Source organism: Cheilinus undulatus, linkage group 7 (genome assembly GCF_018320785.1).
Source record: "Cheilinus undulatus linkage group 7, ASM1832078v1, whole genome shotgun sequence".
NCBI classification, from domain to species: domain Eukaryota; kingdom Metazoa; phylum Chordata; class Actinopteri; order Labriformes; family Labridae; genus Cheilinus; species Cheilinus undulatus.
This window is the reverse complement of record NC_054871.1, coordinates 14,603,974-14,676,062: the sequence shown is the minus strand read 5'-3', so window position 1 is coordinate 14,676,062 and position 72,089 is coordinate 14,603,974. Positions and strand designations below refer to the sequence as shown.

The 72,089-nt window shown below is 38.2% G+C and overlaps 1 protein-coding gene across 7 annotated transcripts; it reads left to right on the top strand.

Annotated features, from left to right (window-relative positions):
- Window positions 1–35,668: 35,668 nt before the first annotated feature.
- fxr1 (fragile X mental retardation, autosomal homolog 1) lies at window positions 35,669–54,640 on the top strand. Of its 7 annotated transcripts, none has more exons than XM_041791087.1 (18): window positions 35,669–35,776; window positions 39,187–39,239; window positions 39,359–39,452; window positions 40,498–40,569; window positions 40,749–40,897; window positions 41,102–41,195; window positions 41,405–41,521; window positions 41,857–42,027; window positions 42,239–42,317; window positions 43,522–43,631; window positions 43,784–43,870; window positions 45,685–45,892; window positions 46,069–46,162; window positions 46,772–46,893; window positions 47,273–47,482; window positions 47,720–47,797; window positions 48,427–48,509; window positions 52,804–54,640. In XM_041791087.1, exons 1-18 carry the CDS (start codon window positions 35,726–35,728, stop codon window positions 52,993–52,995), a joined length of 2,064 nt encoding a protein of 687 aa, XP_041647021.1. In that variant the 5' UTR covers window positions 35,669–35,725; the 3' UTR covers window positions 52,996–54,640. The 7 variants fall into 7 exon arrangements, with proteins under 7 accessions (XP_041647021.1, XP_041647018.1, XP_041647020.1 ...); XM_041791084.1 differs by having other exon boundaries at window positions 43,784–43,885; XM_041791086.1 differs by having other exon boundaries at window positions 43,778–43,870.
- The last annotated feature ends 17,449 nt before the right edge of the window (window positions 54,641–72,089 follow it).

Sequence of the window (72,089 nt, the reverse complement as noted above, 5' to 3'; positions counted from 1 at the left end):
TTTTGATTCACCTGACTACAGAACAGTTTTCCATTTTTCCTCGGTCCATTTAAAATGAGCTTTGGCCCAGATAAGACACCAGTGTTTCTGGATCCTGTTCACATATGGCTTCTCCTTTGCATGATACAGTTTTAACTTGTGTTTGTGGATGGCATGGTTCACTGTGTTGACAGATAATGATTCCTGGATGTGTTCCTGAGCCCATGCAGCTATTTCCAGACTAGAATCATGCCTGTTTTTAGTGCAGTGTAACTGAGGGCCCAAAGATCATGAGCATCCAATATTGACCTTTGGTCTTGTCCCTTGCATACAAAGATTCTCTGAATCTGTTGATGATATTATGTACTGTAGATGGAGTGATAGTCAAAGTTTTGGCAATTTTACAATGAAAAACATTGTTCCAAAATTGTTCCACAATTTTTAGTCACAGTCTCTCTCAGATTGGTGAACCTCTGCCCATCTTAACTTTTGATAGACTCACTCTCTGTAAAATGCCTCTTTTATACCCAATCATGTCAGGTTTTTTAAGATGTGCTGCTGCTTTCAAATTGAAGATCAGCTAATATTTTTTCATGATTGTCTCAGTTTAAATACCTTATATGCTGTTTATTTTCTATTACGAATACAACATGGGTTTATGAGATTTGACAACCATTGCATTCTGTTTATATTCACATTTTCCACAGCATCCCTTTTTTTTGGACTTGAGGTTGCTATAGAAAGATCAAATGGAGACATGTGACTCGGCTTAGCCCCGCATTTCATTTTTACTGATGAATTTCACATAATGAAAAGAAAAGCCGTTAAAAGTGTTCTTCCTGGTTTGCACTGCAAGCTCACATATGTATTTCTAATTTAGAAATAGTCATCTTTCGTTAATGTAGACATTTCAGTGTGAAATCCTACACACAAAACTTTTTGGGTTTAATTCATAATCTGTTCTTTCTATTGCCATGCATTGAATATTGAATAAAGTACCACATAATATACACTATATTGCCAAAAATATTCACTCATCCATCCAAATAATTGACATCAGGTGTTCCAATCACTTCCATGGCCACAGGTGTAAACTAGAAAAGCAATCGGAGAGCTCAGACCTCCGCCATTAGCCCTATCTCCCAATAGTACAGAATCATTAAAAAAATTCCTGGATCCAGATGGTGATCCGGACCACTCCGCTCAAAATCTAATCAGTTCTTCCTCATGCCATTTCTGACATTTCCTGAAAATTTCATGAAAACCCATCCATAACTTTTTGAGTTATGTTGCTAACAAACAAACAAACGAACTAACTAACTTACAAGCCCTGCTGATCACATAACCTCCTTGGCGAAGGTAAAAATCAAGCACCTAGGTATGCAGACTGTTTCTACAAACATTTGTGAAAGAATGGGTCGCTCTCAGGAGCTCAGTGAATTCCAGTGTGGTACTGTGATAGGATGCCACCTGTGCAACAAGTCCAGTTGTGAAATTTCCTCACTCCTAAATATTCCACAGTCAACTGTCAGTGGTATTATAACAGAGTGGAAGCGGTTGGGAAGGAAGCCACAAAGTGGTAAGCCACACAAAATGACGGCGTGGGGTCAACGGATGCTGAGGCGCATAGTGCACAGAGGTCGCCAACTTTCTGCACAGTCAATCGCTACAGACCTCCAACCTTCATGTGGCCTTCAGATTAGCTCAAGAACAGTGTGTAGAGAGCTTCATGGAATGGGTTTCCATAGCCGAACAGCCGCATCCAAGCCATACATCACCAAGTGCAATGCAAACATCGGATGCAGTGGACTCTAGAGCAGTGGAGACATGTTCTCGTGAGTGACGAATCACGTCCATCTGGCAATCTGATGAACAAGTCTGGGTTTGGTGGTTGCCAGGAGAACGGTACTTGTCTGACTGCATTGTGCCAAGTGTAAAGTTTGGTAGAGGGGGGTTTATGGTGTTGGGATGTTTTTCAGGAGCTGCGCTTGGCCCCTTAGTTCCAGTGAAAGGAACTCTGAATGTTTCAGCATACCAAGAGATTTTGGACAATTCCATGCTCCCAACTTTGTGGGAACAGTTTGGGGATGGCCCCTTCCTGTTCCAACATGACTGTGCACCAGTGCGCAAAGCAAGGTCCATAAAGACATGGATGAGAGAGTTTGGTGTGGATGAACTTGACTGGCCTGCGCAGAGTCCTGACCTCAGCCTGATAGAAGATCTTTGGGATGAATTAGAGCGGAGACTAAGAGCCAGGCCTTCTCATCCAACATCAGTGTGTGACCTCACAAATGCATTTCTGGAAGAATGGTCAAAAATTCACATAAACACACTCCTAAACCTTGTGGAAAGCCTTCCCAGGAGAGTTGAAGCTGTTATAGCTGCAAAGGGTGGACCAACGTCATATTAAACCCTATGGATTAAGAATGAAATGTTACTTAAGTTCATATGAGAGTCAAGGCAGGTGAGCGAATACTTTTGGCAATATAGTGTATTTCTAACCCTGGGTTTATCGGTTCAATCACTGATAGTTAAGAGGTCTTTTAAATAAGGTTGGTTTAATGAGCTTTATAAAAAAAAAGTGTGAATATGGCTTTAAGTCAAACAAAACAAATGCTTTTTGGAACTTTTTGTCAAAAGTATAAGGAGACAGATGTTTGCATTTAGAAGCCCATCTTTCATCCTTTAGATAACACATTCAGGGACACACAAATATATAAGTGTGTTCATGTAAACTTCAAACCCCTCACCGCTGTCCTTTTCTGCTCTCTTGAAGGACTTTATTTGCCGGGGAGGTTAAGTCCTGACCCTGCACTGTTGCAATAAGCTGAGAAAAGAAAGAGAAAGAGAAAAAAGGGATGACATATGGAGCAAAAAAGGTGTGACTGCTGGAGGGAAAAGAAGACCTTTAGTCCTTGGAGGTTTGGGGCTCTCTGTTATAGTTCGGGGGTCAGAAGAAGCAGCAGCTGTCCTGCTTGAGCGACTCTGATGAAGCTGCAGATTTTCACCTTCATGAATCATCCCCTTTCTCCTCCTGCGTCTCCTTCTCCTCCTCAGCTCCCACCTGGACTCCTTTTCACAAAGAGAAGGGGAATCCTCCTCTTAGGCCTCTTTCTTCAGCACTGAGGCAATCAGACTGTTGAACACGCAGGAGATGAGACATTTTAAATTAGTGTGAGGACAGAGGAGAGAGAGAGAGGGGGGAAAATTACATTTTTCATTTTCTACTATAAAAGGTACTACATTGAATTCTCCGAGCATGACAATACGGAGGAGTAAGTAATGGAATAGGAGCAGACGTGGTGTCTGTGTGTTAGTGGATAATGAGGAATTTAAAGATGTACGCTCCTCTGCTGCCATTCAATCACACTCTCTCACCTCCTGTCACTGTCACCGGCCCTCGTCTCAGCACTGTCACAATACTACGCCAAAAACTTCTACTACACACAGACACATCTTTAAATTATTTCTACAGTCATCCAGAAGTGGTTTTAAAGTTAATCCAAGTCTGACCCTCAACTAAAGTAAAAGTAATAACACAGGATGGTAAAAGCAAAATGTGTGGAATAGAAAATGTTCTTCAAGAAAACAGAAATGTTTGGTAAAATGGTAAAATCTGTATTTTTTAAAAATTGGAATCTGAAAAGGATCGGTCCATTACAGGGAACTTTGAGAGCTGTACAATACCCCTGCATCCAATTTGTCAAATACAAATCTATTTTTGCATTAGAAAACATCTGAAAATTTTAAAACCCTGCAAAAGTAATGCATCAAGTCAATCCTGTTAACCCAGGAAGAGTCTCCCATTATTATCAGATCCTGCATAACACAGTTTGACTGAACACTTCAGGTCTGAAACAGGCAGAGATAGATGAACTAAATAGTGTTTAAAGAAACGGGTGAAAATAATAATAGGTCACCTACGGTCTGCATTTAAAGTAATACTTAAGATTAAACTTTTTATGGTAACAACACCTACAACACCTGAAATAAAAAAACAAGAAATTAACTACTTATGCAGTTATTTCTCAGATTTACACAAGTAAGAATTTCTGAACAAGCAGATTCATTAGATTGTGAATTACTTTGATTTTTAAGGGGCAAACCAAGGAGCTTAAGGCACTTTATTGAATTTTCTTTACCCTTTATGATGCACTTAATCAAGATTTGTCTATGGGAAGGATATGGTGCACTCACCATGTTTTATCTACCCTTGAAGGCACAAGTTTTTACTGTAAGGGTACCCTATGGCACTTGATAATGTTTAGAGGGCATACTTGAAAGCACTGTAACACACTGAAGAGCACCCTAAGGGGCACCTTATCTTGTCTTTTTCCCTCTTGTCCTCCCTCTTTGTCTTTGTCCCTTTACCCTGTTTTGGACACTGTAGAGGGCACTTAAACATTTTTTATCCTCTTTGAGGGCATCCTAGAGGGCACTTTATCACCTTTTTGCTGTAAAAGACACCCTATTGGGCACTTTATCTTGTTTTTAAACTTAAAGGGCATCAGTGAGGGTGTTGTACCGTTTTGTCCATTTAGAGGGCATCCCGGATACCCTTTTTTGCCTTCAAAGACCCTAGATGACAATTAATTTCATTTTTCCACTTAAAGGGCATCATAGAAGGCACTTCATCTTGTTTCTGCTATATAAGGCATCCAAGTGATCGCTTTTACAGTGTTTTTATATCATTAATGACCCCTGTTCCCTCTATGAATCTGCCAGTGAGCTCTGGAATGAATGTGAGAAATGTCCCATGATTGTGAGTATGACCTGTTGACTCATGTTTCACCTCTTTTTTTAAATAGACTTAACTCTAAAATCAGTAATTTAACACACTTCCTCTGGTGATACAGTAAAATGTCTCTATTGGGTGTGGGAGGCCTGATCCACATATGGCTGTCCTTAGAAAGCTGAGAAGAGAACTTTTCTGGTATGGTGGATTGCAAAATAATGATAATAATTGTGAGCTTATGAATATGGATTTTGTATCCATTGATGATTTATCGGTGGGCGAAATAGCAAAGACCTTGCATCTTTAGAAATGGAAAATTTTCAATGAAGACAGAGTAAGTTTGAGAAGTTCTGGGCCCCTTTGCTGGACATTTTTATAGTAAAATCATTTGTGTGTCAATTAAAAAACATTTTGCTAGTTTGTCCTGCAAGCAAGGAGGGCAACTTTTAACATCTTTTCTCCATCATTGTGTAAAATTCATCCATGAAATACATACATTGGTTTACTGTTTGGTAAACTTTTAACAAAGTCCTCATTTCAAAACTAAACTTCAGTTGCGGCGACGGACAGGATGTTGATTGAGAACAGCCTGGAGGCTGAATTTATACACTGCGCATTCAAAGAGTGGTTTTACACAAGTTATCCTCAAACACAATGGCTTAAACATAACACCAATGTTAAAATATATCATTTGATAGCATTGCACTGAGGCTTTAAGGTTCATTCATTTGACCAATGATAATTCCCATTCCCCTTTGTGATCGTTATTATAGGTTCTCAACCATTTTTATAAATATCTGTCATTTTTTGTTCCATGTATGTGCCAATACTTCCTTTTGAATCCACCTTTATTTGAAATTCTTCTTGCCACTTTGTGTTACAGTGGACTCAGATTAAGTGAATAAGTGTTGACATACTCCACATGCCTCCATACAGTAGCAATAAAACCATATTGTGTGGGAAAAGTTCATTTACAGCTCCATCATACTTGACTCTGAATATTACATCTCATTTTCTTTATGTTTGCAGTGTGAGGTTTCCAGGAGACTACATGCTCTATAATTACACCTGGCCGTGACCAGGATTACTGCGCTCAAGTCCTCGGTGTATTTGAGGAAATATGGTAAAACAACCTGAAGGAGTCTTCACAATCAGCAATTAAACCTTATATTACACTTTTTATAGACAGATTTTTATATACTTTTACGAGACTACATTCTTCAAATGAGCTATAGAAATAAGACATGAATGCATGTCATATTTCTCTACTAAAACTGCAATGAACTAGTGAAGCACATAAGGCTTTTTAAACAGCAACATTTTTAATCTCACTATTAAACTGATTTTCATCCTTTTCTTGCATGCCATACCAACTGCTGGACTTTTGCAAAGGTACTGCACCAAATAGTAAAAATTCACATCAGTCATGTCCAAGATATTATGACATGGAACACAATTACTCCTGCACAGAATATAAACATAACCATGAAAACTAATGGGATCTGAATATTAAAAAATGCATTCTACTAAGAGAAGATACAAAACAATATAGGATAATTGATAGCAATGAGAATGAATGAGTCATTTAGCATATGCAATTGTTTACTTCCAAAAGATGTACTATACCAGCTGCAGCCTGTTCAAAATGCAGCTGCAAGGCTTTTGACCTGTTTCAGAGAGTCTGAGAACATCATTCTCATGGCTGTCAGTGGATACCAGTTACAATGATGTTTGATTTAAACTTTTTATTGCTGTTTGTAAGTTTACATCCTCAGGCACCATGTTATATTTTAAATTGTGTCTTTTTATGCAGCTGACCAGAGTTTGAGATCCTCTTGCAGGTTTTGTCCTGGGTGTAGACTGGTGACTACAGCTGCTCGGGACCTTTGCTGCTCAGGCTCCGAAGCTTTCAAATGCCCTGCTATAGGATCTCAGAGTACCCACTTATGTGTCCACTCTTAAGTTATTGCTGAAAACTGTTGTTTTTTTTAATCAGCGTCGAATCCAGACTTTTTTGACTGAAGTTACAAAACTGCGACAGTGACTTCTGCAGGATTGACCGACTTAGATACTGTAAGCCATCCTAGCTTCGTATTTGAGGCCATAAAAAAGATGCCAAGATTCATGACTTCAAGTACTAATGAAAGCAAATGTGCTGTACAAAAAAAGTTACAAGGAGCCTAAAAGCTAGCATAAAAAATAGGCATAAGTCTTCCCTCTGACAAAGCACCAATCCAATCATAGTTTAGAATTTCTGGGGGCGCCGGTCTGATTCATGGGTTTGCCATGCCTGGGATTGGGCTGGGCAATACGGCCGAAAAATAAAATAAGTGTTTTTTTTTTCCCACATCAAATCTGAGTTTATATTGTAATGGATTTCCTTTCTTGCCTAAAAACATGTAGAATGAAAACAAAAAACTAAGGATAAATTTTGCTTTAATATTATTAATTTGAAATGTCTAATACCGATCATCAAGAAAGATCAGCCAGTCTACTGCCAGTACAGCTCATATTTTACAAATAGTTAATAAATAACAAACTAAATTGAAGTTTCTGACTTTAGCTTTAACTTCAGTTACAAATGAAGTGGTGTCAAAGAAAAAAAACTAGATTTTTAATTTTCAAAATCTTTATGTCCAAAAATCCAATGTACAGATAAAATCAATAAATCACCCAGGCTTACCATGTATAAACCTTTGAGTTTTATCATGGTGCCTTCTTTTAAACTCTGTGATTCTTTTACTTATTTCACATGTATTTCTTGTTCAATTTTGTGCAATTTATCTTATGCCTTTTTTAACATCTTAATGTTCGAGCCCTGTTTGATTTTATCGAATGTATTTAATTTGTCTGCCCACGAGGAACCTTGCCACTGTGGTTTTTTAAAGGCGCTCTATAAATAGAGATATTATTATCAGGATTATTATGTACAGGGTTAATGTTCTCAGCTGGGAAAGTTAAATGAATGCAATGCTGTCGAGCAGTTTCCTGTGATACGTCCCCTTTATAGTTTATTATTTATGTTAGTTTGACACAATTTATGAAATACAGTGAGATTTTTTTAAATATAATTTTTTATGATTCTTTTACTTTTTTATCATGTTTTTGTCTTAAATTTGGCCATGGTTTAAAGTGTTTTATTTCTTTTTTTTTGTCAGGATAAGCGTGGATTTATTTCTGTGTTTGCATCGGCTACAGCAGTGGTTCCCAATGGAGAGGTCAGGACTTCCTCGTAACGTCACGCAACACTGTAAGGAGGGGTCTCATGATGCCTCCAAAAAAGCAAGAAAAATGTGAGAGGATGTCAAATCGTTTGTTTTATCTATTATTGTAAAAATATATTCTTAAAATGCGTTCAGTGTGAAATAAAAGCAAAGTCAGTGGGTGAGATTTATACTGAAATGAAAGTGTTGGGAGAGGCCTGTTAGTGAGTGTGCCTTATGCCTTCACCACCTCCAGGGACAGTGTTGGTTCCAAGTCTTTGACTATCTTTCAGGGGAGCTTGAGCAGAAAAGTTTGGGAACCCCTGGGCTACAGTCCCGTACTAGAAGTGATATACTCCTCTTCAATATTTCCTTTTTATTCGTCACAAGATAAACGGCAAAACATGAATAAGGCAGCACAACACAGGAGAAACAACAAGCTTGACTCTGAGAACTCTCCAGAAACATTATTTTCACTAAAACAAGGGAAACTGGGTTTATGCAGTGGTGGTTTGATGTTGGTGTGTGTGTTTGTGATAGAGTGTGGGAAGTTTTTGTGTCAATTCATGAAAACTAATGAAAAAAATTAATCAAATCTTAAAACTTGCCCTCTTTCCTCTGGCTGTTGCATTACATCCTCTCTATTCTGACAGTGAAAATATATGTTTACACATGCATTAGTGCCTTTTAAAGTACACACTGCAGGCTTCAGAGTGTGAAGCATGTCTACACAATAACATACAATACATAATAACGTCTCCAGCCTTTCTGTTCACTCTGCACACTCTGCAATAATAATAAAGCATAGTATTTGCAAACTATAGCATATCATTTAGTGACATCATCACAAAGCTGCATAGTAATTTCAACTTCAGGCCAACCTGTCAGCAGACAGGCACAGGAAGGCCCGTTTTTCCCCAGGACAGGAATATTCTTTCCTATTACAACCATAAACACTGTTTTGACATAATTGCTGCCTTGAGAGTGCATGAAGAGGAGAGTGAACCCTTATTTATGAGAGTCTTAACGTCCCCCACAGGCCTGTTTGCCCCCTGGTGAGGCGTCATTAGAGAGCAGGAGCACAGCAGGACGCCGCAAGACAAAATGCAAACATTATCGTTCTTCTCACAGTGTAATGGCATAATGTGTTTTCTATTCCTCTCTTAGGCGTAAAATGTTCTTTTTAAAATGCATGCACTGTACCAAAGGCTTCTAATGCAAAACGTGGAAAGAAAAACAAGCAGCATGACTGTTATGAGGTGAACCATGCACTGCAAAACTCTAAGTGTATTCATCCAATTTTTAATCAATTATATCTCAATTCATTTATCTCAAACCACCAGTCACTAAACACATCCAGATTAATTTCTTCTTTATAAAAGCAAAAAATAAGGCTTGAATTAATTAAAAAATATCTGCCAATGCAGCAGGAAATTTCACTTGTTGGGTGTTTTGAAATAAAATGCTCCATTTTGCGATAGGCAGTCTTTTTTAATACACTTAATAAAATCAGCTTGCTGCATTAGCAGTTATTTTTACTTTTCCTACAAGTAGGGATGCCCCGATTGACTTTTTCTGTTTCCAATACTGGTCATCAGATAAACAGTGAAAATAGAAAACAAACAATTAGGCTCAGAACATTAACTCAGCTGCATCATGCAAGATGCATTACTCCAGATCCCACATTTCCTTTCCTTAAAGTGACATTTGAATACATTATGAGGTTTTATGTACCCAATAGTCTTTTTACCAGCAGGCCTTGTAACAGCTGTTACAGATTGGTTGTGTGTTTGCTACATTACACAAGCTGAGTCTCTGCTGTCACAGCCCTGCATCTTCATTGGTTTTACCCAGAGATGCACCACTTTTTTCAGACCAAGTGTAAGTCCAAGTACTTACATTTGGGTACTCACCAATACCTGTTCAGAAAAAAGAGAATTGAAATTTTAACTGCCCGAGCCAGGCTATTATGCTATGGCCTGAACACCTATTAGTTCACACTGCTGCGACTGCAGGAGATGATGTATCCTTTCCAAAGCACTGGCTCTCACAGCCACTTCATTTAAAGAGACATGTCTCTAAGTTTATAAGCTACAGTGCTGTAAATCTATGTCTCCAACAGGGACAGTCTTGCACATTAACTGTATTTTTTGGGCAGCTTTATCATTTTAATAATGCAGAATTATCAAGCTGTATGATCCTGCTTTTCACTAACTTATTTTTATCAACACTGTAGTGCTAAAGTGAAATTTCAAACCATAAAAAAAATTTCATTATCTCATGCTTGTCAAAACTAAGATATCAGCTGAAAATAATTAACTTTTCCCAGACAAATTCAGCTCCTACAGTGTTGAATTTCTTATGTATTATCTCATATGGAGAGGAGCGTTTATTGGGCTGAAGTTTTTGTGTGAAAAGTTAAAAAAAAAGGATCTATTCCCAAAATTCACAGCATGATTTTATTGAACAAAATATTCTGCTTTGAACAAATATTTGTTGGCACTTCTATCCTTTGTAAACAAGACTTTCATTTCCCTATCACATTTATTTGCTTGAAGCATCCTGCAACCAGATACAACATCATCAGAAGTCTTGATTAATGCTGCGATGGCTCGAGTCAGACAGCTGCAACCTACGCCAGTGACATTGGTCTTTGGTCTGAGCCTGGCTTTAGATATTCTTCACCAAGAATAGTTTGCAGAGTGCTCCACTTTGGCATCGTCATTTATGTTAAAATATCATTAAGCTACAGACATGGCTATGACTTTGCTTATTCAAATAATGATCTGCTTTCAACATGCTGTAAATGATACCAAGTACAGTATCTGCAGTTTTTTTGAGAACAGGTACTAAGGCTTCATAAAGTCACAGTTACTCATTACTGGTATTGGTGAATCCCTTTAACCTCTGTAAACCTCCCACGGGCGAGGTGATTCATTTCATAACTAAGACGAGAAAAGAGCACATATACATTCAGTGTGCAAACAAGGTGACTTTTTCCACAGAATTGCCAAAGTAGGTTTTTACTTTGAAAAGTACAAAGCTTAAGTGTAACACTGCGGTGTTAATCTCCCCTGTGACATAACTACCCATGTGGGCAAATGTATCTGTTAAACAATGCAAATGTGGCTATCTTTTCACATGCAGCTTGCAGTAAAAATGGCGAGCCCCCTACTCTGAAGATTCTTGGCGTGTGAGACACAGTACTTATGCAGAATATCTTAAAGCCCCGATTTGTTCATATGCACACCTAAATGGGGCACAGATTGCCTTTTTATTAATTAATTTTTTGTTTATTTGTCAGGGACAGATATAGTATAGATAGATAACTGAGAACAGCCATCCCATGCAGGTATCATAGTGTTTATAGTGAATGTTAATTTGCAACACTGTCCCTAGACGGGCCTAACCTAGCAGTTAGGTCGTACCCCCTGGTGGCTCAGGTTCAAATCCGGCCTGTTGCTCCTTTTCTCCTTTTCTCTCCCCCTCTTTCCCATCCCTGTGTCTGACTCTATCCACTGTCCTCTCTAAATAAAGGCATATAAAAGCCAAAGAAATGTATCTTAAAAAAGACGCACTGAAATTAAAGTCAGTTGTAAACAGCTGCCACGAAGGCGAGTCTAAAAGACATTATTACACAATGTAACCTCATGTCACCTTTTTTCAGCTAGCCTACTGGCTTTTATCCTGTTGATTTCAACAAGGATTTCAACATTGCATCGACTATTTTTAACTTACAGGAATTGCTACGAAGTTAGGAGGATCTTACTGTGGCTGCTTTGAGGGAAAGAGAAGAAGAGAGGGAAAACAGAGCAGACGAGTTTCAGGAGTTTAATCAAGCTGACAGTCAAAGGTGCTGCATGTCAGTTTTATTTGAATCACAGTGTTGACCCTTATGAGCTAGCAATTTAATCAGCCTTTATGTTTACACTACACCCCAAATACTGTGTTGTCTCTGCTACAGGCACGAGTAGAAGCATTAAAAATTCAGATCTACTGATTATGTGTTTTTAATAAAAAAAATCAGCTGATATTGATGTGTTACTGATCTATGAAGGCATCTCTACTAATGCCCTTTTCTGGCCTTTTGTTTATTTCTTACTTGTTTAAAGATTTCTGGGAGGCCTTTTAGCCTTTATTCAGATAGGATAGCTGAAGAGAGACAGGAACCATGGGGAGAGAGTGAAGGGGAAGACAGGCACTATACAGCACAAAGACTGGGAATCAAACCTGCGACCAGTTCACTGGGGACTCTAGCCTCTGTATATGGGCGCCTGCTCTACCCGCTGAGCTAAACCATCACTTATTGTGTTTTAGATTTTGACATACCTACATATCATGTTGTTGACTGGAAATACAATTTCCCAGATTCTTGTTCTGCAGTGTCTTGTCTCTTTTCTGTGCTGCAGACAGTTTTTAATTTCACACAGTGTCAGGATGTTACAGTTCAGAAAAAAATTGATTTATTTTTTCCCTAATGAATTCCCATTTGGATGTGTTTTTTCTCCTTCTACTTGTTATTGAATCAGAGCAATGAAGAGGCAGGAGTTCAGGTTGGAGAGGGAGCCGTCAGAACATCCTTCAAGCTTTGAAAAAAAAAGGGATGAATGTTCTGGAAGTGTTCAAGGCCGAAGTGAGCGGTGAGAGGAATCTGTTGATTTGCTAATGGAGCAGAGGTGGTGGAGAATCTGCTGCACCCTGCATGCAAAAACACTCCTGCTCTGACCTCTTTTTCTTTTCATTTTTTAGCTCTTTTTAGACCAGGCCTACATTCTCTTCTTTTCTTTCTTTTCCTTTCCCCTCCTGATTTTGCATTTCCCTCCTTCTTTGTTTGTCTTTGCATACGTAAATATTCTTTGACTGATATTTTCTGAAGCCTTCAGCATGCAATTGTTACATCCTCAGCTGCTGTGAAGATGCAGGCACAAGCACATTGGAGGAAATTTCCCTCCGACGACAAAATTACACTTGGACAAAACACGCCTAGACCCTCTCAGGTGTGCAAAAACATGCTGGAACACTCACGTATACAAATAGATGTTCTCACAAAGCTTGCAAATTCCATTACATTTCAAAACTCAAGCGCCAAAAAAGGATTTGGGTTAATTTAGTAAACACAGGGTCAGAGCTGCCACAAGAGCTCCTGGAGAGGAGGTGAAGTGTATGTGCACATATGTGTCTGTGTATGTGTGAGGGAGAAACGCTGACTATGTGAAGGAGAGAGTCCTGGCAGCAGCAGCAGTCTAAAGCCAGCCTCTCTGTGCAGAGATAGCGCTTCTTTCTCATTTGCTCTGGCCCTATTTTAATAATAGCTGTGCATAAGTAATTTCTAAAAGGCCAGGCAGGCACATGGGCGTGGGTGGAGGAGGGGGGGTGGAAATTAAACTCATTTTATCTGTGAGCAGGTGGATTCCTATTTATCATTAACATGCATAGAATTTGCACAATGTTATTTCTTGCTGCTGCTACTGATGGAACGTCATCCAAATAATGTCGGAGGAGGGTCTGGCTTTTTTTCTCTCCTCCTGCTTATGCTGGAGTGAAATTCATAGATAAAAGTACTAGGGTTTTTTTTCTTGCAATTTTCTGCAAACGGAAACTAATTCTGGGAAGCTTCTTATTACAGTGCAGGCTCATTTGGTTTGCATTAAAAGGGGGGACAGGAGCGACATTAGGATTTCTGCCAGATTTCCAAGAGATGCTCCAACATTTGCTCTTATATCATTAGTAACGCCCCCCTCCCCTCCTCCTCTACTTACAGAAGCCCCCTTTTTCCTCTTTTAACTTGCATTAAACAATCTCTGCTCATTATTGGCCCAATAATAAAACTGGAATATATTTGACTTCCTGATTTAGATCCTATCAAAATATTGGAATGTAAATGTGTAATTTTGGGCACATGATATGGAGGTTAATAATTGCAGGATTATTACTGTGTTATTTTTTAGCATAATTTAACAACGAGATTATTTGTCATTTTTTTTAAATTAAGGATTGTGCTTTATAATTTGTTTTGGATTGTTAATCTTTTTATTGCAGCATAATTGAAGCTGTTTTTAGTCAAGTCTGGCCTCAAAAACCTTCTAAAAATTCTGAGTAGTCTTGTCGTTGCTCTAATATTTTATTTTTTAGTCTTATTTTAAACATTTATTTAAGCTGTAGCCAGGGACAGCTTTCATCTTCGTATTAGCTGCTGTTTGGTCCGGTCTAAAAAAAATCAGAAAATAGTTAAAACAGTCTCTCACTTGTTTTTATTTTTTTAAACAAAGAATTTACATTAAAGTCAACTTGTGAATAAATAACTGAATAGTATTTCAATTATCTGACAGTAATCATATATAGATACTTATATCTGTAGGTTGTATTCACAAAGAAAACAATGCCTTATACAAAGAAACACTGGTTAGGTCTTACAAAGGGATCTTAAATCAAGTTTGGATTAAAGTATGTGTGACATAAATAGGGGAAAACTTTTAAATAAACTGAAGACTTTGATGTACTGAAGGCTTTTAAAAGACATTGAATTTCTCATATTTCCATAATTTGGTTTTATAATCACATTCTATAGAAGTCTGGTCATTATAATTGCCTCTAATGCTCCTCTTGTTCATATACTGACCATATAGCACCATCTGCTGGTTATCAGCTGGCACTTCTATGTATTTTTTGTCAGATTGATTTAAATTAGGGCTGTCAAAGATTCAAAATTTTCAATCATGATTATTCTCAGAATTTCTGTAGTTAATTGTGACAAATCTCACCTTTTTCCCATTTTGCAAATTCCACTATTCCACTATTTAACACTGTTTTTGTTTCATTTTAGATTTTTTTTACTGTCTTTTACCTTGTCACACGCTCAAGTTGAATGCGCTCCAGTAGCTACTAGTTAGTAACTCGGACTACTGAGTTTCCTAGTCATAATTCTGAGGTCATGGTGCCTCTGTGATGACGTATCTGACTGCTTACTTGAAATTTCCAAGATGAACAGGAAAACACCATTAAACTTAAACCCAGTTCAGAGCAAAGATTTGAGACATGACCAGACAAGTCGTAGACGGCTAGCTGCAGGATTTTGCAAGCAGATTAATGTGAAAAAGACAGGTGAGTTTATGTAGGAGCTACAGAAGCTATAAAAATGTTCACCTCCTTGTGTGTTTTACCCTTTTATTGATTTTATAAATAAATTATGGTCAGTTTATTTTAATGTCAAAGTGAAAACAGATTTCTAATAAAGTAAGGTCAATTAAACAAACTATGCAATGTAAAATAAGTCACTGCATAAGTATTCACCCCTTTTAAAGTGACTGACCCAATTCAACAGAGTCCAGTCACTGGTTAATCAGTATTCCTGATTACCATTACACCATGAAGACAAAAGAACACTTCAAGCATCTCAGAGAAAATGGGATTGAGAAGTGCAAGTCAGGGGATGTATACAAAATAATTTCCAAGGTACTGAACATCCCTTAGAGTTCAGTTAAATCCATCATCAAGAAATGGAGGGAATTTGACACACGTGTCTGCCTAGATCAGGCCGTCCTTACATACAGGCAAGAAGGAGACTGGTCAAGACTCCTGTGACTACTCTGAAGGAGTTACACTCTTTAGCAGCTGAGATGGGAAGGACTCTGCATGCATCAACCTTTGCTCAGGTTCTTCACCAGTCAGAGCTTTATGGAAGAGTGGCAAAGAGAAAGCCACTGTTGAAGAAAACAGATTAAATCTCAACTAGAGTTTGCCAAAAAGGCATGTGGGAGACCATGGTCAAGTGGGAGAAATCTTAGTCTGATGAGACCAAAACAGTCCTTTTTGGCCATCAGATGAGACACTACGCCACAAACTCACCATCTCCACTGTGAAGCAGGATCCCCACAGCATCATGCTGTGGGTATGCTTCTTGGCAGCTGGCCCTGGGAGGCTTGTAAAAGAACAGGGTAAATGAATGTGGCAAAATAATATAGGATGACAATCTTACTCAGTCTGCAGGACAATGATGGCTTGGGAGCACATTTATTCTCCAGCAAGACAATACACATGACCTGAAGCATACAGCAAGACCCATGACCATGACTGATTAATAAAATCAATAAAAGGGTAAAACATCCAAGGGGGTGAACACCTATAGGCACTGTAATTGCATGTTTTTTTTTTCATAATAACAAGACTGAAAAAGCCAAGCATCTTTGTGTTTGTGTGTGCTGGGAAATTACACTGCCACTACAGTGTTGATGAAAAGGAAGGGTAATGAATTCCTCTTGTGCACCTGCATATGGTATAAATGTTGGGCAAGATCAAGACAACATGATCTCTGGTCTGAACTGGGTGTAAGGGTAATTGAATTCCCTTTGGGATACAGAACTGCTTTTATTTAGGAGGAAAATGGGGAACTCTGGGTTGATCAAAGGCTAAGACGTAAACTTAACCACAGAAAAAAAAGCTTTACATGGATTTTAAAAAGAAGTTAAGGGTAAAAAAGGTACATGATTGATATCACAAGGAGTAGAAGACTTTTGACTTGTCCACTGAGCTGTCTGAGAGGTTTTTAAACTGAAATAAGATATTAAGGAGCAGTGGTGTTAGAACAGCAGCAGAGATCAGCAAAGACACACCACTTTGGCCACAGGGGGCACCAAAGGTGATGCACAATTAAAGCTGTTCACAGTAGCTTTAAAACAATGAATCAGTCACAGAAATACTAGTAATAGCTGAATAGCTGACAAATTGCTGCAACTTTATCAACTGTCCATCCTACTAAGATAAATCTAACAATTTCTCTTTTTATATCCGTAAACAACCTTTTCAATTTAAATGTCAGTGATCAGTGCGTGACACTTTTATATCCCCTCTGTCATCTCTGCGTCCACGTCCGTGTTGTTGTCATGTAGTGGAACAACATCACTTAAGAGAGGAGAGGAGGGGTGGGGGGATCACTGGAGATCCGTCTGCAGGCGGGATTAGACTCTCCGTTGCGAGCGATGAGGAGCGAGATGATGATGTGTGTGTCTGTCTCCTTTTCTCTGTGCTGACAAATAACAGCATGGCAGCTCATGGCAGCCCCTCAGCTCCTGACAGCCGACCAAGCAGCCAAGCAGGCAGGCAGGCAGTCAGCCATTGTTTTGTAATGTGTTTCACTCTGCCAGCGCTGATCCTTGCTAAGGTACTTACCACGCCATTGTTGTCTAAGTATGCTATTTTCTGGCTGGGCACCTCTACTATAGAATAGGCTGCTTTTTCCCCCCTTTCTTTATTCCTCTTTTTTTATCCAAAAGAGAGGTTTGTTACAGTCACCGTCATGCTAATCCTGCTGTGTGATATGTATATGTGTCAACATAGAGAAAGAGAGAGAGGGAGAGTGGGGAGTCTTAACCCGGCTGACAAATGAAGTGAATGGCAGAGAGGCAGATAGACAGACAAGTCCCATTCACTCTGCACTGTCCCCCTGTGACACCAAATTACTGTTTATCAAAATAAGACGAGCTGAATAATAAGGATCCTTTAGGAGAATGTCTTTCTAATGCGTCCTCAGAGTACAGGCCCCAGCAGTCAGATTAACAGAGCAGGTCAGAGCAGGACTATTAGCTGTTGAAGTCATGGAGTGCCAATTTATTTACAACTAGAACTGGAATTTTGAAGTAAAGTACATCCTTTTACTTTAGGTCAAGGGTCCATATTTTAAATGAAGCATAATCACAATGCCTGTGTTTGCCAAGACTCAATTTAGCTTTGCATAAAAACTAGAGACAGCTAGTTTGAGTTTGGACCCAGATGCAAGCAGGCAGGTAGACACAGATGAGGTGATTAATGATCCTGAGGCACAGAGAAAAGCAGTATTAGTAATCAAGACAAAACTTCTACAAAATTCTACTTCCAAGGTCAAAGATCAATGGGAAAAAGGCCTTTGTTGTAGTCTAACACAGTGGCTGAAACAACAATCTGGCAACGAGGATGGAGAACCAGACAAGACAAAATGAGATAGTGGGCATCCGTGGCTCCATTAGTAACCTGAACAGGCGCTGCTGTAGGCTATGACATGGAGCTTGTAGTCGGACAAAACTCATGCTGAGGCTGGTTGGGAGAACTGTAAAAACATCTTCTCCACTAAGAGAAGTTTTTGGTGCGGCTCTTTGGTCTTGTTTTCATAAAGAAATGTGGCCCAGTAGGGAAAAAAATGCACCTATTCTATAGCTACATCCAAGCTAATTGCTAGACTTGCGGCGGATTTACGGTACAACTTAACCCCATCCATTACTATTGTTAACTCATGCAGAGGCAAGTTGGGAAAACTGAGTGCTGTGCTTTGCTCTTTATTTCATGAAAAAATGTGACCCCGCTCTGATAAACTGCTGCTACACTATAGCTACATCTACGCCAAGTGCTACACCACGGTCACGTGATTAACAACGCACCCTCAGGGATGCTACTAGTGTTCTTGTGCACATCACGATCACAGTTGAATAATAGTCCAGCCCCAAGCTGATCCATATTGTCCTCTTCTTTGGTGAGTGCACAATCATTTCTTTTTTGTTTACTTCTTCTATTTAGAGCGCAAACCACTAGCTTCCCACGTGATTCTTCTGTTGCAGCCGTGATTTACACTTCTTGAGCCCCGTCATGATAACAGGATACAATAACAGTCTAAATGATTTAGAATAGCAGTGAATCTGTTCTTCGCTTCTGTAGACACCACCTAGCTGTTCATAGACACTTTCTGAAGTATTTCGCCATTTCTATATCTCCTTCCATCTCAAAGAAAAAAGGATATTGTCAACCTTTATTTCACTGAGCATGCAATTCATTTCACTTTGTCTTCAAAACTGCTGCTTCCTAAAGCTCTTGGTGCTTGTCATGTTTGCTATCTCTTCTTCTGCCTCCACTTGTGCCTTTTACTCATGCACCGATGTAGTAATGCATAAATAACCAGATTGAACGGTACACGAGCACAATTTATTGGTTATTGGGCAAAAATTTAGATGCGTTTATCCAGTTTCTCGTTAACTTATGACACCCTTTACTAAAAAAAAAAAAAAAAAAAAAAAAAAAAAGTATATTTGGCGCGCCGGTAGTCGAGTGGTTAAGGCGCATGCCATATACACAGGCAACCCAGGTTCAAATCCAGCCTGTGGCACTATTTCCTGCATGTCTCTCCCTGCTCTCTCCCCCCTTTCCAACTCTATCCACTGTCCTATCAAAAAAGGCCAAAAATAAATCTTAAAAAAAAGTATATTTAAGAAATCTGATTGTAGCTCAGAGATGCCTACAATTTTAATTTTTAACCCAAAACTCAAAGTTTTGATGTCAGATTTCTAAAACTCCAACATAAATCATCTTATCTAACCCTGGAGAAGGAAGCTTATTGGCCAAAATAATTAGTCACTGGGTGTCACCAGTGCAATCGTTTCCAACTGGCCTTGCCTCAGGACCCACCACCAAGTCCTTGATGAGGAATTGCGACGCAATTTCTGTTTTTCAGATCAGAATCAGATGTATTTAATGAAGCATAGTGCTGTTTCAACTTCAGATGATGTGACAAACACAGGGACTAAAGAAAATGCCCCAGAAAGGAGCGCTCAAGGGTTCTGCCAAAAATCCTAATAATTATTGTTGAAAAGTCCAAAAAAAGTTCCTAGTTGCTTGTGAAATTTCTTTAGAATTACAGGAAAATTGTGAGAGAATATTAACCAAAGTTCATGGAAAAATGGCCATACAAAATGTCAAAAAATCAAAGAAAAATTCTTAAACCTTTTTGATGAAATAACTCTCAGTTTCCTAAAAATGTTACAGGAAAAAATCTTTGAGGATTTAAGGTAAATTTACATTGAAAATTCCTGAAAAATCAAGAACAATGTGTTAAGCACTTTTTAGCTTCCTTTCTGCTTTCGAAAGCTTAAACTACAGAAAATTGCGCTTCATAGACTTTTTGTTGATTTTTTCCCCCAGCAAATACTTGTGACCCACTGGAAACAGCTCTGAGACCCACTTTTGGGTCCTGACCCACCAGTTGAGAACTACTGGTCTAGTGGTTAGGTCATGCCCCATGTTCACAGTGGACCAGGCTCAAGTCCGGCCTGCAGCTCCTTTTCTGCATGTCTCCTCCACAGTCTCACTGACTTTTTCTCTGAATAAAGGCATAAAAAAAACCCAAAATAAATCTTTTAAAAATGATTACATCCATCACAACTTGACCTCCTTTAAAATGTTTGGTAGTCATTAAATATACATTTCAAATATTCTACAAACTTAATGTAAATAGTATTTACTGTAAATCATTTTAACCTACAGTCAAAATGCCACTACAAAGCTTTCCTCGTGGTACCATGATATTGCAGAATGTTGCTTTAAACCAAGTGATTTAATGTGAAATAACAGATTCTTAACCCTCCAGGTGTAAAAAAACCTGAACATTTCCAGAGATAGCACTGAGGGCATGTCTTTAGTTGCTTCATGGATGTATTAAAATCAACACTGCCTGCAATAAAATGCAGCACTTCTCTCTGTTGTTTAATGTATCACTGCACCATCTCTGCTTTAATTAATCACCACTCTGAGACCTTTTATTTTCCCATTTCTGGTTAAGTGTGCATATTTCCCTCGCCTCAGTCTGTGGCTGGAACAGAAAATCTGTGGGAGCATTAATAAGCCTAATATAGAAACATATTTGAACCCTGCTCCTCCACTAAGTAGATTATAAACATTTATTATAGCATGTTATCATAATATCCTGCACAGCATATTGCAAAACTTCAGTGGGCCAGTTTTTCTCCCGGTGCTGAGGAAGATCATAGTTAATTCAGCAGCGTTATGGTAATGTAGAGGTCCCTATCGGTGCTGGCATCACACATACTAACAAGCTTAGGATAAGCCCAGCCTGGAATGGTATGAGGTTTGAATTTCTGGAACCAGCACGCTCTCTGCAGCCAAATCTCACTTCAGCAGAATCCAGTGGGGTGATTCCTCTGCTTAAAAAATTAGTGCTAGTGCATATATATTTTTTGCAAGGAAAGGAGGTTTGGTACCTTGTGAGGAGAAAAAAATGCACTGTATGTAAAAAAAATATTTTAAGGATGGCAAAAATCGTCTTGAGAGGGCTAATCAGCTGGCAGCTCTGAAAAGCCTGTAATGTGCATTAAGAGATTTAGACAGAGCGCAGAGGTAAAGCCGCGCAACATTGTTGACTCATTTAAAGATGCCAACATCTCAACTTTGTGCACTGTTAACAAATGCACTCATGTTAAGTTGGTGTACTCTGCACTTCTCCTGTCTCTGTAAATCTTGGTGTATCTGCCATAAGCATGTTAGGCCCTAGGGCTCATCAGCAGCATGTGATCCCAGAGGCAAGGCTGCCTCTGTGAGACAACATGCTAAATCCTGTTTGTGAGACTTGGCTGCTCTCAGCTCTTAGACTAATCTAACCACCCTCAACCTCACAGCGCTGTCGGGAGGAGAGCGGATGTCGATATCAGAGTGGAGAGGAGAGTAGAGGAGAGGAGAGGCTGGGGTGATGCTTGGCCTTATGGTGCAGCTGTTACAGGGTCAAACGCATACCCGTCCATACCTTTTGTTGCATTTTGTCATAATTACCTGAAATTGCCTGGCAACTTTTAACTGTATATCTCTCTGAAAGGACTTCTGGACTCCCTGATGTCCTTGTGTTGTAGTTTTCAGCTCTTCCCTCCTCAGTTTTACTCCTGTAAGTCAATGTTTTGCACCCTCCTCTCCCCCCTTTGGCACAGTTCTCTGTAAGACATGATTTGGAGCCAGTGAAGAAGTTGACATGCTGGTTTTGTAAAAATAAAGTTTCTTATACAAAGTGTAAAGGGGAAACTATTGCAAAGCTTTTCTGCAGGCATTTTTTTCAACCTTTCTGCTACTACTTAATACAAACACAACCGCAGCCTTTTATGTGATTATGTAATGGTACAACCAGACATCATGACTGAGATTACAACTGTGGTTTGGTTAATTTAAGAGAACTATCATGCACCCCAGGGCCTGAGTTCAAATTTGGCCTGTGGCTCCTTTCCTGCATGTCATTCCTAACCTTTAAATGTTCCAAAAATGTAGAAATAGAGTGCCTTTCATTGCTAAATATACATAAAAAGGCACAAATGTGTATCCAATATGGTCAATGTGTCATATGCTGGTTTCCCTTTAAGAACCAGTGATGTAAACATTAGATAACTCTGCAAAACACAGTTTTCAGGTTGCACAGACAGCATCAATAAAATGATATAAAAGTACTTTGATTTTTTTCATTATGCCTTTTAAATTCTATGGTCTAGTGCAGGAATGTCCAAGCTTTTTTCACTACTAGGACCACATTAAAATACCTGGGCCCAGGGATATCCATAAGGGGGGGAAAGAGGGTAAAGCTTTCTGGGGCTCAGAGTCATTGAGGGGTCAAAGGTTAGCCAAAACATGGCCCATCCTAAATTTAAGCAGTGATTACCTTCTAAATTTAAACCTAAATGCCCATAATTATTGAATAAAAATAATGATATGAACCTTTATTTTAATAATAGTAACATTAGGGGTAGGCCTGGACTAGGATAGTTATATGTCAGTATTTATATCCATTAAGCCTTCAACAATTTTCTCGGTCTCCTCCATAGCTGATTGAAGCCAAGAGGCGAATGCTATGCTTGCATGCATGATCTGATGTTTCCAGGGAGGGCCCATTTACAGGGGCCCAGCTATGTCTGACTGGGCCACTCTGATTCACCTTGCCTGGAGAGCTCAATAAGGCCCGCCTACTTTTTTGGCAGAGCTGGTTGAAATTAAATTCACCATTCAAATCCCCCATAAACATTTCGTAAAATCCTTACTACAGTGCTTTGAATGTAGGAACCAAGCTAAACAGCTACCTGAATACTCATGACTATAACACATGGAATTTGGCGTAAAAACGGCATTCAAAAATGGAGAAAAGTAAATGACAAAAGTAAAAGACTATGTAGGCTACATATTTCTTTACAAGGAGGCAGGAACTACATATATTACAATCCTTTGTGATTAATTTTGTTCATTGTTTTTCAAGCTCTAAAACCATTTAAGTACCTTCTATCAGGGCTTCTCTTTATTGCAGTGTTAACATTTTAAATTATTAAGTTGTAGTATGTCTTAGTTTGTGTTTTTATGGCTTCACACTGTGGCAACATGTATTCTTGGTATCAACAGTCGATAGCCCTTGTTCGCAGACTTGGTAGCCATTTCCACCAGTCCCCCCCAATCAGAGACGTTACTGTGACAATTAAGGATTGCGGGTATTGTATTATTTTTGGTTGACATTGCGAATAATCTATGTTTCTCTTAAATAGAGGTTGGTATCTTAGGATCTTTTGTCCTTTACAAGAGCATAAGTATTGTTTCACCTTCAGATAGCTGATGGTAAGTCTAACTTGGATAATATGGCTAACAATCAAATCCGCTATGGAGAAAATGAATGGGATTTTTACTTCTGGAACCATACTGTTGAGCCCTATAGTGTATTAATGTTAGTCAAACTGATCCATTGGTGAAGATATGCTTACTAATCATAAGCTTAAAGCCTAAATCACAGTTTTCAATTCATGTATTGCAAGGCAAATAGCCTGTCATTGTCAAGGATTTTAGGTAGCCAGTCAGCTTTCAGGGAGGGCCCTGCTTGGCGCTGGCTACCTCTGGATTCATCCCTGCATGGTCAGGATGAGAAAGATGCTCTGTTCAGGAAAATGTGGAGATGCTGCCAGTTTATCTCCACATTAAGACAGAAAACAAACTGCACAAAGCTGCTATGCTTTATGTGAGTGTATTTGTTTGAAGATGACCAGCGATACGCTTTATATAGCGGAACTTAGCAGAGCAAATGAGCGTGATTCTTGCTGCCATTTGCCACTGTGATCTTTTATCTGATACAGCAAAGTGTTATGAATCAAGATATTGTAAATTTGGCTCTCAGTAAGTTTACAGTTTACACTGTTGTCTCAATTTAGTCATGAAAAAAGCACATCACCAAAGTCTTCTTGTCAAAATGTTTGTTCACAGAACTGACACAGCAGCACCATCAAGTGTTAAGGCTAAGAAGTTAAATACAGTCATTTATTATCTATGTGTTAATGCAGGCCAAAGTTTACTCTATGATTACAATTTGTTGCAGGCTATTTAGAAATAGTTTGGACAGTCCTGGCCCGTCAGTTCACCTCTCTGAGTCCACCACAGTAACTCTAACAATATTCAGATTACCTAGGATTAAATATTTAAACTATTTGTGAGTTAAAGCCAAGAGATTCATCTACCTGACACAAACTTTCATATCTAACAAAGAAAAAGAAGAAAACACAAAGTTATGTGCAGTTTGCTCTAGATTTAGTGTCGTCTTGCAGCAGCTGTCTGTCAGTCTTTGTCCGTCCATCTGTCTGTCCATCTCTCTGTCTGCCTCTTCTTTCTCTCTAAATGATTATTCAGAACATCACAGATTTGGCACTTGTCGCAGGTCTCGTTGGAAAAATTAATTAATGCAAACTCCAAGTGCTATCAAAATTATACATTTGGAGCGAGCGCAGACACAGATACAGAGAGAGAAAGAGATGTGAGGACGCTCTGGTCTCATTAAGAGAGCAGGCAGAGTGGAATTAGTCTGAATATAATGACAGGCCACACTATCTCATGTAAAAACAGCCCTGTTTTCCTCTCTCATTCATTGGCACTAGTAATTAGTTTTGGCCCTAAAACTGTCACCCTTTACTCTAGAAAAGGCAGATGTGATTTGAGGTGCAATTTAATCTTGCTTTAATGAAGAACTAATGGACGCATTGCAAATTACTTTTCCTCCCTCCCTCCCTTCCTCCCCCTTCTTTCTCTCTCAGCCCTCTGTGTGATTGAACAGGGGCTTGGGAGGGGAGAAAAAAAAATCTATTTCCTGCTTTTGAAAAGATCAAGAGTATCTTTGATAATGGGCGAGAGCGTCACCGGCAGCTTCATCGCATCGAGCCAACAAGCTCTTTTTACCCGAATCACAATTCAGTGGAGAGGAGGCCACAATTAGTGACAAAGCAGAGAGAGCGCGGCGAGGGCCCCCGGGCGAGCAGAAAGCCTCTGGGTGCTCCAGGCTCCTTGTTAGAGAGCGGGCCCTGGAGGTGTCACGCAGGAACAATGAAGCCTGATAAATTACCCTGCTAAAAAAAAAAAAAAAAAAAAAAAAAAAAGATGTACTACTAATTTTCAATTACACCTATAATGCATTCCAGATTGGAGAGAGAAAGTGGACATGTGTGGAGGAGAACAAACAGTCATAGGCGCCCTGTTTGTCACAGCTAGAGTGTATTAGCAATAAATGACATGGTGTTTAATGCAGCAGCTCATAGGTGAGGTGGAAAGAGAAAGAGAAGATGGAGAATAATGTCTCGTCATTACAACTGAGGGTAATGACGGCGGAGAAAGACAGAAATGGCATTCTTATCTAATTTGGTGTAATTTAAAAAATGATGTTGTTGTTTGGAGGAGGAACATTTGTGCAGAGAGAGAGAGAGAGGAGAGTCTGAAGTGTGTGAGTGTGGTGTGTGTGCTGCTCTCTAAACCACTTAAGAGACACTGTGTTTCAAACTGGCATTGCTAACGGATGATGTTGTAGAGAATATATCAAGGCCAAATAATGGTCCTTGAAACGGGTGAAAAGGGGATGTGAGAAGTGAGGAGGGTCAGACATGTGGAACATGTGTATCCGTCCTCTGTGTGAGTGTTCGTGTGTTTGACTACAGCAAGGCAGAAAGCCTAATGGGAGTGGGCTTAACTCCTGCACACAGCCCGGCTACATATCTGATTACTGGGACCAGTAATTTTCTTGCTTTAAATAAGGAAGAAATTGGATAGGATGAATGAAATTTGGCTGTCATATTGCAGTGATGGTGCAGCAGGGAGATTATGTGTTTCACATAATCGTTCATCATTTCCCAACCAGTGTTCAGGCTTAGCATAATGGAATTGGTAAACTGGTTTAAATCAGAACGTGAGAACAGACTCTGAGGCAGACCGTGAGGGTGTGTGGTAATGTCTTCAGACCGAGGAGAGTATTTTCAGCACACAGAAATGAAACGACACAAACACCACCGAAACCACCCAGTCTGCATCTCTGCAGCATCACAATACTTCAGAACAGCCCTTAAAACATCTATAATACAGACTTTATTTGAATGCATAATAATCTATCTTTATTCCATTATGCAGGAGTTCTATGTCCTCATTTCTAAGCTTTCTCATTTAAAACCTAACCTTAGGGTCCCCAATAGCATTTCATGCAGTGTTAATTTCATCGACCAAAACTATGACTGGAAATGTTAGTTGGCAACCTTTTCTACGAGGAAGACTAGACAAAGCCAAAAAGTAGGGGTCAACCTATACTGTTTTTTAGGGCAGATATTGATACCGGCTATTAGTACCTGATATTTGGAACGGTTAAGTGTTTATTATGACATACAAAATGTACTCAATGTGGCAAAAGTACAATTGCAGCATCAACAAAATGAAGGACAAGCTCGAGATCTATCAGCATGAGAAATGGCACCGAGCAATACAATAGAAGCAGGAAAACAGGAGGTGATGTCATACGCTCACTGTGTCAGTGGTACACAGGATTAAGTGTTGAGTGTTGATGGCTAAGTCTGAATGATTTGGAAGAATATTCTATTTGTGACCCCCCCCCCCCCCCCCCCCCCAACATTGCAATGGAGATTTAATAGGCAATTATTTTTCAAGTTCCTCATCTTAAATATTTTTCAACTCAAGCAGTAAATCATCCTATATTTTATCCAACACATTAGATAGATTAACAATTTTGAAAACATGTCTCATTGTAATTATTCTGACTTATATTGCAAATTCAGTAAGAAAAACATTCAGAAAAATAAGGGAGGTAAGATTTTTGTAAAATAATCTAAAAAAAAAAAACACACTTGAATGATTACATGATGTGTAAAGGATGACATCTCTGCAGCAAAAGACAAATTTTAAACTTGTATTTTGACACACATTTCAGGTTAAAGAAGTATTGCACCCTCTGCACTTTGAAAATTGCACTTGACCATTGCAATTTAATATAAATGTCACTTAATTGCCCAGCCCTAGCAAGCACTCATGTGAAAACTAGCCAATCAGATTGTATACATGATATATGGTGAGACTGTCAAGAGTGAAATAAAGCCACAGGAGAAAACACACCTTGAAGTGGAACCAGAGTAGCGCACTTTTGGATTAATCAACTTTGTCAATTATTGGTAAAATAAAATGCCAATACAGATAATCACCCAAAGGTCATATATCGGTCGGAATAATCAGTCGTGACGTGTGTTGAAAAAAGATCATTAACTTCCTGACACCTGAGCTTTTGTTTAGAATGCATTTTTAGTTTCTTACACATATTTGGGAAAAGTAGGACCTAATAAGGTAAAACATCAGCCTTGTCTTTGGACAGGAATCTTTTGGGAAATTTGTTCTTTCCAAAATCCACACAAATCCCTTAAATTTAAAAAAAAAATTACTGGAAAAATTGTAAAACATATTTTAAAAGTTTTTCAAATAATTTATAAATGTGGGGGGCAGAGGGCCCAGTGGTTTAAGGCCCGCACCATGAACATGGGTGGCCCCGGGTCTGAGACCGGCCTGTGACCCTTCCCTGCATATCTCTCCCCAGCTCTCTCATCCCTATTTCTTTCTGTTCTTTTGAGTATATTTATCATCATAAAGCCTAATCATTCCTATTAACAAAATCCTTAAGAAAATACATATAAATTCCTGAAGATTTTCAATCAAATTCCCCCTAAAATTACTTTAGAAATTCCCAAACATTTGCACATTCCACCAAAATTTCAAAAATGACAGAAAATTCCCCAAATATTCCCAAATTCTGTATAAATTCTTAACAATTTCAAAGGCCTACCCCGCAAAAAATCCCAAGCAAATTCCTCAAAATTATAAATACCTTTCCCAAATTTCCAAAATATATTCAAAGCAAATTTCTACCAAACTTTCAATGAAGCTCCCCAAAATATACAAACATATCCCCTAAATGCACATGAAATACTTTAAGATTTCCCATCAAATCCCCCAAAATTACAAACTTTTCCCAAATTTCAATGAAAATACACAAAACAAATTTCCATGAAATTTCCAAAATAGATTCATAGAGAATTTTTTCAAAACTTGCAACGAAATTCTCCAAAGCATACAAGTGTATTCCCTTAATTCCCATGAAAATTTTTGAAATTCCCAAGCAAATTCCCCAAAATATCCAAACAGCAAATTTCAACCAAATTGCTTACACTTCAACGGACATTTTGTCATTAAAATGATCAGAATCAGATTCCTTTTCTCATATGTGAACCATATCTGATTTTTTTCTGGCAGATTGATCAGCAAAAGTCACATTTAATCTAATCTTTTCACATTATATTCAGACCACTTTCATATACGTTACTAAATCAGATACATATCTGATCTTTTGGAATTTTACATACAAACAAAAACATCAGATCTGAGCAAAAGATCAGAGTGAGCATGGCCTGCAGTTTGAACAAAACTACAGAACTATAAAACCTGCTAATGTTTCATAAGTCATAGCATATGAAACCTCTCTATGCAACATGTGAATCCACAAGTTATTTACAAGGCTATTCTTGGTCTTCTTCCTGCATATCTTCTGACCTATATCAGTCAGAGGAGCTCTAGAACTTAAAATCCTCATTCTCAGGATGTTGTCTTACTGCCTATCCCAAGGTCATAACAAAACTTGGGGAAAAAAGGTTTTTAAATTTGCTGCTCCTTCTGCCTGGAATGAATGACAGGATCTGAAACTTGGTGATTTGATCTCAGTAGACATTTTTCAGAGGTTGCTGGTTCACTTGGAGGCACACACATCTGTCTGTAGATGTTTTACTTGATCTATGTTTGTAGTCCAATTTTGACAAATATTTGCTTATTTGATTCATTCGTGTGTTCTAGTGTGCTGGTATGCTTGTATGTATGGCTGCTTATTGTGCGTTTATAAACGTGTTAACGGTGCTTGAACTCTTGAAAAGGAGATTTTTTTAATCTCAACAAGATTTTCCTGGTTAAATAAAGGTGGAATTACAATGAAACACTGAATTACTAATAAAGATATAGATTTTTTCCCAAAGTACATACATTCTTTTTTTGTAATGAAGTGAGTTTCATTTCTAAGACACACTTATTTTACTGTTGTATATTTCAGGCTACCATTAATTTAATGTTAAAAGGAACCCTGCATATCAAGTAATGGCATTAGCTTTGACGCTGTTTTTAAGTTCAAATAGCCTCTGTTTACATGAATAAAGAGGTTATGTTGTCACTAAAGCAGTGCACTAATGTTCATGTATTTATAGTTCTGACAATAACAGTCATGTTGCATACATTGCCTGTTTGCATAAGTCATATACATTAACATAGTGTCATTTACATGTATGTTGTACAAAGAAACTGTTGTACATATTTATAGAAAGTTTAACAGATAAATGCACACACAGGCCATCGTCTTTCTGCAATGCACTCTGTGTAGTGCTGTCAGTGATTCCATTGTTCTTAAACTTTTTCTGATAGTGCTCACTTTAATCTACACTTTCCTCTTTAGTCTCCTCTTAAATAACACCGTGCTCAGGTTCAAAATGATAAGCATTAAAGCAACTGTTTACATATTGCCAGCCAGGACCCAAAAGTGGGTTATGGAGCTGGTTTCAGTGAATTGCAAATGTATATCTGGAAAAAAAAAATCGATTAAAAGGTCTATAAAACTCTTTTAAACCATGCCCATTTTACCCAGCATCTTTGTTTTGTTTGGTTTTATGCTGTTCAAAGTCCAAACTGTGCTACTTTTCATTACATTTATCAGAAATATGCATCATGATTTCTCACTGAGGAGTTGGTATTGGGTCCTGAGGCCCCATCAGTTGGAAAACAGTGGATTAAAGGATGATACATGCAGGAAAAGATATAGAAGAAGAGCAAAGTCAACTGACATTAATAAATTCATAATGCATAAATTCAATGATATTTTGACACATATAGTTAATGATAATTCAAGTCAGGTTCATTCATAAATCACAGTTTATACCTGGAGCAATTTAATGTGCTATGCAGAGTTTAAATCAAAACATTGAGAGCATTTAAAATTATTAAAAGGCATATGAGATTACCAGGAATAAGACATTTAAATATTAAATGTATTAAATGAAATTATTAAAAAAAGAAAAAGCTGGATGCATTTATTCCACTGATAGTTTTTTAGTTTAGGATGTGTGCTTTTTACCTTGACTGAACTAGTCCTCTTTATTAAAACCGCCTTTGCTGAGTTTGACAGCAAGTTTACCTCCTTTCACTTCCTTCTGTTTCCTGAAATCTGCAACATCTCCAAAAGTGGGCTGTGAAATAAAAGAAAGAATATATGTTGTCATGACTATATCTTTGCACATTTTGATGATGGCTCTGTTGTAGAAAAGTATTATTACTGATCATTTAAAACAAGAGGAACTGAAAATGTAAAGAAAAACAACAGTCACTTTAATTAAATATCATTGAATAGGAATCACTCCCTCAAGGGCCCAGTCAGTATTTTTGACTTAACGGCATAGAAATACTTCAAAGTCTTGGTGAAGGATAAAGACTAACTATATTTTCAGTTGCTCTTGCTTCAGAAATAAAGGTGCATTCTGTTGAAACATAAAACAACAACACCTGGCAAAATGACTTGAATTGCATTTAATTTGCCTTTTTTTTTTTTTTTTTTTTTAAACTTCACAGTGTCTTTGTTGAACTTTATCTGTTTAACTAGGAGTAATAGATGCTGACTGTCATTATGCTTTCTTTTTTTTCTTTTCCAGAATCTCCCCTCTGGGGGATCAATAAAGTATTATCTTGTCTTATTTTGGTGTAGGGTCTACTTTTTTGTTTTACTTTGAAAATCTGTGGCAGGTGTTCACGTGTTTTTTGTAGTGATCATTTGGATTTTATGATCATGCAGATGTGGGTTTATCCTGATGATCACTCTTCTTTAAACTAAATCCCTTTTCCTTAAACTAAACTTAACTTCAGTGTCCATATGGTGCCCTGTGTGTCTCCTCAGCAGCATCATGGTGGAGCTAAATCTGATAGTAAGTATATGATGGAGAAGACTCTCCGTCCCACAGGAGGTGAACCGTTGGCCACTAGGTGTCACAGTGGTTGTTTCATACAGACGAGTCAGCATCTGTTCTCTGTTTCACTGACTAATATCTACAAGGCTCATGTGTGTTTGCCTGACAGCAGCCCAGAGTTGAGAGTTTGCGAAAATAAATGATACATCAGGATGAAAACAGTCTTACAGTATCTTATACTCTTCATATGGGGCAGAGTAGTTTTTTCTTTTAATTAAGGCTATAGACGTGAGATCTTTTCAGCTGAGTACTTTTAGTCTTATTCATTTCATGTTTTAAAAATGTCATCTTTTGGCCCGTTTATGTCCTTAGGATTGTGCCTCTACTTTGTAAGTTAGTTAAGATACATTTAAAATGTAGAATTACATTCTTTGTTTTAGTGTATCAGTCTAATTGGCTCAAGGCAGAGCTCTTAGAGTGAAAAACACCATACAACACATTTCTGCAGGCATGCTTGTTGTCAAAGTAACCTGATAATAAAAATGAAGAAAAGTTTAACCCTAATGGACCATTCCTGCTTTGCTGTAAACAATTGAGGTTAATGGAAAAAGAGCATATTTTAATCTTGATTATGTACAGTATCTGTAATTGTATATCTGTAATTGTATATCTATCTCTTTCTATCTTAAAGAAGAGTGTCCTCCTTCAACACTTCATTATGTCCCACTGGAATATTTCTGCTACTGTGAGATTTCAGGATGAACAACCAAATCACCAGCCCTGAAGCTGGCCTTTTGAGTTTTTCCTGAGTTTTGTGGTCAGCACAGGTTCCTCTTTATACTCTACCACTACCAAAGACAGTTTTACCATTAGACAAAGGTAGGCCTCGTGTTTCAAGGGGCCGAAGATGTGGTGATTATAGATGTGTATTAAACATGAGAAATTCCTCTAAAAATACTTTCATGAAGACATGTATTGTGGATGTAAATAGGGGCCTATGAAATAGTGTTTAGATGGAGTTTGATTTTCCTGAAAATCCCTGGATAGGACCCCTGGCCCCAACAGCAAAGTTCAGGTAGTGCTGCACAATTAATCTAGTCTCATTTTCACATTAATGATTTTTGCGTCCCACAATCATGAAAACAAGACCATCTAGATTGACAAATATTGTGCCACATGCCATGTTGTCCTTATATTTTTTTCTTTCAACCTTTCAACCTTTACGTAATTTTCTTAGAGGAGAGGTTCTCAAACTTTTCAGCCCCCCTTTTAACCCACCCCCTAAATAAAGGTGCCAGAGACCGTACCGGAAGGTGGCTGAAGTATAGTTGAACAGAGGTGTGTGAATTCAAGGATAGTCATGTGCAAACTCACTCAACGACTTAAAAAAAACTCTTATTGTAGCAAAATCTCATCAAATGACCATATTCTTATTTTACATATTTTTTATAGAAATTGATAAAACATACAATTTTAAATCATTCAAAAATATTCTCTTTTATTTTGGAAAGCAACTGGAGACCCCCCTCCAAGGGGTCCTCTCCCCCACTTCAAGAACCACTGACTTGGAGCATGCTCTCATTTGCAATGGCATCAAGAACATATTTACTGTAGTACATTAAAACAAATAAATGCAACACAAAATAAACAAAAAATCAAATAGACATGAACAATGTAGAAGAACACAATAAGCAGAGGATGCTGAGCACGGTCAAAAACAGTTACATTCATGAACATAGTTCCTTATCATGTTTGTAAATTGTTTTCATGTTCTCTGTTTATTACAATCATTTTTAGATATTTGTATAATTATTGTCTTAACTTAGCGCCTGTTTTTCAAAGGGCTTACAAACTCTAAGTGTCAGCGATGTTGAAGTTCAGTGAATACTGTTTACTATTCGTGATCTCAATATAGGGAATATCCATGATTTTAATTTGTTCTGTAATAGAGCAGCCCCGAGGTCCAAGCCCCTCAAAAAGCCCTACATTTCTGCAAATGAAGCCAATTCTATTCAGGTAGATCCAGATCGTTATGGTTATTTCTATGAGTTACACCTGGCATAGAGACATGTTAAAATGTACAGCCACGATGACTTACAGATAGAATAGATCTGAACAGAACAGGGCCTCATGTTGGTCTTTGCTTGTGGTCTCAAAATCACTCAGACTGCCTCGGGCTGCTAGATTCCAGTGAATCCCACACATTTGACCTTTCATGCAGCACATAAACAAGGATGAGAGTGGAGATTCATAAAGTAGGCTGACACATAAGACGCATATTTAGAGGAAAATCAAATGAAGAAACTCAAGAAGCCTCTAAAGATGTCTTGATAACTTAAGTGAGTGATTTTAACTGTGGATACAGCTGTTATGATTCTGACAGATCGATCAGAGCATGATCAGACAAATGCCTGTGTATACTTCAACTAAAACATCTACCTTTGGATGTTTGCATATCTTTTTAACTGCTTACTTGCATATATCAGAACTATTAATGTATGGATTCGTGGGTCCAAATACATAAGCACAGAATTAATTTAATTATATTTGTAAAAATTCATCTTTTCATAACAGGTCACTGTTTCTCATCACATGTAGGGCAGCATCTTAAGATATAGAGCCTTCAGTTTAACAGTGATTTACTCTCAGGTAGATTAGGCTATTTCAAGTAATTCAATAAATTTGGCAAGGGATGCTTGAAGACAGGTTTCGTGAGCAGGGTCACCCTTGAAGCATGTCGAGTCCAGTGTTTGGGACCAAGAAGAGTCCCAAAATAATCTATGTCAGCAGTGTGAACATGAACTAAATGATCAAACTGCATCCTAGTCATCGGATACACAAACATATGTGTATATAAGCTCCTAGATATACAGAATGAAGATGTGTGATAAAAATTTTAAAAAGCTCACTATAGCTCCATCTCACAGGTGATTTGTAAAAACATTTGGTCTCCAGGAATGTGTCCATGTGTGCCACTTTCAGAAGATTAAAAGAGTTCAAAATACGTGGCACTCCAGCTGAGTAGGATAATATCCTGCTCTAATCCCCCTAATATAGTAAACAAATTCTTAACTGTTCTAGCTTTTAGTGAAGAAAATATTTACTTGAGATTAGGTTAAAAGGCTATTTTCTCACTGTAAAAAATGTATTAAAGCTCTTTTAAGATATTACTTGGAACAAGTATAGAATAAGAACTTTACTGTCATGTTATATGATGATATATGACAATGATGATATTATATTATTTTGTTGTTATTAATGGTACGCACATGATAAGTTAGAGGTTCACACAGTTAGGTCATTCCCAACTCTCTCTCTCTCTCTCGTTTCAAACTTTGTCCTCTGTCCTATCTATAATAAATGCATCAAAGCCCACAAAGGAAGGTTAGAGGGAAAAAAGCAATTCAAGTAGCTCTAACACAGTGCACTTTTCTGTTAATTCCTTTGATGCTTTTAGAACTTCATAGGATTCTCTTTTGTCATTTGCACTTTGCTTACTACTAATTGCATCATGATCCCCTCCCTATGATAACACATTTTACCATGCCTGCACTTGAAGTTTGTACTCTACATATCACAAAGAACTACAGCTAGAAGCACGCACACAAAGATGAGGAGTCATGTCGTCATTAGACATTATTTTTGATGTTACTTGTTAATTAAAAATTGCAGCAAATAAAACAACCTATAAATAGGGGAACAGAATTGATGTAATTTGATAAACTGAGATGAAAATATAAAATGCCTCAAACATAATACTTTAGGTTTCTGCAGGTAAGAGACTTTTCAATCATATTGGTACAAATTTAGTTAAGAAATGCAACCAACTGAAGAATTACTTTCAAAAGTGCAAAGCAATACACTGATAATGGGGCAATGCTGCAAGACCCTTTGCAAGTCCACCACAGTAAATCAGTTTTGCAGTCTTGAGGTCAGGATCTTGTGATAGTTTTTGACAAGACCACAGGGACAGGTATACGGGAGCATGCTTATAAAATTTCTTTTGGGGGATGGGGTGAACAAATAAAACCTGTGCATTGTATGGTTAAGATGTAATTCACAGTTGTTAATGAAAGTATTCTTATATCTAATCACTTAAAAACACATGAATTTTGTTTTGTTTTTGTTTGTTTGTTTGTTTGTTTCATGATAATTTATAAAAATTATTTGTAAAATGGAAGTCCCCAGAAGCTATGTGGAGCTTTAGATATGTGCCCAGACATCATTATATAATTCACAAATAACATTAATAGTACATAATATACACAATTACAAATTCAAACATCATTGCTAATATCATCACGTTAGAAAATGAACGTTTTGTTTCATAATGAGCAAATTAAACCTGTGTTAGAAAACTCAAAGATATCTGTTTCTGCTGAATGTCTATCTATTTCTGAATTCTGTAGGTACTGTCTGCCAGTGCAGTGCAGTTAAACCCACAGTATTTGTAAAAAAAAAAAAAAAAAAAAAAAAAAAAAAAGGAGAAGAAGGCTAAAGTCTAAAAGTAAAGTGAAATAAAAAGTAAAGATTCAAGTAAACTAAAAGTGCCTTGAAAGTGTAGCCTTAGTGAATATCTATGAATACATTCCAGTTTTGTAAGTATGCAGTGAACTATGGGTCTGTTACCTCTCCAGTCATCAACTCGGGATGCCCTAAGGAGCACCTGTCGTCCCAGCATCCTTTGCGTGTCCAATATGGAAGAACTGGCGGTGGAGGTCCGTGGCTCCAACGGAGCCTATTATAAGGTAAATACCGGCTTATCAATATACCTTCAAACACGACGGCCGCTCACGAGACACAGCATTGTTGTCGAGTGACTCACGGTCGACATAAACGGTTTTCAAGTCGATGTGAACCCCAGTTGCTGCCTCCTGTTAGCCTCTAATAGCAACGCTAGCCAAAATTAGCGCGCTAAGCTAATGTTGCTAACAAGTCTTGCCGTTGCCGTCTGTCACTTTTTATCGACCTCTCTGTCCACACAAGAATGTAAGGAACACGGCCCTGACGGTGCTCAGTCAAATAAATAAGTGATAAAGGCTTTTATTTACTATATTCGACGGTCGGTTGTCGCTTGGCCGAGCTAAAAGTTAGCTAACTGCTATTTTCCTAGTTAACTGTTGACGTCAAGAGAAATGGCTGTTGTAAATTGTGGTTAGGCTTCATATTGAATGTGCACACGACATTGAGTGTATGTTATGTATTCGGTCACTGTAGTTGTTTGAAATCCTTCAGTATTGGATCATTATGTAAATTAGGTGATATACAGGAGGCACCGTTGCTAATTATGACAGGGATTTTACACACATACCCAATGGTTGTCTATTATTTGATACTTCATCATGCCGGAGCTATTTTTTGTATGTGTTTGTGTGTGCCAGCTGTTCCTTGTCAATCCTGACCAGCTGGCATGTCAGAAGAGGGTCACTGATACCGTAGACTTAAAAAGCTATTTCTAGACCTGCTGCCTGTACAGTCCCGTCTCCTTTCCTCCCACTTCTACCTTGTGTTTGCTTCATTTCCTGCCCTCTTTTTTTCATATCTCTGCCCTCTTCACTTCAGTTTCATTTCTCAGTAATCCCCGCAGTAGAGAAAAAAAAGTGTTCAAGTTATTCTCAAGTAAATAACTTTTATTTGAAAACTTACAAGGGCAAAGGGATATGAGAACTATGAACAGGTAGAATAATCAAAAGTAGAAATACTAATTGTGTAGGGTCACTGTCTGTGTTTTAATGTGTTGCTATATGTTGACTAAAAAAAAAAACAAGTTATTAGTGCTTTTGTGTTTCCAATGCATTCTGTTGCTGTAGTTGTTTGAAGTTGTTGTAAACCATTTAGGCTTCCTGTAGATCCTTGAAAAGTCTTACATAGTCTTAAACTGCACATTGAAATTTAAGGACATTAAAAGTCGATTTTAACCAGTGAGAGATCATTTTTTAAGGCTACTAAGACATGTTATTCAATATTTGTTTTCTACCCAACCTTATAAGATTTTAAACCTCTCTTCTTCCACAAATTATTGCCTAAATATTCTTCAGAGTTCAGGGAATTCAGCGTTGGATGTTCTAAATTTTATTGTGGAGGATCCCTTTCTGATTTTATCTGAATCACTGTGATTAAATAAATTCTACACTTGCAAAACACTTGTCCAGTCCTCTTATGTCTGGACTCCCTGTTTGCCCACTTGCCCACCAGCTTTATTCTGCTACTTAGTAGTTATTAAATTGTTTAGAATCAGCTTGGCACTCCTACTAAAATGTTTTATATAAAAATCACAAGGGTATATTGATGAAATAGAGGAATTAAATGTGACAGAAATCAGCATTGGTGTTTATGACCCAAAAATTATTTTGGCCAATACTGTTTGACATTTCATAAACTGTTCTCTTAAACAAAAAACTCAATTCAGCCCTGGTATGGTGTACAGAGAAATCACATGTCTCTCTTTTTAAACCAATGTGCAAAAAAGTGGCATTAATTTTTCCCCAGGCCAGGTCTTAAAAAATCTTAAATTTTATTATTAAAAGTGGGTAGGAAACCTGATTGCAAGAAATCCCTGTTGTTTTGTAGATAATTCTACAAACAAGCTTTCTAAGTAATAAGATCATGATTTGCAAAAAAATGACAATGCTTTAATTTAACCACAGAATATGAGAACTTGGGGAGCAGGTGGCCTAGTGGTTAAAAGCGCTCCCCATGTACGTGGGCGGCCCGGGTTCGAATCCAGCCTGAGGCCCTTTACCACATGTCTCTCCCCCACTCTTGACCCTGTTTCCGACTCTATCCACTGTCCTCCTCTATCTAATAAAGGCACAAAAATGCCCCAAAATAAATCTACATTAAAAAAAAGAAGAATATGAGAACCCTCCCTTCCCATAAAGATTTACTTAATACTTCAGCTTAACAAAAAGGAAGGAAGGTTATATAAACCTACCTCGTGACTACAGCTATCAGAAAACAATAAAGTTGAGTAACATAGAAATTGAAAGAACAGATTGACTTGAATGTTCTTCATTACTTTTCAATCCTGCCCAACCCTTGTTTCATGAGTCACTGTATGCCTCCCAGCTTGTCAGCCGCCCTGGAAGACTTGAATTGCACAGCTGTGGGTTTGAATGGTAACATTAAAATGTAGTATAGCACACACCACACCTTCACTGAAGATGTTCTAGTAGCCTAAGTATCAAACTTGTTCAGTCTCTGGATTCCTGTGAAAGTTTGAATTGTACTGAGTCTTTATAACCTATCTATAAACTCTTAAGTTTATCTCTGTTTATGAAAAGATAGACAGTTTGATGTTGTCCAGTTTTTCTTGCAAACAAGGATTGTTGTAAAACATGGTTTAATAAGCCTGTATATATGTGTGTGTGTGTGTGTGTTTGTATGTATGTAGGAGACAGGCTGTGCAGTATTTTGGCTAAATTATTAATTATTTTTAAACATGCAAATCGTGACTTGTAGATATTTGGACAACTGTTCTTTTTTATTTATAATTGGCTAAAAATATGAAAAGGTAAAAAGATATTTCTCCCCAAAACCAAAGTGAAAGTCATTACCAAGTATTTACTCACAATGCGGAAGCTGGATCAGTCAAAAGTTTAACATTTGAACTGTTATGTAGTAAATAACGATTGCTAATCATGAAACAGTCACTTAAAAATGAATGCTTTAGCTCAAAGTCATGTAAATATTTATGCGTTTTTTCAACTACATCAAGATGCTTCTGACCAAAAACAAAGTCAGTGCTAAATTCAGGCTTTGAGTCCCAAAATCTTTTAAAATTGGCATTATTTCTGATTCCATAACAATTAACTTTATAGCCTTGAAAGCAGAATTTTCTCTAAGAGGCAGGAGATTCAATTTTAGTTGATAAAGCAATCTAACAATATTGGATGACTAGTTAAAGCAAGCACTTATAACCATACTCCAAATTTAGCAGCAAGTTTGTTCCTTTATAACAAAATAATGTTCATGTATTGGATGCCTCTACATATTTTTATATCCGGCACAGAGGAGAAAACATGCTTAAAGATAGAAGTCAGCTCTCCATGTGTCTTCTTTCCTTTTGAGTCATGAAGTCAAACAGGTGGCCCTTAAATTCAGTCAGCTGTTGTGCTCTAATGTGCTCTGCCTGTCTGTGTCTCCGTCTGTCCTGCAGGGCTTCGTTAAAGATGTACACGATGACTCTCTCACCATTGCCTTTGAGAACAAGTGAGTCCCTTTTAGTCCTGTCTTCCAGCTGCTCTAATAACACATGTCAAAGCTTTTCGACAAATGTAGGACTACAGTGTTTACTACAGCAGGTTAAGTAATTTTAATCTAATTTTCAGTTGGCAGCCAGAACGCCAGGTGCCCTTTAACGATGTCAGGTTGCCTCCACCCGCTGACGGCAAGAAGGACATTGGAGAGGGCGAGGAGGTGGAGGTGAGGATGACACAGATGTATGAAGTCTTCTTGTACCTCTTTCTATTAGGAACTGGATATGATATACATAAACTAGGCAAGCCATTCATTTAATAAAAATCAAACATTTCACTAACCTTGCAAAGCAGATGGATATGCCAGTTTCCTTGTTTCTCACTGGCGAATCCATCTTGCAAAAGTCCTGACTGAACAGTTTGGGCCCAGTAAGAAAGTGACAGGACCAATCAGCAAAAAGGGGCAGTGCTTTTAGGCGCAGCAGAGTCGTGACGTAAGCAAGCAGCAACAAGAGGCTGGTGCAATTATGGCAGAAGATCTTAGCATGGATGCTGCTAAAGCGCCAGTTTTATCAGAACTTGACCACATTTCTTCATTAAAGAAGAACAAAAAACAGCAGTGAGTTGTTTCCTTTTCAAAAACGACAAAAGTAGTGTAGTGACATGTCTATAGTCCCCATGGTTTCGCGTTTTTCCTAGGTAGCTGCGTACGTGCACCTCGGTCGTGGCTACGTCACACACTCTGAGTTTTTTTCAAACAAATGTGAAACAAATCCCTCTGGCGTGTCAGGTTAACATTTCACAGGGATTCAATCTCATCTTAAAAGTATTTATACCTTTAATTTTGTTAGTGCATTCTTGTCATTTGGTACCACTACCAGAGGCTGTAGTGTATCTGAATGCTGTTTGCTATCTGCCATTAAATAACAAATAAAGGAGAAAGCATTCAACCTAATTATACATCTATGTCAAATCTATGTCGTAGCATATGCCATAGGTTCAGTTAGCCTTGTGCTTGCGCAGAAGCCTGTTTGCATAGCATGATGTGTACCTTCTTACAAGATACAATTACTGTGAAACAAGCAGAGAGAGTGGTAAAACCAGAAAATAGTGATATCACCTAGAAATCCCAGTGGCAGCTAGTGTTTAGTTGCAGTTTTGCAATGCCACAGACATGCAATTGTGAGTGATTTCACATAGTAACTTTATTTGACATGCACATCTTTACTTTCAATCTGTCTCACACTGCCTCTGTCTAAATCTTTTGTCAGATTCTGTCCAGAGCTAATGAACAGGAGCCTTGTGGTTGGTGGTTGGCTAAAGTCCGGATGATGAAGGGAGATGTGAGTATTGGTCCTTATGAAGAAGTGTCTGAAATTTAAACTTAAATTTATAATTAATTAATACTTAGAGAATAACTTGTGATGCCCAATAAAATAATGTATTTATCTATAATACCAGGCAGCAATTAGAAGGTAGAATATCAGCTTTCATTTACACACTGTACACACTGTCTTTTCAGTTCTATGTGATCGAGTATGCAGCCTGTGATGCAACGTACAATGAGATTGTGACCTTTGAGCGTCTGCGTCCAGTTAATACTAACAAGGCCATCACCAAGAACTCCTTTCACAAGTGCACTGTCCCTGTTCCTCAGGATCTACAAGAAGCGTAAGTACTTCAGATTTACACCTAAAATCTTAAATTCTCATTCATGTTTTTATCCTCATTACATACATCAGAAATATAGTCAATTGATGGTTTATTGTAGTTTCTGAGATGCCTATTTCTCTTATAATTTCTGCTTTATGAAACATGAGTTATATTGGTTTGCATTAGAGGTAGATAAGTTTAAAGTTATTTTCTTATTTGCAGATGCCAGAATGAGAACGCCCATAAAGACTTTAAGAAAGCTGTGGGAGCCTGTCGCATCTCATACTGCCCTGAGACCAGCCAACTAGTGATTTTGGTAACTAGCTTACTATAACTCTGCTTTAACATTTAAACATTTAATGTAGCGTAAACACTTCTGCAGGATGTCCTGCTCATTATGTTTGTCCAGTGGAGGAATCAGCTTTTTGCCTCTGTGTATTTGTCATTGAAAGGTTGGCAGTACTGAATGTTGTTATTCTTTATTTCACTTCCTCTTTGTGTATGTGTGTTGTTTTGTGTGTGTAGTCTATGAACGAGGCAACAGTGAAGCGTGTGTCCTTGCTGAGTGACATGCACCTGCGAAGCATCAGGACCAAACTGCTACTAATGTCACGCAACCATGAGGCAACAAAACACCTGGAGGTCAGTAGGTTAACAGCATGATAGATATAGCCTTTGTGGTGACCCAAATATCACAAAGGGCAGATTAATACCCTTGAAGGGTGGACAACTTAACCTGTTAATCTGGTCAGTAAGTCAGTGTAGGTATCTGAAGGGCAATTAGAAAAGATGACCATTGCATTTTAAGTTATTTAAATATAAATAAGGACAAAAAAATGTATGAGTAATAAAACTCTGTCATCTTTAAAATCTGTATAGGCCCTTCACATATCAATCAGGTGCCAGTAATTAAAATAAATATATGCTTAACTCATTTTAAATGTTGCTAATAACAGATTAATCTTTTGTTTTTGTAGAGCTCCAGGCAGCTGGTGTCTTCCTTCCAAGAAGAGTTCATAGTGAGACCAGATCTGATGGGTCTGGCCATCGGCAGCCATGGCAGCAATATCCAGCAGGCACGGAAAGTTCCCGGTGTCACTGCTATTGAGCTGGATGAGGAGACTGGCACTTTCAGGATCTATGGAGAGGTACGGTACTGTGGGTAAAAAGTAATTACATTGGCATGAAAAAAAAGTAATCAGTAAATATCTTCACTACATCAAATGTTGAAAGACACAGGAAATATTTGAACTATCAGCTTATGTAAACTGTGTGCAGATGATATGGAAGCTCATGTTGACTGTACTTTTGTTTCAGTTGAACCTAAAACAGATGAAGTAACCCTGTGTTGTCTTTCAGTCTGCAGAGGCAGTGAAGAAGGCCAGGAACTATTTGGAGTTTCTGGAGGACTCTGTCCAGGTGCCCAGGAACCTTGTTGGTACGTAGAAAGACATTGAGTGCTGGAGGGACGAGGCAATTTTAGGCTAGCAGGAAGATAGTGACACCCTTTTTCATTTAAAAAAGGCCATTGGAAATTGTTCATTGGGATTATTCAGAAAAAATACCTAACTTTATTATTTTTTCTGCAAGGAAATATCAGGAATTAACATGTATTTTAAGAATCAAGTAGCATAAATGTAATTGCTGAAAATGAAAATGTAATGTAACACCATGTCCTAACAGCATACAAGTGTCAGATATTGCCTTGCATATTGCAGCATCAGATACTTGCATCCATTAAGAATTTAATCCTCTTCCCTGTGAATTTAAGTTTTCATCCAGCACTTCGATTTTGAATGTGGAGAAATGGAGGTATGGCGCTTTGTGTTGACTAGATTTGTCGTCTGTGAGCTGAATAGTTTGTCTTAAAACTATATATACATGGTCTAACATTTCAAACACAGATATGGATATCCACCATGTCAGACAAGCTCACATACTCTGCTGAGTGAGAAAAGGGACAGAAAATCACAAGAATCTTTTTGAAAGACATTCCCAGTGCCTTGTCAGTGACCCTTAGTTCCTTGACTATGTCAATGTGACAGAAGAAGGAAAACACAAACACAAAGCTATGCGACGTCATTTGTGGGCTGTTAGGACGCTGTAACAGGAAACAGTTGAGTTAAGCTGTTTTTTTGCTGAAGCATGTGCGTGTCACATGCTGTTAGGTCACACTTTAAGGCTGTTAATGATCATGTGACTATTGTGAACACAAATAAGTTAGAGCTGTATTTAGCAAGCTTTCATTTTATAGTAAAACTCAATTTAATAGTCTAATTTATCCACATGATGACATCACTACCCTAAAGGCTTAAAACTCATGAGAAGACAAATAGGACCTAGTTTATGTTATATCTTTAAAAAAAAAAAAAAGGTGAAAACCCCTAAGCTTTTCTTAGCAACAGCAGGGAGTTAGGAATCAGACATGGATCTCATTCAGAAGCTTATTTAATTGGTGTGTTAAGAGGATTAAACTTCTAAAATAGTAGTGAAATATCTTTAAATGCTGGATACCTATGTATATAGTAGTTATAGTATTTACATTCATATGAGAACCCTTTAGTTTCACAAGTAAAAAAGTTATAGACTTGTAGCAATGTTTAATGGCTTTTATTAATCTCTTCTTCTCTTTGCATCTGTAGGCAAAGTGATCGGTAAGAATGGAAAGGTCATCCAGGAGATTGTAGACAAGTCGGGTGTGGTGAGGGTGAGGATAGAAGGAGACAACGACAACAAGCAGCCTCGACAGGAAGTAAGCCTACTACTGCCACATCTTTAAAGCTATTGATAATAGCTGATTCTACTTTAAATTGTTCTTTTTGGTAAGATTGATGTTCTTCTGACTTCAGGTTTGTCAGTCTCATACTAACATGTGCGCTGTGTTTTTGTGTTTTGTTGACACAGGGAATGGTCCCCTTCACCTTTGTCGGCACTAAGGAGAGTATTGGTAACGTCCAGGTCCTCCTGGAGTACCACATCTCTTACCTCAATGTAAGGAGATCTACAGTATGTACATACATGTGTGTCTGTGTATGACTGTGTTTGCTGTGAGCTGAATTGGGGTGTAGGGTGTACTTTGAAGCATGCTTGCCTATTCTTTGCTTTTATCCAATGCCAAACTTTACTAATATTAGAGACTGTCTTTTTTGCATTCCTCGTCATTTTGCAGGAGGAAGTTGCAAAGTGGACGTGTTTATTAATCTACATACATATGCCTACTTGTCTATCAACATGGTTATAGCACGTAACAGAACCACCTATAGGTTGTGCTGAAATATTATTTCAGACCAACAGTAAAAAAACAGATTTATCATACTTATGCAATAATGCCTGCTCAATATCCTGCAACAGTCTGCAGTTATTACAGGTTTTTGGCAATTTAATATATGTAGAGGTATTGTATGGTGAAGCCAGCTGCTTTGCCTGAAATACTGGCCTTGCCAACAAAAAGCAATTAAATAGTTTAAAGTTTCACTCTTCTATCACTGTAATAAAATTATTCTTGGAGGAAAGAATTCATTTCTTTTTAGAGATAGCTGAATAGGTGAAAGCAGCTTTGAAATTAACACATCTTTTTATTTTATTGCATTTTTTGATTGATAAGATTTTAGCCCCACTAATGGCTTGATCAGGCACAGATCCATGGGGGTCTGCAAAAAAAAACTGAAAAGTGCAAGGAGCATGACTTAACTTGGTTTAAAGGTCACATATTTTACCCTCTAAGAAAAGTTTATATTGGTCTAGGAGGTCGCCAAAATATGCCTGTGACATTTGTTGCTGAAAAATTTTGCATGTCTAAAAAACCTTCTTTTCACCCTGCTCAGAATGAGCTGTTTCTGTGTCTGTGGCTTTCAATGTTACTGAGCTGTCTGACCCCGCCCCTGACTACACCCCTCTCAGGAATTGGATGTGGCACTCCTGTTCCCCTTCTCAGCTGCCAGCTGAGAGAAGGACCAGGAGAGGAGAGCAGAACATTCTTCCAGGCGGGTCAGGCCAACTGAACCTGGGGGCGGGGCTAACTCCCCACCAGACATTATGAAGGGAAAACCTGAGAACGGCTTGTTTCAGCACACATTTTCTGAAATGTGAAGGGGGGGAGAGTGGAATGTCTAAATTTTGGGGGGGATTGTGGACAGGCCAGGGGCACGTATTTTTGCTATAAATGCCTGAAAAAGTGTATTTTGCATTGTATGTGACCTTTAAAGTTTCAAAATCCTGAGACAATGTCAGTAATGTTCAAGAGTTAGTGTTTTAGTAAACACTCCTATTTCGGTAAACCTGGTTTTTGTTTTGTTTTTCCCAGTCTTCAATGTGAATTGTAAATGTTAAAAACATTGCTAAACAACTTGAGACAACATTCACAGATATTCTCTTAACCTTGCTGCAGTGTAGAGCTGACTGTATGCATTTTGCACTTTGCATGTATGTTTGTTTCTATGTGTGTGTCCTGTGCTGTTTGCACTTTGTGTGCTGTGTTGGTGCTTCGTTGTGTTTGTTTTGCACTGTGTTGGTGTGTGTAGGACATGGTGGAGCTTCTTGCGAAGAGCCAGGAAATAGAGGAGGAGCTGAGGCAGATTGTGGATTGTTCACAGGGACGCAGCCTAGCGATATTCAGAACAAGCAGCAAAAGGCACAGTGAATGTGATGTGTGTATGATGACAATGCATGCATATCTTTTACCAAGGGAAAAAACATTTACAGGGATGTTTGACTTTCATAGAACACAAAACAACATACGTTCTCTGTCCCTTTTTTCATCTTTTGTTTTATATTCTTATCATTCCTTCTTTACCTTTTGCCTTCAGGAGGTTGAGCAGCTCCGTCTGGAGAGGATGCAGATTGATGAACAGTTGCGTCAGATCACCCAGGGTCACCGACCAGCCGACAGGGAGAGAGGGGAGAGAGGAGGATATAATGCAGATGGCAGTGGTAATGCCTCCTCTTCACATGGCAGTCGCTCCTACAATGGCAGAGGGCGTGGACGCAGAGGACACGGCTACAACACTGGATATGGTGTGCAACTTTTAAATTTACTTGTATGATAATGTATTATGTATCATTTTTGCAAAAAAATCAAAAATTAGTAAGTTGGAAAGTGGATGAAAAGAAATGTTGGCTAAACCTTAGAATGTCTGCATCTTTATGTATAACTTTCTCTCTGTTTTTGTGCGTTTGTTTTGATCTCGAAGGAACCAACTCAGAGCAGTCCAATGCCTCTGAAACAGACTCAGAGCGCAGGGAAGAGCTCAGTGACTGGTCCCTTGCTGGAGAGGACCAGGACAGGTGAGTTGTGATTTATTTAACACAGTGAGGGTATATGAGGAGTAACATATGGCATTTTTTGCTTTTGGAGCTGCTGGCAGATACCTGTAAACAATTTCAAACTGCTGGCTAGGTCAAGACTTAAAATTTTCCTGTGAACCATTCTTTAGTCCACCAAGAAAGTTTAGTCTCAAAAAAATAAGTTTATAGGGGATATCTACAATCAGATTGATGTAATCTACACCTTTGCATAAAATTTCATCAGATTATAGCCATTTGGTTCCTTTTTAGCCATCGCATTCCTAAATATTTGCTCTACAAAATGACACCTCTCCTTTATACAATCATAGCCAAAGCCACTACTTAAAACTGCACAGACTGCAAACAAAAATCAATACACTTCACAATAGTGGTCAGGTTCTCTGCCCGGGCCCAATCTAAGCTCTACTTAGACTGTTGTGCAGATATTCATCCACAAAGATGAAAACAACCCAACTTCATTGTGGCAGCAGCTCTAAAGTTAATAGATTGTGCAGTCTCTGTTTAGAATACTTTGTCTGCCAAGTGCTATCAATGCTTTTTGTTTAAGATTGAAATTATAAACTGCTTTTTTGCCTGGCTGATTTGCAGGGAGAGGGAGAGAGGCCCAAGGCCGCAAAGAGATGGCCGCCGGAGGCCTGGACCTGGCAGAGGCCGAGGAGGGCCTGGAGGACGGGGAAGAGGAGGAAGAGGAGGATACAGCAACAACTATGGTAAAGTTCTAATCGCAAAATATTTAGGTGCAAAACATGAAGGGTCTGGTTGCGCCGGTAGTCGAGTGGTTAAGGTGTGCGCCATGTACGCAGGCGACCCGGGTTCGAATCCGGCCCGTGGCACTATTACCTGCATGTCTCTCCCCGCTCTCTTCCCTGTTTCTGACTCTGTTCTCTGTCCCATCAAATAAAGGCAAAAAGGCCAAAAATAAATCTTTAAAAAAAAACAAAAAAACATGAGAAGTCAGTTCCAAGAGTAAATATGGGCAGGGTAGAAGAATTTCTGTCAGGCATAACAGATGACAATAATTATATAAAACCATGAATGATGCAATTTTGTATGATTCAAAGTTTTTGTGAATTTGACTTGACCTGTCAGGAGGACATCGGGACTACGAGGATCACCATGCCTATGGAGCCCAGGAGACAAACACAGAGACAGACCAGACAGCTGATACAGATGCCAGTGAGTCCAACTTGCCTGCAAACCGCCGCAGAAGATCTCGACGACGCAGAACCGATGAGGACGCCACACTGATAGACGGCATGAGCGAGTCTGACAACGCCTCTGTGAGCGAGAATGGCATAGGTAGGAAATAATTATTAGTCCCAAATTGGTGATTTAATTCAAAATAGAAAGATTTGACAAGCGAAAAACAAAGAGTGTATCAGAGCTAAGTGTTATTTTTGATCTGTCAGGATGTGCAGCAGTGTAGCACTCTCATATCAAGTATTAAAGGAGCCTGTGTGGTTTAAAGAGAGGTTTCTGGTTACAAAGCAATTTAAGCTCCAAATCCGTCTCTTTGTGATGACCTAAAAACCCTAGAAAACCCCGAAGCAAAACCTCAGCATCGTAACCGTAGTCGTCGCCGCCGCATCCGCCTGCCTGAGGAGAGGCAGCCAGGTAACCATAGCAACTGCAGTATCCTCTTGTCTGAACAGTGTTCCTAACGGCTTGGCTGAAAGGTTATGTACCAGCCCTGGTGTTTGTCTGTGTGCCATACTAAACCAATTAAAAAAATAAGTTCTGAGTAATTATTTGGTTGTTGAGCAGTCCTCGCCCTCTTGGCTCTTGCTAAATTACTGGTCTTAGCTGTCTAAGTGACTTGCTTAAACTGACCACACTGGTTTGCTGTGCAAACAAGATTAAGTCCCAGTTTTTTTGTATGATTATACAGGCTTGTTCACTAACAACAAGGCTACAGCTTTTTGTTTGTATGTTGTCAGGCTGCTACACCAACAGCAGTCTGGGTTTGTTTGGTGTGCTACACTAAACCTGACCTTTAACTTCTCCGTGTTTGTTGTGTGAGACGTAAAGCGTACAAGGCCTTCAGTTAGGCTTCAAAAACACACTGCTGTTTGGCATCTTGAAAGTGTTGAAAAGCTCATTTCAGACTGGCAGACTAGATGTACTCTCTGTCTTCTGCTTTTTTAAAAATTTCAACTCTGTTGAAGCCGAGACACACTCCGTTATTTCCAGAAAGCAGACGATGTCATCATCAGTGGTTTTCTTTTCTTCTGTTGTCTGTGCAGTGACAGTGGCTGACTACATATCCAGGGCTGAATCTCAGAGCAGACAGCTCAACACCAAGGACACCAAGAAAAACAAGGATGTGGTTAGTACTGAACTGTCCAGTGTTAAAAATGTTGGCAGACCACAGTTAAACAATCTGAAGTGTGTGTCCATAAGAGTTCTTTAGGTCTGTCTGCTCTTGATGCTTAACTATCACCTGCTGAAACTAAGCAGGGACCTTTAGAGCTTAAAAAAATAGGCCAACACGGAGTGTTAAAAAAATGTGCAGTTCTTTTAAAAGACCACTTGAGGCTGCCTCCAAAAGCAAGTAAATCCCCAAATACACCCACATAAAACAAAATGCATATTTTAACCAAGCAGGAACCTACGGTGCTCAAAAATGACACTATGCAGATGTGCTAAGCCTGTGGTTCTTTGAGTATCTACTTGGTACTGTTGAAAAAAGCCAAGAAATCCCCAAAGATCCCATGTTAAAAATGCTAATTTCACAGCAGGAGTGCACTGCAAAGGGTTGAAATTTTGTATACTTTTTCATAATCTGTCTGTTTTGATTTTGTGGAACGAACAATTTTTTCATAAATTTGCATAAAGTTTAGTTGATTGGTGGATTTGTTCTGGCTGTTTGCAAGGAGGCTCAAGACCTGCCTCAACTACTATTATTAGATTGGGCAGAGACGGTGTTTCCCATATGGCGATTGCCATCATCAGGAAGCGTAACCGCTCCTTAGAAAAAACTTGTTTGTTGGATAAGAGTCACCTTTTTCAGTTGACCACATTTTTGCAACTGTTTAATCATTATTTCGTAGTTGTTAGGTATGCTGGACATACTATACATGGCTTGTTCAAAGCAGGGCTGGGCAAAAGAACTATCAGGGCACTATCAGACTTTTTCTGTACCATTAAACCTTCCTCAAATGTTCCTGCAGTGTACAGTATTACTGCCAGGTGATTGAAAGCCACCTTACAGAAGAAGACCAGACTCTTGCCAGCAGCAGAGCATGCACCTCTACAAGCATTTCATTCAGTCCTTTAAGAAAATGTTTTTTAACTGAGTCATAAATAGGGCTGAACAATTTTGGAAAATAAGCTAATTGCGATTATTTTTTCTAATATTGCGATGCCGATATAATGTGCGATTATTTTTGAAGTTCCACATTTTATGTATTTTCAATGAACACAAGCAGAAAATCCTTCTATATTTTAACCCACGCAAAATTAAGTAGATTAAACTAGGGCCGAGTGATTTTGAAAAAATATTTAATTGCAATTATTTTGACTCATATTGCAAATTCAGTATAAATTGTTGTATTGAAAGGAATGATCATTTTCATGTCATTCTCATAATGATTTAGAAGAACTTAGAAAAATAAGAAAAGTAGGATTTTGGAAACATAAAACTTTAATTAAACTGGTATTTTAACAAATTTTTCATTTCAAAGAAATATTGCACCTTTTGCGATTTTAAAATTGCAGAAGGACAATTTGCGATTTAATCTAAATTTCGATTAATTGCCCATCCCTAGTCATAAAGGACATTTGGCATTTACTACAGGGGCACGGAAGTGATTTTAGGACAGGTGATCAAATAACACTTTGTCTCATTTTTATCCCTACTTCTGTTTGCAGTGGCACCCATACACTCTTTTTCTTTCTCTCCTACAGACATTGTTAAATACATGAAATATTAATCAAAAACTATCAACAGACAGAATCTGATAATGTCAAGTAGTGATTCATGTACTTTAAATAAGAAAAATATGGGCTTAAGTGTTAATTTATGCATTGCACAACAGTGGCAAGCTTGCTCACTCTGCAAAGCGTAATGAACAAGTAGGGGGATGCTCTGATACCACATTTTTCCAGACCAAGTAGGAGTGCAGGTACTTATATTTGGGTATTCACAATACCAAGTACAAATCTTGAGTACTTTATAATACCTTAACTGTTCTTAAAATTTATTTGAAATTTATTTTCATTTTAATCAAATTAATGCATCCGTATTATTGACAATTTATTAGTGCATGGTTTCCATTCTCCTCTATATGTCATTCCCACTTCTGTTGAAATATCCCCATACTGCAGACATAGTTCCAACTTTGACCACGTATCCACATAATGACAGGCTAACATTTTTCTTTAGAACAATACAGAGTACAGTATCTGCAGTGTTTTATGAGTAAGACTGCTGAAACTTAGGCTTGGTATTGGTACCAATACCCCATACTGATATCGGTATCTGTGCATCCCTATAAACAAGTTACAACTTTTGTGCCCAAAATAACAACATATATTTAACTTCATCTATATATCCCCCAGAGAGGTTAACATGAGTTAAAATCGTTTTTATGCTCTAATCACATGACAATAAGCTGTGCATGTGGCAGTTTGACTTCAGGAAAGCCCATGAGAGATGAGAAACTATGAGTGTGTTTAAATTGTGCATTCAGTTTTTGAAAGTATCTTATTTGACATTTAAGGTCTACGTCATTTACGTAAGTTTTTTGCATCACTTTTAGAATATTTTTAAACTCAGGCAGTGTTGCTGCTGCTGGAAAGTGGCAGGCATTGAAGGCATTTATTTGCACATTACACAGCAGATTTTTTCATGACGGTTATCAGAGGAATGCTGTGGCTATTTTTAGATACTCCAGGAAGCTGTATTACCATATTAACGCCCAACCTCATAGGGAAAATAGATTGAGTTTTTAAGATACATAAATATATTTTCAAACCAGATGTAGGGTACGGCACTATAGTTAATAACAATGTAGTTTATGTCAATGCTGATTTGAAAAAGTGGATGCCAGGTCTTGTGCTTAGTAAAAACATTGCTTACAACAAGAACCGCTAACAGCAAATGACTTTGTTCTGTCAATTCTATACAGGTGGGTACAGAGTAGAGCCTGACCGATTGATCGGCAGGCGGATTAATCGGGCCGATTATAGCGTATCACAGATTAATCAACATTGGCCAATATGTAGCTGATGTATTAACCCTTAGAGCTCACAGATCCATTGTGCCTATCTAATCATGTCTCCCAAGCATTCATAGCTCTTACAGAACATTTTCTAGTGAGCCCGGAACTTGGCTGACTTTCCGTAGTCTCTGAGGACAGTGTTGTCCTATACAACAATATGTGACACAGTTAATAAAAATGTTGATAACTTTTGAACCCTAAGTCATAGAAGCTTACCCTTTTTTTCTTCTGAAAGCTGACCATTTTGCCATTCGTTTGCTACCGTCGATGTCTCCGTAGCCCTAAAGCACGCTGTTGTAGCGAGCCCGGAACTTTGGTGACTTTTCAGGGTCTTTGGAGATTAAATCCACAGCGTTACATCCGACAATAAGCGCCTTTTTATCCATTTTTAATCCATTTTTGATCCATTTTTGGTCATGTACTTTGACTTTCTTCAGTGGGCAGCCATATTTGTTTGACATGCAAAGTACTGTGGGAGTTGTAGTCTACTGCTTAGAGGAGTAGAGACACAGGAGTCGAGAATTACCAATGATAAATGCAACTGTTAATTCACATGTCCACCATTATCTAATATGACTGTTATACAGCGTTTTAATGTCCTCTAAGTTGCATCTTTGTGAAATAAACAAAGATAATAAAAATGTAAGAATTTGTGTTCATGTACAGTATATGTCCTGTGTACATCAATGTTCTTATTTCATATTTCGGCCGATATATCGGTTTTCAGCCAGTATATCGGATATCGGCTTTTTTAGCACCCAATATCGGTATCGGCATCAGCCCCAAAAATCCCATATCGGTCGGGCTCTAGTACAGAGATATACAGTATATTATTTATCACATTTAGCCAAAGATGTGATGATGTGTGAGATGATATTTAAGGTATCCTTTTTTGTTTGTTTGTTTTGTTTGTGCTGCTGCTTGAGTTTTAGAGGACTGGATGGGAATGAGCACACAACAAGTACTTCTTCTCTTGGGTTTACAGCAGGCTACATGCCTTGCAACACCTGGCTGCCTATCACGTGACTTCACAGCCAGTAGTTTGTTTTTAAGAGGGTGGTACATTAAAAGAGAGAGAATTACATGGGAAAAAAATGGAAATAACTGACACAGCAGGTTTTATGTCAGTTAGAGGTTCTAAATGTCAGTTTTGATTATTTTTCGATTAATTGCCCTGCTCTAGTCTAAATATTAAATAACTAAGATCAGCTAAAACATCAAATGCAGTCTCATTATTTGGGAAGTACGGATAAATACTGATCAGCTGCCATGAACGTTTTTTTTTTAATAACTTGAGAGAAGAATGTTGTAATTTAAATTTCCCCATGGTTTCTTGAGGGTGAATTTGTTTGCAGTCATTAAAGGTTCAACACTTTTTCTTCCTGTGTTTCTGTTCAGGCTCAGGTGGATACCATCGCTGAGAACAGCCCAACATCTGCCCCGGCAACCACCAATGGTTCTAGCAACAATGCTGGTGACAAAGAGGGCAGCAATGCCACCAGAGCTACCAGGTCATCCAACGAGAAGCCCAACAAAGTCTCCTATGAAGAGGAGACGAGCCCACAGCCAGTGGTTAATGGACTCTCCTAGTCAAGCCTGAGCAAAGGAAATGGTTTCAAATATTTGAAATTGTTTGGCTGCACTTGATTTAATCTCCCTGTCTTTAAAGCAGCCTTACAAGTGAAAACATTTAAAACAAAAGCACTGTTCTTTCTTTTTTTTTTCATTTTATTATCCAAATATTTGAAACCTTCTCCACTGTGTAAGATTCAGACATCTGAACCTTAACATCCCCTTTACGTGTTCTCTCCAATGATTCATTTACAACGATCTTTTTTACAATAGTTCTTCCTGTATGAGCTTGCCAAAGATAGTCAAACACACTCACACTTACAAACATCTACTTAACTGTACTTTTCAGCCCACTCTCCGTTGAGAGCTCAGGGAGAAGTCGGACTGAATGCAGTATTTATAAAATGCAGACAGGGATTCCACGCAAACCATACTGTGGTATGAATGCAGCAGACCTTTTTTTAAATAGTAAAAATATCACAGCAGGGTTATAAAAAAGTCAAAAAAGATGCTTCCACAACTGTTGTTCAGGATGTTTTGTGCATCTGAAGTAGTTTGTAAATTAAGTATTCTGCATGAGCAGTACCACAGTGCAGATAGGTTTGTTGGAAACCCAGAGTATGTTTAACATACATGTGATCAGCTGTTGTGCCTTGAGAGTAGATTCAACATGTCGTTGCCTGGCTCTGCACACCATCTGAAATCTTTCCACTTCTTTCTGTGCTCTCCCTCGTCCGCTGCGACAACAGAACCAGGTGTCTGCTTGGTCTCTATGTGTAGGTAAACACAGAAAGAACCTGAAAGGATTTCAGAGGCATATCTTTTTTAAAATCAGGTGTGTTACTTCTTAATGTTTGTGGGGGAAACAAGTCCAGTTATCCTTTATATATATAAATATATCTGTTGACAAGTTTGACATTAGCTGCTTTCTGTTTTTCAATATGCAAGCACTTGGATCATAGAAGAATTGTTATTACAGCGTGTCTGGAAAAGAAGCAAACAATAGTAGAATTTTTTTTGTTGCACTGAAACAATTTCTGTTTAAAAGTTGATTGTAGTCGAGTCTGAAAACTGGCCTGTTAACTGTTTATTGCTGGACAGAGATGTAGCCGTCAGTGCTGGGTTTCCTGGAAGCGTCTCATCAGGCAGGCTGAGTGCTGTTTCCTCCTACAAATATAATTAAATGAAATGAATCTCAGAGCGTGTTTGGCGTATTTTTATGGTTAAAAACATGCCTCTTCTTAAGTATTAATAACCACACTTTCCTGTTGGGTTGTTTCCAGGAAACCAAGCCCAGGTGACGATGATGTCATTTTCATGGTTCTTCCTCAGACTGGCTGGCTGGAAACTGGTCATGACTGTTCCACTAAGGAAGAGATTTATTTGGTTTATTTATTTAAAAAATGTACAGTATTTAAAAAAGACAAAAACAAGAGAAGCTCTTCTTTTTCTTGACACTAAAACATGCGTTTCCTTGGGTTTTCTTTCAAGACATAACGACAATTTGGACTACTGAGAGTTGTTACATCCCAAGTCTTTTGTTGGGTCAACTACAGTATGTTTGTTTTTTTAAAGGATTGTTCTGGTTGGTTGATGTGCAATATGTTTTGTATGCAGGTAGTTCTTAAATAAACTTGATCTTCCATGTAGATCTAAAACATCACAGTGTCTGGCTTTTATTAAAAGGTAAAAAAGGTTTACAAATTCAATTTAAAAGATGCTTCTCTATTGACAATGTTACAAATTCAGGTTTCAATTTTTCCATCATCGCTTTATGTAATCAAGATTAAATATGTTACTCTATGTAGTTGTTTTATTAGTAGTTCTAGTCGTCATGCGACAGTAAACCATGCATTTGATCCAGCATAGTTTTACAGTGGTGATTTTAACCATACTGCCTATTGTTTGTTCTTTCACACAACAATATTAATCAATCTTTCTTTGCATAGCACCAATGCATAACCAAAGTTATCGCAAGATACTTTATAAAGAAGGCAGGTAGAGGCTGTTCTCTTTGATATGTTATTTATAGACTGTTCGAAAGTATTTGGCAGTTAAATTTTCTGACCCTAGCATTTTTTAATGCATATTTTCTCACTCTGAGAAGTGGACTGAAAAGCCAATAGGATGAAATCAGCTGCAGATGCCATGAGTTTGTGTAATGAGGGAGGATGTGATGGCCTAAACTGATCAAGGCCTTGTATGAAGGTGTGCACAATTATTAGGCAGCTTAACTACCTCAGACAAAATGGGCTGAAAAATAGATTTCACTGACATTGAGGGGTCAAATATTGTCAAATCAGATGGATGCAACACTCTTGAAATAGCCAGAATTTTGAGGCGTGACCTCATAAAGTTGAGTTGACTGGTGAAATCCATTATCTTCCAGTGCTGCCATATTCCACAACTGTAACCTGCCTGCAGTATCCAGAAGTACAAGATCATACAAGAAATACTGAGGCATGGTGAAGGTAAAGAAGGCTGAAACTCAACCCCCACTGAATAAAATTCATAAGTTAAAGCATCAAAATTGGAACAAGAAACACCTGGAGACAGATTTCTTAAAGGTTTTATGGACAGATGAAATGAGTGTGACTCTTGATGGCCTAGATGGATAAGCCCATGTAGTCAATGGGCCAGACCCCAAAATTTCAGATATTGGTACCACTCAAGGTGGCGAAGGTTTGCAATCATTTCTGAAAAGGTCCATGTCTCTAGTTTATATTTTGGTGTGATAGCCTTTCCTGAGTGGTAGCTGAGTCATAGTTATCAGCTGATGAAGTCATCCACCCCCTACTGAAAATTGCCATTTTGGTATCATTCTAAAGGGGACACTCTAAGCTTTCATTTAAACCCAATTAAAATTCTTTCTAACAAATAATGAGGTAACAGCAGCTTTTCAACAACTAGGAACATCATGGACACAAAACTCAGACACTGGAATACTCACATGGATGTAAGGATTCAGGAAATGCATAATACACCCATATTATTTCATTGTGAGCTGTTATGTGAGCCATAAATTAGACCAATACTAGGCACAATTCTCTCAAATACAGGCTCCTAGTCTAGGTAGATGGTAATTGGTATGTGAGACAGCTGAGAGAAATCAGTGTCATTTGCACCAATATACTTTGGTTTGGGTAATTTTTTATTTCAAAAACAGAATGTATTTTCCTGGTTTCATAAACAAAACTGAAAATAACAAAAAATATAACAATAAACAGAGAATTATTGTAATTAAACATAAAGAGCATTTAACATGAATACTCTCCGTGTAATCCAAGGGCCAATACTGTGTTTATGACTGCAGGCCCAAAGGCTGTGGAGGCAGTAGTATTCATATCAAGGTTTGCATGTTTTACTAATAATTACTGGAAAGTTTGGACATAAAGCAGAGTGACTGCAAGAAAAAATGGAATCCAGTACCATGGAATTAGAGGAGTTAATGGGAGAGGGAAATAAGAATTCACTGAACTACAATTCAGTCAGGAACCCTCTTGTCATACATTTTTTTTTATAAAAGATGGTTGGATCACTACTGGAAACGGGTAACCACGTCAAATTAGGAGGCCTTTTAGTATGGGCTGATATTATTAAGGATGAACCTGGTTGGAACTTTTCGGCTTGAAGATAGACTAAAAATCAACTCCAAAACTTTCTGCCAGTTCCTAGAAGATACTTTAAGCAGTGGTGCAGGAAGAAGTCAAGCATTCAAGGAAACCAACAATGCTCAATCACATGTATCTAAATATTCCACAGCTTGGTTAGCCAGCAAAAGCCTCAAAGATGATTGAATTATGACCTGGCCAACCCCCTTACCTGACTTAAATTCCATTGAGGACTTTTCGGCCCTTCTCAAATATGAGATTTACAATGAGGAAAAACAATTCACCTCTCTGAACAATATTAGGGAGCCTGTGGCTGCTGCTTCAGGAAAAAATTGACTGTGAACAGATCAAAATATGACTGACTCCATGGATGGAAGGCACATGGCAGTGATTGAAAAGAAGGGGTGCTACATTTGTCACTGAATACTTTTGAAAGGCCAGAAATATTCATTGATCATCACTTTGAGATTCTCACTTATCTTTGCTTCAACAGTGAGAATGAACGAATGAGTTGAAAATATTGTTTTTTGAATGTAGTTTCCTAATAATTTTGCTAATAATTTGCAGCTATATGTTCTTCTGGGATAAATATAACTTATTTTCTTTTGTTGAGTGTTTTGGTTTTAGGCACAAAGGTCTGTAAAGACAGACTCAACCCTGATCCACCATGAGCTCAGCACTAAGCAACATTTAGCAAAGTTGAAGTGCTATGGGAAAAACTTCCTTTCACCAGGCAGAAACTGCTGAACAGAACCAGCGCATAATGAACAGTCATCTACTGAAGATGTGTTTGGGCTGAAAAGAGATAAAGGATAACAAAGAAAGAGAGAAGAGGGAAATGGAGTAAAAAAGAGCAGTAGGTGAAGGACAAGAAAAGCAGAAATGCAGAAAATGAGAGAATAGGCAGAGCAACAGCAATGGATAAGGTATCTTATGGCTGTTCTGGCTCTGAATCCACCTTACATTTTCTTGGATGTAGCTCTAACCTCAGTAATGATGGTAACAATATGTGTAGAATTAGCAGCAGTAACCATGTTTGACAGAAGTCTGGACATTCTAATATTAGCATTAGTAGCTAAGACGATAATGAAATGGAGGATACTTATATTGGTAATTATAGCAATTAAATTGGAGCCGCTCTTACACTCACTTCAACATTTCTATTAATGACAGTAGATGTAAGGCTGATGTTGAAGCAGTCGTAGATGGGCAGGTCCACAGCAGCAGGCCATCAGTGTCCAATGAAAAAGGGACAGAAGTAAATACAGCAGTTCAAGTTGAGCAGTTCGTAAATTGACTTTGCAACAGGTGTAAAAAATCAAGCTCTCAGCCATTCAGTCTACGTTTGCAAATGATTGTGATACGGAATGGGCCATTCTGAAGAGCTCAGTGACTTCAACTGTGGTACTTTGATGGATGCCACCTTTGCAATAAGACAGTTTGTGAAATTTCATCCCTGCTGGATATTCCTCGGTTATGGACTGCTAAGGTACACTGTACGTAAAAGTTGCCAACTCTCAGCTGATTTCATACTTGAAGAGTTAGGAACCTTCACTGGCTTAACGTAAGCTCAAAAACTGTGCAGAGGGAGCTTTGTGTAATGGGTTTCTATGGACAAGCAAGTCTCACATCACCAAGTCCAATGCCAACTGTCGGATGGAGAGGTGTAAAGCAGTGTTTTCCAACCATTTTTTCTTGGAGCCCCCTCTTCATGTACCTAAGAAAAGCCGAGCACCCCCAGGACCCAAGAGAGAAGAAAAAGTGAGACACTGGCATCAAAAATCAACATAGATTTTAATTGTTTCACTGATAAAACGGTAAAATAGGCCTGCATGCTTTTCTTATCAAAAGACCTTTGTATAAAATAGTTAATAACTGCTTTATCTTGGTTGTAGACAATATTTGCAGATCTAATTTTGGTAGCCTCAGAGCAGACAAAGCCTCACACCTCCCCTAAGATCTCTGGCAACTCAATATTAAAGTTTATATTAAAGAAATATTAAAGAGTTGTAATTCAAGAAACTGTGTAAAGTATGGGCTTTTGCTTGGCATTAAAAGAAACTAAATTTATCTGAAGTTCTTTTAAGTTTAAAATCTAACCATGTTTCAGGTGTTAAGATCAATTTTTTCTCAACATGAGGTGAGGATGTGTCATCCATATTTATATACAGTCAATATTTAAAATTCTATGAGTTACTTAAATAGTTAAATTACCAAACTTGTGCTTCTTCATGTAGATTGATGGTAAATGGACTTAAGCTTGTTAAGCTCTTTCATCTGACTACCCCTCTTTACACCAAAAGTCACACTTAATCATCCACACTGTTTTCCTGATAGTGGAGGCTGACGCAGCAGTGGGAGCAGTGGGGGGGGGGGTCAAGTGTCTTGCCTTAGGACATCAGCATGTGATGATAGGAGTTCGGGATCGATCCAACGTCCTCCTGTTGCAGTTGATTGACTCAGCCACATTGATGAACACACCTAAAGAACAGGTCAGCCCTCAGGCTTCCTCATCTGCTCTTGTAGGTCTAACATGCAGGTAGAATGGTGAGACAGACACATTAGACTGTATCACATACCAGCAGGTCTCTTGATAGCATAGCTGTGTGTTGCACAGTCTGAAGCAGCTCTCCCTCTGCTACAGCCGCCTCTGCTGCCTCAGTGTCTCATATGAAGGCACCCTGACTCAGGGTGATGGCTAGTTATAGGCCTGAAGATGCCGTGAACATCTGCAGGCTGTCTGTAAGGAGTAATTCATACTCTAACGCGCCCTGCTGGGTCTCTCCTTCTATTGGACCGAAACACGACAGCAGCAAACACAATGGGTCACTGAAGGGCCTAATTATTGCCCCTATCATTTGCATAATTACAATGTTTCTCTGAGGCAGGGGCAGTATAGAAATTGTAAATTGTAGTGGACCTGCTGTCTCTCCTCAGTGGAAGTCATATTTGAATGGAGAGAGCCTGTTCTGCTAGCCAGGCGGCTCAGCAGCCAGGCTCAGGCGAGAGGTCCCAATCAGCCAGCCTCACAGACTGCTCTTTCAATAGGATTTAAAAAGCCAACTGTGTGGAGAAATGAGAGTTTTTGCCCCCCAAATCATATGGAATTACAGTGCTGGTTGCATATGGGGGGGAGCCAGTGACAGGCACAAAAGCCCACAGGAAGCAGCTATTTCTGTGTGTTTTATTAACCCAACCAAGCAATTTAATTCTTTTGTTCGGGGGAGTTCTACTTCATTGATTAACAAAAGCGGGGATATAATTTTTTCAGCCCCTTTTGAAAAGCCTGAAATGTCAAGCCTTTTAAAGGAGATTATTCTGCCTGTGTGCGATGAATAGAGCCCAGAGTAACCTTTTGTCTACAATTAAATATTCCAGCATAAATATAAAAGAAAATCAGAGATGGGGAAAGATTGAGTCAGGAGAGATTGGAGAGGTAGATCCTCTGCCCGATAGTGGCAACAGCCTGGCTCTAATTAGATATGCCAGGCGGGCTGTGAGCAGTCACTCTCCACAGCACGCCGAGAGAGGAGGCAGCCTGACAGAGGACGACTGAGGGAACCTATCTGCTCATCTGTCTGTCCAGCGCCTTCCTCTGGGCATCCACAAGGTATTTCAGGAGACTTTGTTTTGTTTTGTTTTCCGCCGTTATTTGTTTTCCTGACATCTTTGCCTGCCGAGGAGGGACAGAGTAAAAGGCAATGCCTTCTGGGAACTGCATAAACATAGAGGGTTGAATAAGAGGAGAAAAAAGTTGTGAGTTTGTTTATGATTCTGGGGAAGTGATTAGGAATGACAATAAGATGCTTTAGGGACAGAGAGGAGGGAGAGTGAGGAGATAAACAGGGTGATATTTAATAAGTTTGGAATCATGCAGGGCTGCGTTTGATTAGGATTTGTAGGATGTAGTCACTCTTTCTAAGTGTTTTATTATGTGGGGAGGCAGCTGAAATGTATAGCTTTGACATGAAGGTGAACTTTTCATTGTTGTCCTTATTAATTATGGATGAATTTAGCTGATGGGAAAGTTTTCACATCAGTTGATCAGAAGTTTTTGAGACTGTTGGTGAATATGTTGATACATACTTTTGAGATGCTGTCCTTCTCTACTTTTGCACATAATTTCCCACAGTTTAAAGAATAAAGGAGAATGAAGCCTTTTACTGTGCCCCCTGGTTGAGCACTAGTGTGCTTGAGTCATGACGGATGCTGCTGTGACCTCTTGACAGTGGATTAATTTCCTGACCAATCATTTTCTGGAGTGACTTCATGAAATCGTTGTATTTCTGCCAGGAGGCGTGGTGCTCCTTTGACTCTTTGACATGATAAGTCTGTGGCTTTTGACACATTTAGCATAATAATCATCCTACAATCCTCCTTTTTAGATGTTAAAATAATTGTCTGATAACTACATTTAATGTCTTCTGATATTCTTAATTGATTTCTCTGTTATCATTTTTGCAGTTATTCCAATAATGTCAGCAATACAATATGCTTTATTTTGACAGAACTTTCCTTAAAAGTTACAATGTGGTACAAACCCTTGGTCTTTTGTAAACATTTAACTTATTTCAGCGTTACACTCAAATGATTGATAGAAGAGAGCTAAATCAAGTATTTCTCCAAACTGAAGAAAATTAATCAATATTAATCAACCCCAAGTGATTAATTCAATATCTGTAATGAAATACAGTAGGCAAAATACAACTAAGTTCTTCTTGTTTTTTTCTTCTCTTCCTATTTCAGGCTTTCAGAAAGGACAAATTCTGTTTAAAAATCTCTCTGGATCAAACTCAAGGGCTTTTCATTTGTTTTCTTGAAGGCTTTAGCAGCCTGAAAACTGCTGAGTCAGTTAAGGTCAAAACCATTTTCCCCTTAAATTCTGCCCAAGAAGAAAGAAAATAATTCATATTTGACCATGAAATGAAGAGTACTACATTGTCTTTAGAGAACTTTTACTGTACTCAAATTATTGAAAAAATTACAAACTCAACAGGAAACATTTTTGCTGCCTCACATGTATGAAACAGATAAATCCGATCAGCATTGACTGCAAATGTGTAGTTTAGCAAACAGGTTTTCTGTGTGAACGAAAAGAAAAATTCATGATCTGTGTTAAGTCACTGCTTTAAAAACAAAATGAAGAAGGAGGGATGAAAATCTAGCATGTTCTGTATCAGTAATCAGTGCAACAGGTCCCATTCATACAAATAAATTACTCAAGGTATAGTATGTCTCATTTAGTGATAATTTAAAAATATTTTATACAAAATAAACCAACAAATGTGGCATCAACAGCATGAAGCACAGAAAAAAATCCAACAAGAACAAATTATGAAAATGTGGATACGTGTATAAATGATCCAAATCAAGGCTTTTTATTTTGGTCGATCAAAAGTAACTGGTCCACTTAAAGCCTTTTAAACTTGACCTTGTCTGTTCTGTTTTATGATCAAGGACTAAAAAAGAAAGGAAGAATGGAAAAGAGAAAAAAACATATATTAAAAAAAGATTTTTTTATTCACCTTGAAACCGAGCTTTGTCGAAATACACAGTAGTCGAGGCCAAACACAGGTTGACCCTCAAAGTTTTCAAAATAAAAGTTTTTTTAGACAAGGAGTACCTTTGTGTACAGTCATCTTTGACTTATTTTACACAATACCATTACAACTTAACTTATACAAATGTGATGGGATATCAACTGCAATTCCTTTATTTAATGTTTTGAGAAAAAGATGCAAGCAGAGAAAATAAAGTAAACTTTTCCTGAGGTGAAAGTAAGAGACAACTCCATTACTAGTGCTGCATCTAAGAATTTTTAAGAAAAGAATGTCAATGCGTACATAAATGATGGCATTGACAAACGCTTGTAAGAGTGTCCCACTATGACATTATGATCTTACTTGAATAATACAAGTAGCGTTATTTTTTCAGGTTTAGCTTAACTCTTCAATTCAATGTTCTTTGCACTGTTTACTATGTGACATTGCATCTAGGGATGCACAGATGCAACAGTTTAACATTGATAACAGCTCTTTTTACAGACAGCCACGGGCCAAATAATGTGGTAAGAACACATATCAGTTACCAACGTTGGTAACTGATATCTTCATCCAATAAGTTATACAACTATTGCAATTTAACTCAGCAGTACATCCCATTTTCAATGCAATCCTCAACTTTGAGTAGCTACGAGTGACACATCTAGCTTTTTCCTCCTTTCTGCTGACTATTTTTGACTTCATGCACAGTGAAGATTTGTTTTGAACGTGGAGTCTGACCAGCTGCAGAACGATGATGCAGATGGATTTGCCAGATTCCATGTCTGTTATCAGGCTGATACATCTGAAACAGTTGTGCCAGGTCTGAAAATGCACCTGACCAATCAGTGTCATTTGAGAATGAGGCAGTAGCTATGGGTTGAGTGCAGTTGTACTGAAGTCGATAGCTACCATTGGTGTAGTGTTTAGCTCAGATGTGGCTATAGTATTGGGGCACTTTGATCAGAACTGGGCCACATTTCTTTTTTAAATGAGCAGAGAGCCACAGTGGGAGCTTCTTTTGGCGGAGAGGATGCGTTTGCATTTCTCCCGACCTGCCTCAGCATGAGTTTTATCCACCAACAAGCTCCATCATTTATGAACTACAGCAGCACCAACCTGTTGAGCTCAGGTTACTACCGGAGCTGTGCATGCCTACAACCTTATTTTGTCTTGTCCCTCTGATTGGCCTGTAATGAATGTGACAGACAGAAAGTTTGTCCATTACCTTCTGAGAATTTTTTGAAAAGTCCTGCCCTTCCCAAACACTTTGAATGGGAGGTTTCCCAGATGAATGTGAAATATATCCTTTACAATGGCTATATGAAACAGTCTATCTGGTGTGTCAGGCAAGCTTGCTGTTAGTTCACATCAAAAGGTATGAACCATGTGGAAGCCTTCTAAATTATTCTGATACTGTCTTACAGTGACAAGCCTTAGCAATGGGCTGAGGTTTTCTGGCCTTTATTCGCTGTCAGCTCAGTGGGTCAATGATGCTACCATAAAAATCTGTACATGTACTGTGACTCTCTCTGAATACACGGTAAAGGAAACCAACATCTATACTAAAGAAAAACTCAAGGCATACAAATATCTTCACACATAAAAGAGTTTTTGATGGTAAAGTCCAGGACATTGAATCTTGAGATTTGTCAGATAGTTTTTATGTGTTATGGACGGACGTATTGCCAAGTAAGTCAGTCAGTCAGAAAACAGCTTCAAGATGTTAGCTATTACAAAGATCAGTTACATAAACTGTACTTTCATTTGTGCTCATATGGCTGGATTAGTATTTTATCTCTTTGTTAATTATTCAACTAACTGTCTAATGTTTGAATACGCCAAAAGTACTGCTGATTCCATGCTGTGAAAAAGTATTTGCCCCATTCCTAATTTCTTATTTTTTGCATATTTGACCCACTTAAATGTTTCACATCATCAAACAAATTTTAACATTATTCAGATCATAGTCCTGTTGCATGACTCAAGTGTGCTTGAGCTTGAAGTCACAAACTGATGCATGGACATTCTCCTAGAGGATTTTCTGGTAGAGAGCAGAATCCATGGTTCCATCAATTATGGCAGCTAGTCCAGGTCCTGAAGCAGCAAAGCAGCCCCTGACTATCACACTACCACCACCATGTTTGACTGTTGGTGTGATGTTCCTTTATGAAATGTGTTGCTATTTTTATGTCAGATCTAACAGTACGCACACCTTCGAAAAGTTCAACTTTTGTCTTGTCAGTCCACACACAGTATATTTTCCAAAAAGTCTTGGGGATAATTAAGGTGTTATTTTTTTTGTTTGTTTGTTTGTTTTTGTTTGTTTTTTTTTTGGTAAATTTGAGACGAGCCTTGGGGTTCTTTCTGGTCAGCAGTGGTTTTCCCCTCTCTCCCATGAACACCATTTTTTCCCAGTCTTCTTCTAACTGTTGAACCATCAACACTGACCTTAACTGAGTCAAGTGAGAACTTCGGGTCTTTAGATATTGTTCTGGGTAGGGGTGCACCGATTGCAATTTTCTGGCTGATCACGGATCACCGATCTTTTAAAAAGCCTGACCTGCCAATTCCGATTTTGGCCGATACCAATTTTTTTATATAACTGACAGCATACACCTTCAATGTTCCAGTCTTATTTTATTGAAAAACATTGAACAATACCTGTAAAACAATACAAACTTGTTGTTTTAACTGCACATGAGGTAGTTCTCTCAAATATAAATGAAAAGTTTAGAGCATTGCTGTCCAAACTACTAAATTTTATCAGTCGCTTTAGTCTTTTATTTTTCACATTTTAGTAGGTAGAGGTACATATGAAACCGATCTTATCCACCGATTTTATCTAAGTATCAGCTGATCACCGATCCCCCAAAATTAAGGAAATCAACGCCGATTCCGATTTTGGCCGATAAATCGGTGCACCCCTAGTTCTGGGTTCTTTTGTGACCTCCTGGATCAATCTCTTGGAGTAATTTTGGTAAGCACGGGAAGGTTCACCACTGTGCCCAAACAAACAGTATGAATGAAAATCTCTTTTTTTGATGTTTTGTTTTAATATATGGAAAATTATAAAGCCCATGCTGCAGCTCTGCATAGTTGTCAACAATACTTATACTTTCCTAAACTCTCTCTTTCCAGCTATGGATATACCTGAAGACCAATAAAAAGATAAATTTCAACTACTCCTACCATCTTCAGATGGAATAGTCCACAGTAAGGCAGGAGAAGCCTCCTCCTAAGAGCCAGAAAAGGGCCTCAAGCCGACACACAGGAGGTAGATCAGTGGTCAAGCTGGTGCTCTGCTGGTAGAAGCCAAGCCTGAATAAAAACAAAAATGACCAAAATTACTACGATGAGATATCATTAATATAACTACAAGATTCTAAAAAATACCAACCAACAACCATCACTGGGAATTTTGAGCCATTGTCTTAAAGTTGAACTGAACCTAAAACAAGCTTGCATTCATGAACAACTGCGTTATAGGAGAGTAGGTGAAAGGAAACCGTGTGAAGATCCTGAAAACTTTATGAACCATTCCTCAAGTTTATTTTATGAAATTTTTTTGCATTTTGGACCTGAGATGAAACAGAAAACATTTGGGAAAAAAACACAAACAAGATTAAAAACCTGGCTACCACAGACTTGCAATATTTGTGTTTCAAGGCACATGTCCACCACCAAATTGCTCCACGGCCTACTAGAATAGCTCCACAATGCACTGTTGGACCCCTTGGGATCCAGAACCACTGTTTTAGTGGCTGCTGAGGACCACTGTTTCACCTTTCAAAGTAAAAGTGCTGGTAAATACCAGAGGTGGAAAAAGTACACAACTATTGTACTTAATTAGAAGTACAGTTACTCTGGTTAAAATTTACTTAAGTACAAGTATGGGTTTATAAATCTGCTCAAGTAAAAGAAGGAAGTATCTAATTTAAAGTTCACCTCAAGTACTGAGCACTGAATAGCTACTGAGGAGCTTACGGTAAAATATGGTCTTTCCTCAGTGGCAAGAACAACAACAGAACAGATCTCCAAATAGATTATTCAGGTAAAGCCACACCTCTATGATAAAGTAAAATGCACAACAAAATTTACAGCGTTAATTAAACTCAATTAGAGTATAATTTAAAACTTTAAGAGTGTTTCTATTGGTCCACGCTAAATATAGTTAAACTTCACATTTTAAAGTGTTAAATACGGAGCTGCAGAAACTATTTAAAATCTGTGGCAAGATGGGTCTCCTCTGGCAAGAACAGAGCAGCGACTCAACCTCTCAGCAAAGCAATGCATACTGATGGAGAACATGCTCTGTCATTTAGGAGCACCCAAAGTCACAGGCAGGAACTATAACTCAGTAGATATCTTTAATCATGGTATGTGTCTCACAAAAAAAAAAAAAACAATCCACCAGGAACATGACCAAAAGAACCCAAGCAGAGATCACTGTACATCCCCCCAGAGTTTAATTCAGTGGGCGGAGCCTAGATAGATTAATTCCAACACTGAAAGCCATTTCACACAGGTTGGAGTTAAAATTACACTTTGGGAGTTAAAATCAACTCTGAAATGTTAACTGAGATATCAACACTCCAGTTACAGCAGTGTAAACTGTTTTTGGGATGTGAAGTGGAATAATTTACTTGCTATGTGTGACTGTGTAGTCAACAGAGGGGGAAAAAGTACAGGAGTACTGTGCTCAAGTAAAAGTAAACTTAACCTAGTTAAAGTCAAAATCGAGGCACATGCTAAACTTTGCTGTACCCCTGTGATAAAAATTCGTACCTCTTATCTTTACAGTTTTAAGACTGAGAATTTTTAATTTGTGATTTCAGTGTTATTTATAATTCTCTCCAAAATGTCTCTGTAGGTTGCCATCTTTGACTCACCTTCAGGCACTGGAATTGAATAAAGCAATATCCAGCACACACAAACCACCTTAAATTAATTTGCCAACATAATATGACGCACATACTTTTTAAAGACTCACATTAGCAATTTACAGTTTACCAACCAAACCACTTAAGGGTACACCGTCGAAAAGGAAAGCTGATTGGCTATACAATCAAATGATTGCCTTTTATGGAAGCGAAGATGCTCGAATAAATTAATTAACCTTTCGAATAAGAGAGCGCTTGTTATAAACTTGGTACCGCCCGGAGGTGAAAACTATATTAGCAGTACTGGATATTTTAGTTCAGCGGATACAAATACACAAGAAACAAGCGCACCAAGTAGAAAGTTGAGGGAAAAAGCTGCGTACGTCGGAAGTGTAAGTTTGTTTGACGGGTGGACTCCTAGCAAACATGTTCCAACTCCTGGAAAATAGTTCGACTTTTGCATTCAGTCTGTTCAGTCTTAGTCTAAGTGGACTCCTGCGGACAAATTGGATACAAATAACCGAAGGAAAGACCCAGTTTCTCCGTTTTGGATGCTTTAACGGTAGGGGAAAATCACAAGTATAGCTCTCTGTTGCTCTTGTAAGTGACCTTTATAGCCCAACGAATAGCCTGTATTTTAAAGCTCTTGTTTACCACGATATAAACTGGAGGCTGTAATAACATTATGAAAAGCACATACTAGCAAATTAAAAATATTTAGAGGTGTAATATCGAGGTTAAGCACCTCAGACGAAGAGCTAGCTTGAGCCGCTCACCGGTGTCATGTTGTAATTGGTTAACCAGCTAACTTGTCTGTTGTGCTAACCTGATAAATTTTTCTGTCCGTGACTCATTTGGTTACAAGCGTGCTAAACCAGCTGTAGGTTAGCACAACCAATGCTAAGTAGTGGTAACAAGTGAATTTTATCATCATTATGGTCACGGTGGGTATAAACTCTAATGACTGGCTGGTGCATAACGCAGCGTTCCGGCTACATTGGCATGGGCCAAGACGTCACTGTAATACACCCCCTTTTTGCCACGACACCCCTCCCTAGGCTCTCATTGCATGTAGCCAAAGTCCTGATTCAAAACCAGCAAGGCATATTTGAAAATCCTCTTTTCTTTTTCGTCTCTTCCCTGTTCTTTCTTCTCTTTTAAATGGAAACTTTCTACCAGATATTTCAAGTTAAAGGCAAAAATGTTCCATAGCTTGTAAACCCTCATGCCTAATAAACGATTTTTGAATGAGTTAGAGAGCATATCTTGCTTTGTAATGGGAAAACTATGGGAAAACAATTCTAAATTGCTTAAAATCCAATTTGTAGATTTCAGAGTCCCCTACTACTCTGTCAGTCATTGTAATTGCCTTTCCCATTCAACCCAACAACCACTAGTGCCCATTTTTAACCCCTTTCCTCACCTGTACTCCATCTTAATTCTAATCTTCACTCTAAACCAAAGTGCTAATCCTAAACTAAGCTCTCCAGGATGTTAGCAGCATCAAAAGTGTTCTCACTTTGGTGCATTTTTCTCATCTTACTATCATCTGCTACAGTCCTTTGGCCCTCATAAATATAGGAACATGATGGAACACGCGCACAGGCCTGCATACACACCAATATTACTAACACACACACACATACATAAATCCAATGTCACCTCTATTCCAGCAGCCTGTTTTTCCCTGGGGGCTTTATCAGAGCGGCGGAGGGCTGATTGGAGGAGGCAGCAGTAATGACTGCAGGTCGTAAGGTCACAACCCTGTTATGATAACTAAACTCTGGGGTCAGACTCCTAAACGGCAGCGTGCTCTGCCTGCTGATGATGCCTGATAACATAGGATGAATGATGCTCTGTTATTTAACAGTTAAAATCAAGATTCACCCCTAAATGGGATTTGGTTTTTGCTCCTTTTTATGTCAAATCTGAACTAGCATATCTTGGCAGGAAATATGTACTATTTGGTTTGCCATCATCTTCAGTTGACTTTTAGATCTTTAAATAGTTGGTTCTGGTGGCAGAATTTTATGAAGGTTTGGTGTCAAATCATAAAACCTTTTTTTCAGATACTGAGAAAGCTAACATGAGTAGCGCAGCGGGCCGTTGTATACTGCAGCGGTAAACTAGCAAAAAAAAAATCTTGGTGCCATAGAGTCCACTGTTAGCTCTAAAAGGCGAAGTTCTAACTCCAGTTAAATGCGCCATGTTTGTTGCCTGGCAGCATACAGAACAGAGACACACACTTGCTCACCAGGGCACACACATTAATGTAAACACGCATCTGTGAGTTGTGTCCAACACTGTCAAAGCTCATATAAGGGAAAAAAAAGACTACAAACCATTAAAATAATCTATTTCTCTTAATACCTGTAAAAAACAGATGTGTTTTTGACTAGGGCTGAATTAAAAAAAATTGATTTTCCGATTCAGAACGATTTTTTAATTTAAATTTTCAATATCGATTCATTTTATTCAAAGATCGATCTTTTATTACTGACTGTTAAGTCTATGTTGCACTTTATTATGTTGATTGATCAAATGTGTTGGTCAATAAAAAGTACCTTCAGGAAGCAAGTTTGGGGTCAGTTTTTAGCGTGAACTTTAATATATTAAATACTGTGCCTAGTTAGAAGGTTTCTTATTAATAATTTGACTGAAAGTATAATTTCTGCCATTAGTTCTCTAAGACCCCCTTGCATATTCAAGCAAAACAGGTACTGTAGCTCAAATATCCCTCAATGAATCGATATTGAATCGAAATCGAATCGATTCAATAAATCAGTGGCAATACCCTGCCCTATTATTGACAGAAATATTTCTTTTTAGTGTTTTAAATATGGATGTCCTTAAAGAGGATGAGAAATAGTTTAATTTTACTGGTGTAGCTCTTTATTTTTTCCAGTCTGTTTTTAAAGTGTTCCTAGTTTTTAAAGTACTTTTAAAATAATCTAAATGATTTTATTATTATTATTATTGTTATTATGATTATTATTGTAGCAATGAGTGCATAGTGTAGTAAAATAAAGATGTGGTAGAATCTTAAAATGAAAGGTTTGATTTGAAGAGCATTTAATTTGAGTCAGAGTTAGACAAGATAAACTGTGTGTAAGCATTGATAGCCTACTCAGTACAAGAGGAGTTACTTTAAACATATCTGAATAGACCTGAATACTTCCCAATTATGACTTTCAGCCATCGGTAGGATATATTTTCCACTCATATATTTTTTTTCCAAAATCATAAACAAGTGTAAAATCTCGTCTCATCTCATGTCTCATGGGCCCAAATCTCGTCTCGTCTTGTCTCGTCTCGTCTCGTCTCGTGTCTGGTGGGCTCACACTGGCTCATGATATAAGCGTCTTGTCACACCCCTAGCAAAAGCACATTATTGCATTTATTCCATGTCTAATTAACAGGAAGTAAGAGTATAACCATAGTTCTTTTAGGAATTGTAGTTTCCCTTATTTCTCTTGAAGTGATAATGTCATATTTGAGGTGTCAAACATGTTATCAGTTTTATTCGCTATTTTGACATTAATGTAGCAAAAATGATAATGAAGAATATCAATAATTACTTTTTTCTGCTACTGAGAACTGTTGTAATTCCAAATTCCTTTTTTGGCTGAAAATAATTTATTTATAGCCTATATTTGCCATGTACATTTTACTAATTTGTTGGGTGTCACTTGCCAGTTATATCAGCCAACCTAACTAGGAGAGTTTTCACATTAGGCATGAATGTTTGTTTCTTACCATGCCCAGGCACGATTGCCCCCCCTCCCGTCTCCCTCATTGGCCTGCTTTCACATTAGCTTCATCACTCCTTGTCTGAGCAAACTTGTTTATGTACACAGTCCTGTACAGTAGGTAGTGGTGTACATGTTGTTGGTTTGAAAATTTGCCACAAAGAAAGAAGAGACAACAATTGCAATCACTGGGGCTGACATATTTTTTTATACTCTGTGTGGACACTAGAGTCCATCCTGTGGATGTGTTGGATTTTTTTTTTAATTAGTTTTAAGAAACCCAAAAACGGTTCTCATCCTACTTCCACAGTGCCACTGAATGGATGAAATTAGCAAATGGTGGGCAGATATATGACAGTTTTTGAAGAGATGGGAGATGTTAGAAATTATTTAACAACTCTACTTGCTGATAAGTACCCAGTGTTGGGGCACAGTTGTGTTCACCTCTCCTCCGTACAGCTCCCAAGTCCACATTAATTGTGCCTGAGGCCACCTTCAAGCATACTTGGGCCTGTTGCTTGAGTATGGTATGCTTGAGTTGACATTAACCAGACGGAAATGTACTCGGGGGACCAGGTCCCTAATGTGAAAGCACCCTAAGTTAATTCTTTAAGACCAATTATCGTAAGCATTACCTTCTAAAAGATTTACAGTACTTGCTTATGCAGAATTGTAACCTAATATCAACAAGACTTTATTTTGTCTTTCAGTATTTTTACAGTATTAAGTTTACAGTAAAGACAGTGAAATGACAACTGAAAGTCATTGGTTTATTGTTAGAAATAAATGAACTTGTGTTCTTATACCTTATATTTGTGGTTCTGGTTTAAATCATGCTTTGGCATTATGACCTCACTTTTTGTGCATAATACCAAACTGTGTACAGTCTATGGAAGTTGTGCACCTTTAGTAATAATGATAGTATTAACAGGATTTGCACAGGCACGCAGAAATACATTAGGAGTGACTGAAATGAATGCTTCTTGGTCATGAAGTTTTTCTCTTTAACCTTTAAAGATAGATTTTCTTCCAAAGAAGGACTTGCCATTTATTCCCTTGTGAGTACTTCCCAGTGTAACGTAATGTCAGAAAGCTATTTAAAATATAGTCAGCTACCAGAAATACTAGATAAATATTCTGTTAAACATGACCTTGGACATATTTGTAGCAAGACCTATAAACATGCAGACAGACAGTGTGTTGAACATAGAGCAGAGGCAGACTGACATTCACAGACAGTCAGAGCATACATGTATAAATCTGGCATAATGCTGATTTTTACTTTTCCCAAAGAGGACTGCTAGCTTTGCAGAAAGGAAACAAGAATTA

What these genes read in the sequence shown, in the direction of transcription:
- fxr1 (XM_041791082.1), top strand. Translation starts at nt 35,726, where the DNA reads ATGGAAGAACTGGCGGTGGAGGTCCGTGGCTCCAACGGAGCCTATTAT. An exon ending in TCAATGTAAGGAGATCTACA is followed by an intron (nt 43,886 to 45,684) that starts GTATGTACATAC and finishes TTTTGCCTTCAG; the next exon opens with GAGGTTGAGCAGCTCCGTCT. An exon ending in GCTGGAGAGGACCAGGACAG is followed by an intron (nt 46,163 to 46,771) that starts GTGAGTTGTGAT and finishes GCTGATTTGCAG; the next exon opens with GGAGAGGGAGAGAGGCCCAA.